Source organism: Coptis chinensis, chromosome 6 (genome assembly GCF_015680905.1).
Source record: "Coptis chinensis isolate HL-2020 chromosome 6, ASM1568090v1, whole genome shotgun sequence".
Lineage (NCBI taxonomy): Eukaryota > Viridiplantae > Streptophyta > Magnoliopsida > Ranunculales > Ranunculaceae > Coptis > Coptis chinensis.
Genome location: NC_141461.1, coordinates 27,282,820 through 27,354,908, shown reverse-complemented (window position 1 = coordinate 27,354,908; position 72,089 = coordinate 27,282,820). Strand labels below are relative to the sequence as shown.

The 72,089-nt window shown below is 38.3% G+C and overlaps 1 protein-coding gene, 3 long non-coding RNA genes and 1 pseudogene across 4 annotated transcripts; 3 read left to right on the top strand and 2 right to left on the bottom strand.

Moving 5' to 3' along the window:
- The first annotated feature begins 9,769 nt into the window (after nt 1–9,769).
- LOC147492401 (uncharacterized) lies at nt 9,770–10,110 on the top strand. The gene is made up of 2 exons (XR_015199343.1): nt 9,770–9,893; nt 9,979–10,110. It is a non-coding gene; the product is annotated as an uncharacterized LOC147492401 (long non-coding RNA).
- Nucleotides 10,111–33,088: 22,978 nt separating this feature from the next.
- On the bottom strand, nt 33,089–34,027 carry LOC147492400 (uncharacterized). The gene has a single exon (XM_086567493.1). The coding sequence runs from the start codon at nt 34,025–34,027 to the stop codon at nt 33,089–33,091; it is 939 nt and encodes a 312-aa protein (XP_086423619.1).
- Nucleotides 34,028–40,792: 6,765 nt separating this feature from the next.
- On the top strand, nt 40,793–46,742 carry LOC147492398 (uncharacterized). Its single transcript, XR_015198508.1, has 5 exons — nt 40,793–40,883; nt 40,980–41,028; nt 45,864–45,934; nt 46,024–46,505; nt 46,574–46,742. It is a non-coding gene; the product is annotated as an uncharacterized LOC147492398 (long non-coding RNA).
- On the bottom strand, nt 41,850–45,854 carry LOC147492399 (dehydration-responsive element-binding protein 1A pseudogene; annotated as a pseudogene).
- A 59-nt stretch (nt 46,743–46,801) lies between the features above and the next one.
- On the top strand, nt 46,802–51,270 carry LOC147492397 (uncharacterized). Its single transcript, XR_015199766.1, has 3 exons — nt 46,802–46,930; nt 47,006–47,284; nt 50,778–51,270. It is a non-coding gene; the product is annotated as an uncharacterized LOC147492397 (long non-coding RNA).
- The last annotated feature ends 20,819 nt before the right edge of the window (nt 51,271–72,089 follow it).

Genomic DNA, 72,089 nt, shown 5'->3' with positions numbered 1-72,089 from the left:
CAAACACAGCCTTTGAGGTAACCGATAATACTAGTAATGAATATGAAAATGTAGGTGAGATAAATGCCATCACCACTCTCCGTTCTGGCAGAGTGGTTGATAACAAGGTAACTATGCCTATAGTTACCCCACTAGTAGCCCCTACACCTACTATTTTACTAGATACCGAAATAGAAACTGAAGAGCCTACCACTGTAGAGGTACCAGTTACAACACAACCTAAGAAACAGAAAGCCACGGTTAAACATCCAGTGATACCATTGCTAAATATAGACAGAAACCACCGTTTCCATAAAAATTAGCCATGTTAACTAGGGATACAAATTACGAGGAGATTAGGGACGTTTTCAAGAATCTAACTATAAACCTTCCCTTCCTCGAAGCTATTAAAAAGCTACCACATCATGCTAAGTTTCTTAAGGAATTGTGTACTACTAGGCGTAAGACAAATATACCAAAAGACGCGCCTTTTTAATGGAACAATTCCCAACCTTACCGAACATAATGGAATTGTTAAGTACAAGGACCCCGGTAGTCGATCCCTATCAGACAATGCACCTTAGGATTCCCTATCGGACGACAGCGTTATTAGACACGGGGGCTAGTGTTAACTTACTCCCATTTTATTTGTATAGACAAATAGGTCTAGACAAGATGCAACCCACTAAAATGGCGTTGCAATTAGCTGATCGGTCTATTAAGTATCCTAAGGGTGTAGTCTAAAATGTCTTTGGTAAAAGTTCAGATTTCTACTATCCGGCTGATTTTGTAGTCCTCGATAGAAAGTAATTTAACGACTCTGTCCGATCATTTTAGGGCGCCCTTTCCGGCATTTGCCAACGCGCTCATTAATTCCGTGATGGTTCAATGTCCATGTCTTTTGGCCATCTTGCTGTTGAAGTCAATGTTTTAAAACAAGGACCGCGATTACCCGATTCGTCTATGGATGGAGAGGTTAGCATGATCGAAAGCGTTGCTTTCGAGATTATTTCAACAACACGTTTCTCGATAATCATATGCCCAAAATTCTTTCCTTTGGAAAGTCGGACTCAACATTTTCATTCCTACACTAGTCGATACATATTATTATTGATGAGGGCCGGGATAGATGACTTTCTCAAAGATGTAGAGGACTACCATAGTAATGTGGATATGACCAATCTAGATGAGGAATTGATGAGTTTCTTCGAGTAGGTGACAATTCACCCTATCAAGAACTAACTTGCACAACATCCACCTCGACTCTCCTCCTTCCACCCTTTCAAAGGAATCTCGAGTTTGCACTTTCGATCCTTTTGTTTCTCCCGTGCTTCATAATTTTTAAATCCTCCTAGCAAACAGATACTTCAGAAGGACAAACTATTTGACACCTTCATTTTCAGAATTGAGACAGTCCCTACACACACAATGAATGAGTTCGGTGCTAAAACCACATCCTCATTGTGTACAGGCTGTCTTTCTACAACTTATCCATATCCACCATATTCTCCACAACCATTCACTTTTCCACACTTATTTACTAGAACACCCACTCATTCAAAAATTAAAAAGAAGGTGCATGATAGGTTACACAATAGGGTTATCCGACTTCGTTTTCATTCCACTAGGCTGCGTCGTAGGAAATCTTGGTGCTTGATTGTGTTTGGATATGTTTTCTGTGATATTTATTTATGGAATGATCCACAACTATTTTGGTTGTTGATATATGATCAACTGCATGTTCATACATATGTTTTAGATAAAGTCTCGAGTATCTGACTATAAACGACTCAATTTCTGTGTTTGGTGCACTTCCTTTCACTTTAATATATTGGTGAGTGCACCATTAAGGTAACCGGGCCCTCCCTATGGAGTGTGTGGCTGTAAGTACCGGATCCTAAGTCCACGGTTCACATAGTTCACGTTTTCCACTCTTGCATGTTTTTCTCGGATTTTTGAGTCATGTTTCTCTATGGTGTGAATTATGTCTTTATTGCTTATTGTTTTTCCTTCTAAAAATAAAATAAAAAAATAAAAAATAAAAATAAACATAGTAATCTAGGAAGTCTCGGGAATCTGACTTTAAAAGACCCACTGCTAAAAACAAATTTTCTAAGCTTCGTTGTAAAAAATTTGTTTGGGGGTGGGGTGTTCGTGTTTCCGTACTAAAATGTTTTATGTCCCATTAGAGTTGCTTAGGCCATTTTATTGTATTACGATTCGGATTGACATAATCTATTAATTTAGAGTTCATTCGTTCGCATAACTTACGTCATGCACGCACTTTGAGGCATTTTCCACTATCTCGTATGTCATCTGAAGTCGGAATAGAGTGTTTTATGGATCATTGGATAGGAAATTCTCTCCTGATCATGTCCATATCTCATTCACCAAAATCGGACCGGTAACGAAGCGGCAATTTTAGTTTGAAATCGCGCTAAAAATCGTAAAATTCGACAAATTCGCATTGGGCTTGGAAACAACCCGCGCCCAACCCGCGCGCACCAACAACGCGACCGCGCCCTTGCCTTCACCATCAGTTTTTTTTTTTTTTTTTTTTTCCCACAAACCTCCATTAACAAAGCTTCCAACCCGACCTAAAAATCAAAATAAAAAGAAAACCTAATCAACCCACGCCCAAAATCCAGCGATAACCCTAAATCTTCTCTAAAACAATACCACCACAACCACCACCGATTTCCATCACTAAAACCCACCGAAAATTCATAATTTTGGTGCTGCGCCGCCACCACTCCACCACCACCCTTTGTTGCTTCAACCGCCTATTAAAATCCCACCACCACATCACATTTCAACCCTCACTCCATTCCAAACACTAGATGGCTCAACAACGCCAAATTTTACCGAGCAAGTTTTCATCGCCGACCACTTCGCGCCGCTTTTACGGTGTGAAATGGCTAGTAGAGACTGGAGTAGTTTGTGGTACTTTCGACCGAAGCCTTCTACCCGCGAAGACTTGGTCCGACGGTTCTACAACACCGGGGAGTTTGGAGGGAGTAGGATTTTTGTGTTGGTAAAGAAGAAGAGGAAGGAGTTGACTACTGGACTGTTGGCTGAGATTCTAGGCATTCCGCCTAGAATCCATCTGGATGCCACTTTACAGGAGCCCCAGTTTGACGGGGTAGAGCCTTTGATGGGTGTGACTGTCATCAATGGGAGCTACAATACAAACTCCCATTGTGTTCGCGGGCATCCCTCGGGACCAACCCAAAAACTCTGGCTCGATGGATTGGTCGGAATGTCCTAGGGAAGGACAAGGTCAGTGACATCGGTCTGACCTGCCTCCACATCTTATGGGTACTCCAGGAGCAGAAGTACGATTTTTGTATCTTGGAGTTTTTGCTGAGCATGATTAGGGGGGTCGGAAAGTCTTTGGCACCTCTTCCTGTGTTAATTACCAAGATCATGCTGAAGATGAAAGCAGCTCCGGCGTCTGATAGGATTTACATTACCCTGCACCGTAACCCGCGTATCTATAGGAAGTGTGTCCAACAAGTCTGAAAATTGCCCGAGGATAGGGAACAGGATGAGGTAGAGGAGGAGGATGAGGATGATTCGGAGGAGGATGAGGAGGACGTGACTTGCTTTGATACGGATGCCTTCGGAGAGGTGTTGGTCGGATCGTAACGCATGGTCGCGGCTTCATAGGGGCATCGCGTTCACTAAACACTATCTCGTGCAGACCTCCGGACTCGACGGTGACGACTATTCATCACAACTTCGAGCTCGCACCCGCAGAGAGGATGAGAGATGGGAACAAAGCGAGGGTGAGATGGAAGCCCAGCGCCAGTTTAGAGTGGATATGCTTGCACGCTTCCCACCTCATACAGACTCTGCTTCTGAGGACACAGCTACGAGGCATGAGCGTCGTCGACGAAGGACGACTGCTGCTGGACCTTCGGGAGCCCAGGAGCCACCACTAGAGAGTGTGCCCTCCGCCACCAGTGGCGAGGTGTTTAGAGAATGTGAGGATTGATAGTGGTTGTTGTTTTATTTATTTTTGTTGTTTTTATTCTAATGTAACTTTTATTTTCGTAATTTGAATTTTTGTAGTGAAAGGTAACTCGAATGAAAATTTTAATATAAGGGGTTATTTTCAGTATGTGTGGTTGTTTCATATTGATCCCACCTTCCCAACTTGTTTGGGGTGGCTTTATCAATTCAAGCTTTATTTTTTATATAACCCTGTTAGAATTTATTCATGAGTAAGGTGAAAATATGGCCGTTTAGGCATATCTATGATTGAGAATCATTGTAGGATGAAATCTAGATTAAATAGGTACATTCAATCATAAAATCAACCTAAAAGATACCGGGTTTGAATTAGAATCAAGAAAATGAGTTGTTTTCGTTTTGGGTTTGGAAATTTTAGGATTTCGAAACCGCCAGAAATACTTTTGGCAACTTCCCCGATCCGGTTTAGCAACTTAAAACCTATATAAACTTCATACATTCTACACTCACAACTCACACTACATCTAACTTCCATCACGCACCCTTCACACCCCGTGATTCCCGTTTTTCTCCATTTTCGCAAATCAGAAACCTTCGAAGCGCCACTACCTACACTACACTCGACAGAAAATTTTGCTCGGCGCCAGCGCTAAAGTCAAAAGCGACTTCGCCAAACACCGGAATTCAAAATACAAAGAAGAGCGACTTCGGCGCCTAGTTAAAAGCTTTCAGCGCTCGACTTCCGTGGACCAGAAAAATTCCAGTTTTTCCGCGAAGTTGTGCCCGGTTGTTTTGCGGTACTGTTCCAGAGGCGTAGTTTTGAGATGACATCTCCTATAATAATACCGAACAGTCTTTCGAAGATTTGTTCCAAAGCACTACTTACGGTGCTTGGTTTCGCGAGATGATCACATACATTGGCTGGGAACCTCTTATGGTAAGACCGGCTGAACTTTATTCTCCAGCACTTGCATCTTATTTTTATAATAACTGCATTTTCTTTGAGAGACCGGATGGAGAACAAGTGTTCTCCATCAACATTGACGATGAACCAATGGAAATTACCAGGTTCTTGCTAGCATTTGTTCTTGGACTTGCTATGCCCGCTGAGATACAAGACCCATGGTGCTATTGGGTCGATAATATGCATGTCTACACTTATGAGTTTTGCACGAGGCTTATGGGGCGGGCATTTTCCAGATTGAGGACCAAGGGGACTATAACGTTGTTCTTGGTAGCCTGTCCATGAACATAGGAACTGTTATGTTTTGGATTATGCTAAACATTTTAGGGGAATGGCGTTTTTCTTACGTGAATGACGCCACTTGCGGCGTTTTTCCTTGCTTTAGCCACGGACGCCGGTTCTATGACCTTCCTTAACTTTGATGTCTAGTTTAGCACGAGCCCATACCATGAGGTATAAGTACCTTCTTATGCCCGTTCTAATTTCACGTATTATGCTATGTTTCTTTCCTGTTTTTGTACACGTTTCACGGATTGGATTAGGGTAGACAGACGCGGTGCGACCCACCAATAGTATTATTCGATCTTTCCGCAATGACTTGGCAAGGGTGGCGGATACAACCTCACCAGTTGCACCCTACACCCCATCGCACCAAGTGGCACTTAATAGGTTAGCAACCATAGATGATAAATGGCGTGAAGCCCGGCAAATTATCATAGCATGGCAGACGCTGAAGGAGCCTCACTTCTTTATAGAAGTAGAGGATGACGAAGATGACTAATAACAAATGGGAGTGGAGGTAAGTTTTAGTTTCTGTTAGTGTCTGCTTATGTCCCAAGCAATTTAATTCTGTTAACCCCATAATGGGTGGAACTCTTATAGAGTTGCGTCAGTTTTTATTTCCTATATTAGTACGTTCTAACCTTGTTTTGCAGATGTTTCTGAATTTCACGCGTTTCAATGGTATTTTTCCTACCCTCTTTATTTAAATGCTTTGAGGACAAAGCATGCTTCTTGTTTGGGGGGGGGGCATAGAAACACGTGTAATTAAGACATCTGCTAGGATATAAATATATATAATATGCATTTGTTTTCTAGTTAAAATTTCAAAAATTTAAAAATATAAATAAATAAGTCCATGCTATACACTTAGGAATATTGGTATTGTTTTCTTTTCTCTATGCTCTTAACAATCTAGAAGTCTCACATAGCTTTTGCATCGGAATAATTGTTAGAAACTTAGGTTAATATGTAGGTAATAATCTTTACATCTATCTATAAATATATTACCCGAAAGTATCTATGATTGTTAGCGAAGAAGTTTTCTTCAAATCTAGGCTAGAGTACTTATTCTACAAATCCTGTGGAGAATATAGCCTAAAGCCTTATATGAGCGAAACATTTGAGAAATGACACAAGGGAGAAGTAAAATCGGATAGAGAAATCACACGCCCACTTGCTTGATCACTAAACCATATCCTAAGCGAGAATTTAGGCCCTTTTGGATCGATATAGCTAGAAATTCTGACCTAAGTATATTTTTTCGCTAGTAAGCCCTAATCGAGCCTTTCATTAGCCCTTCCATAAACCACAATTCCTTTTACCCATTTACAAAAAAACAAAACAAAAAAAAAAAAAAAAAAAAAAATCAACCTACCCAATTTAGAATAAGTCCGAGAATAGAATGAATGAAGAAAGAAGAAGAGAAAAATATATGTAAACAAAAATTAGTTAGTTGCTTCGGAGAAAATAAAGAAAAGAAGTTTCCATCCAAAGAAAAGAAAAATAGAAATAGAAATAAAATAAAAACTCCAAAAATAGAATAAAAGGGAGTCAAAAGCCAAAGAAAAGAAAAAAAGAAAAAATATGGCTAAGGATGGAAACAAAGTGTAGAAGCAAAAAGTAAATAACAAGGTTTTTCTAGTTACATAATATGAAGACTCTATTATCAGGACTTGTCCTTTAGAATATCCATTTCCTTCCTTCTTAAACCATCTCCTAATCCCCGTGAACACCTAATAAAGACCTCTAGCTCAATTAGGAATAGGTTAGTGTGATAGTAAGTGGCGGATGTGTTTGATCGACTCCGCTTCACCGTGTGTCATTGAGATTGTAAGGTAAAGTGTGCCCATCGTACACCGGAGTAGCTTAAACTTGAGTGGAAAAAATCGAGTGTTGTTTCTTGACTATTATTGTGAGAACCTACTTAAAGATGCTATTCGAAGTTCTCATAAACAAACCCGCTAAACATTTTATAGTACTACTCATTGTGTATATGTTTATTGTAGATGATAGATTATTATGCATATATTAACTTAGGTTTTGACTTGGTTATTCTTATTCAATTGCTAGAGAGATGTATAGATAGTTGAGCATGAATAAGGAAACAATAGTTTTATTTTCTTAGTCGTTGTAGTATAGATGAAGTTTGTGAGTACCTTCATCGAAAACTCTCACGAGGTTATAACTCGGTCCACTAGGGAATTCCTAGTGGTTTAAGGCCTTGTTGCATATGGTCAATGCAATCGCGACTCAGCTTAAACGAGAGTAGTTAGAACTCCATTTTTGGTCACTTATTCTAATTTCTCATCTTTGCTTGAGGACAAGCAAAATGTTTGTTTTTGGGGTGGTTTGATAAGAGCCCAAAACTGTAGTTTTAACCCCTTAATAATCATCTTGTTAGACCAATTATGTGAATAATAAGTAAGAGTTAATACTGATTACGTGTTTTATGCATTTCAGGCTTCAAAGTTCCATTATGTGCATAAATGTGCCACTTTAGCGAGATAAAGGAGCAAAAGTCGAAGAGAACTTCCGAATGCCATATCTTTGGACTCAGACCTCGAATTGGGCCTACCTTATGTCAAAACGACCGGCTCCGGAAAGAGCTTTGCAATGGTCTAAGCCTTGACCCAATCAGAGGAGCAAAAGTGGACGAAAAGTCTGTTGAAGCCAAATCTAGCTGAAGAGGCCTTTTTTTGGATCGAAGAATTGGGTTTTGGGCCTGATTCTCTGGCCCAAAACATGGCTCCAAGCCCATGCACGATTTTTGGATCTGAAAGTATAAAAACAAAAGCTTAGCTCTTTGTTAGAAAAAGTGTTAATGGTAGATGGATGATGGTAGATAGTGAGACCTAGATTAGTTAGCCTCCATTAATTGTTTTAGATCTAGTTTTTTTTTTATTCAATTAGTTTTATTTAATTAGTTTCAAATCCTTGTTTAGATTAAACCTTTGAATCCTTGTTCTTCATTTCATTAGATAAATAAATAGTTATTATTATTCAATTTCGTTTTTGTCATTTACAATTTATTAGATCTAATTTCAATTCTTAGTTATTAATTAGATTGCATTATTGTTTAATTAAGTAAATTTCAATGTTTTATATTATGTTTAGTTTTAATCTAAATGGAAATGATTGCGGAATGATTCAAGGCTAAACCTCCATTAGAGGAGGGGGTTGAGAAACCTTGATGAAAGCTTGATTCCAATTATCGGAGATTGTCGTAATTTCCTTTCCACTCTAGAAACGTTTAGTTCACCATGAGAATGGGTTTAATCGTTCACATACTAATTATTAATTGGTAGAAATGTCATGTGTAATTAGGGATTAGGAAGAACCGATTGTTCTGCGTAGCAGTTCAATTCGGATTACGACGACTCGTCGCTAGTGGACTAAGTTGAGTTAAGGTGGAATCAATCCCCCTCTAACTCCTTATCATCGAATCAACGTAGCATTCCCTTAGTTATCCTTATAGTCTACTAAGTTGCATCGTAGTCTAGTTGCCTTTTTCATAAATCTCTCATTAGACTTTAAGAAGAATACTTACACGTGAGAACACAGCATGCGGAAGGACTAGGAGTGGAACGAATCACTCTACTCCACTATATCTCATAGGATTGAGAGTAGAATCTTTGATAAACATAGGCTCATAAGATAAGTTTTAGTTTACTTACGTTTTGAATTCATCGCTCATTTCGTAGGTAAACTACTCATTTTTTGCTTTATCAGTTGTCGAGATTCAAACAATCTTGGGAGAATTAAAAAACATAATGGACAACTTCTTGGAACTGTGGACTACCTAGATCCACGCTCCCAAGAGGGGGCAACTGTTATAGCAGTATTTCTGCCTATGGAGGTCCATAGCCCAATGTAAAAGGTTCATGTAACTTGGCCCAAGAGAAGTCCACGGATCTAGGGAGTATAACACGTGGAGGAACACAGATGGAAGGATAGGGTGAAAGATCAAGGGTTGAGAAAAGACCGCAGAGTAGAGATATAAAAGAGAAAGAGGGAGAGAAAATAGAAGAGGAAAGAAATCTAGGTCATAACAAGTTTTAGGAAATATAGGTCATCATAGATAATAAACGCAATATGAGATACAGGTATACTTATATGGAAGCATGTTACTCAACAACAACTAACTGTGACTGCACCATACCATGCATACACTACACCATTTAGGCCAAATAGGAGCCCGTTTCTGTTATGCCCGTCTCAAAATTAGGATAAAAGTTCAACAGTTTTCTTCACAATTTAGAGACGGGCCTAACAAAAATAGGCCCTAACCGGTTCCTGTTTGGCCCAAATGGTGTAGTGATACTACTCGATGTGCATGTAATTAGTAGAAACAGACATGTTCAATCAATCTCCAATCAAAGACCATTAATACTGAGTAGTTGAGAATGCTCCCCTTGACCCACGTCAGCCCCCCTTTTTTCTCACAGACTGACACATCAGATTTTATCTAAAAAAATGAATTCTACACCCTTTTTTTAGCAATTTCAATTGTTCGTAGCCCAAAATACATAAAAACCCAAAATAGATAAGTAGATAAAACCTCTTTATTAAATCTTATCTCCTCTCTTCAAACTTCTCTCTTATTCTTCTCCCGGCAGTAATTAGATGTGTATAGAGTTTAGATTCTTACGAACCCGATCCGGTTCCACCAAACCCTTCGAATCAGACCCAGCAGGTGAGATTATTTTTTTATATGCATGTTGACCGTTTGATTTTTTTTTTCGGGTTTCATTAATTTATGATAATGTAGTTTCTTTCAGGTGTTGAAGATATTGAAGGGAGTGAATTCTTTTATTCCTCATGTAGTTCTTGCAAGCACAGTGTTGGCTCTTATTTTCCCACCTTCTTTCACTTGGTTTACAACAAGGTTAATAAATTTGTTTTTATTGGAAGTGGTTGCGTTTATGATTCAATTTGTTTACTTAGTTTTCAATTTTAGAGATAAGCTGAAAATTATGCACTTGACCTTTGTGCTCTCATGCGGTCACCAACCCTTCCTTGAGGAAATAGTCGTGATGGAAGGAGTTGGACACTTCATCAACGAGGAAAGGGCAGAAGAAATCAGTACACACATTTACAAGTTCATCAAAAACTTCTAAATTGCTTTATTATGCTTTCTTGAGGTAGTTGTAAGATGAAATTATGACACTTCATCGAGCAAGAAGGCTGGATAGTTTTCTTTTAGGACTTCATCAGAAATTATTTACAAATTTTTCCTCCCAGAATTATACTTCATCAGCAGCTTATTTTGCAAAATGAAGCTTCTCTGTGTAACTCTTATTGTGCTTAATACAAGTTGGTGTTCATGCAACTCTTCTGAGTTGTTTTGGCGAGACAAATCAGTCCTTCAGTCAATATCAGATAGCATCTTATGAAGGTATAGGCATTGTAATGAGAGCCAAAATAACCAAACTCCATAAAATGCCATGAGGATTCTTTATAAAGCTTTCAAAATTTTGTTGAATTACAATGGCAAATGTCATCCTGGAAAGTGTCTCATAACACTATGGGTCAAAAACAGATAGCATGCAAATATGCAATGTGATTCAGATCAAATGATTTAAGCAAACATATTCTATCACCTCGACCAATCCATATTGAGAACGTAGGAATAATTGAATTAGCTCCAGAGGTAATAGAGATGGTTGAAGAATACATTTATTATTAAAATACATGTTTACTAAAAGGGAAAAGCAAAAAATGACAACTTCGAAAGTGGAAAACCTTAGAATCTACTCGGGTTTTGGAAACCCATCATCTGAAAACCCATCCTTACATTCAGATTCTATATATATGGATATTGTATGTAAGTCGGGGAAACTGTGGAAGACGCTGTAAGTTGTATAAGGAGATGAAGAAGAAGGGAATTGTATTTGATGTGGTGGCTTATAATACGGTTCTTCATGCTATTGGTATATCTGAGGGTGTTGATGTTTCAATTACGCTGTATAAAGAAATGATAGAGTTGGGATGTAAACCGAATATTGTTACTTATAATATCATTGTAAAGCTTTTGTGTAATGATGATTAAACTGTTAAGCATGACTGTGGTAAGAGGATTGCTCAGTTCTAATTTTTTTATGGCGGTCAGATATAGTAGTCAATGATATGTTGAATTGCAATGGGATGTTTGGCTAATCTTATGGAGATTGGTGTAGAGAATATACAAATTAAGGTTTATTTCTGATAGATGTAATTAAATTCATTGGTGATGTGGCAGCAGCTAACATCAACCAAAGCGATCCTGCGGATTGTGGTTTCGCCACGCATAAATTAAGGTGGGACTTTTCTTTACTGGACTACTGCATATGAATCTATATTCTCAATCACATAATTTGTGTTAGATTCTGTGAAGTGTAATCTGAAATGAATCTATTAGTTTCTTCTGTTTCTGTAAATTCAGTCTTTGTGAAGATAAACAAAGATGGTCATTTTGAGAAAAGTATAAGTAGCTCAAACAGAAGGGGTAGGAACAGTTCCAATTTCTTTCTCAGTAATCAGTTCAAAATTATCCTAAAGAACGTACCAAAAATGAAGGTAAATCCACATCTATGACTTTAAGGCGCTCTGTCAAAAGGCTTTGTGTCATTGTAACAAATATCCCAAACAGATTCCATAGCATCTTTCGCAGCTGCTTCAGAGCAATTTGGATTAAATTTGAGTGACTGCAGAACTCTTCTTTTGATACATTCCTTTACACATCAATAAACAGAAAAACAAAAGTTAGTAAATCTGAAACAACTCCTTTTACAGAGTGAAATTCTTATTACCAAAGTACTGAATTAGTCCACGCTCATGGTTTTGAGAACCCATTGCTCAAACTTGAACACAACCGATTGGTCGGACAAGCTGCTTTATGATGCGCTCGTTAACGGTAATTCACTTCTTTTCATTTCAGCAAGATAAGTCTCACTTTTCTATAAATATTTAGTCCAATTCACTATTAAAACTGACTAGCAATGGATGACACAAATATAGCTTCAATGTTTGTGGTAAATGGTGGTTAATGCATTAGATTGTAATGGCTACTACTAGACTGGATACAACGTGGTTATGTTGATCCACCCACTTGAGGTAGCCATATATTGGACTCAGATCTTTTTGGTTTATCTCTACACTCATGATGAACCCTTGCTTTTGGCCGTTGCTGGTGAATTTGAGAGTGTTAGGTTCAATGTTGATTCTCATTCCACTATTAGACTCTGAAATTGCTCGATAAATGGAATGAATGAGTAATGAAAACAGGGAATGGCTAGCAGCCTTCAAATAGTTAGTTGTTTTGATGAGCTCATTGAATTCTCCGCTCCGTTCAGAACTCTGTTCAAGTTTGTCAAGTCAAGTACGTGTAATCAGGTTGGAAGTGTCAAGTGAGCTAACTCTCTTCGAGTTTGTTACTTACTTTTGCAATTATTGTTATCTGTATTAACGATCACATCCTACAATCACTGCACTATCTGTTCTCTGCTTTAGTCAGGCTATAAACATAATCTCAACCGCTTGCTGTGTCTCGCAAGATATGTGCCATTTGTTTGCAGAAGCAACTGAAGGAGATGAAGAGGTTGTTCTTGCTGCAGATTGCTCAAGTCATTGACACGATATAGCTTTAAATCCTTCCAAGCTCATCTTCCATCCAATTCTCAAATTTGCTTCGTTGAATGTTGTGATACGCCTGGGCCGGCCTTGGTTGTGATATCATAAGCGGTTTGAGCTGGTGAAAGATTAAACAGAACCATCTTCATGTTAGCGTTATCCCTCACATGAGGAGAGAAAAAGAGCTGATTTCTGCGTGGCGAATTGAAAAACCATTCATTATTATGCCGTGTTTTAAAACTTTTATCTGACGGTCATTTGTTGTTTGTTAACTAGGTCTCTTGCCAAGATCATTCTCTATGTATGCGGTTACCTTATCATCAGGATTGTTTCTTCTTGCGAAACCTGCTATGGCTACTTCGATTGGTACCGCAGTGTCATCCTTTATCGGGCCATTTTCAGCCTCGGGTCGTTCTTCTTCCGGTTACATTCTATTGTTTGAAGAGAAGTTTCAACAAAGTGTTCCTGTTAGCTGCTGCTACTTCTGTCGACTTAAAGAGATAAGGCGAAGGGAGCCTAACTTACGGCTTCCAAGCCTGGCGCGAAGCGAAGGGATTTCACCTGTGATCAGATCAGTGGGCAACCATAGTCTACTTTTTTCGTGGTGTTGTTGACATTGTTGAAAGCTAATTTTTAAGTAGGCCTAGCTTTTCGGAGCTGCTCCCAGCTCACACTATGGTGGAGGAGGTGCCGTGAAGATCTAGGAGTGTGAGCAGTACGAGCTGAAAGGCCTGAGTAGACTCCTAAAAACTCAACTTGAACTCACACTTTTCTCAATCTTTAAAAGACAAGAAACATCAAAAGTTTGTGTTAAGGAGCAATAATGTTAAAACCCATAACCCATGAAGATGAATACACTTCACTGGGTGATCTTAAGATTGAGATAGATAGAGACAGTCCTTCATTTTTCATGTGTTTTTAGCTGTATATAGTGAACTCTGCAACCCTCCCCGCTGATCATTAGACAGGTTTGTTTTTTTTCTCTTTTTCAGTCTCTATGTATATCTGCATTTTTGTGTTAAAAGAATGAATTTTTATCACATTTTTGTTTTTTTTAATCATTTTGGTGACCAAATGAAGAGGAGTGATAATAATTCATGATTATTTTTTTGGAAGAATAATAAGCTACACCATTTTATTGTGTTTGATGGTTTTGTAGTTTGTAGTATTCATTTATAACTTGAATGTTAAAATGAAATGGAAGTTTAGGCTAACCCATAGTACCCTATAAGCACAATCCAGAGTTGGGAAGAAGTTGTTCACTGCGAAAGAGAAACATTTTATTTTTTGTTTTTACTTTTAATTTCTTTCATGTACAATGTGTGTGTTAGTATAGTAGTAATAACATATCATTTTGGAATTTGGAAGTTAGGTAATGAACCCAAAGGATATAAATATTAAATAGGCTCAAAAGTCCAGTGAGGAAATCAGAGGAAATTGTTATTTAAGTTTATTTTTAGGCGTACTATTTAAGAATATATGCTTATAAGATTGTGATTTGCATATATTTGAATTATTATTTTTTGTTAGTGGAGTTAGCACAAGCCACAAGGTGAAGAATTTGGTTGGTCTTGGAAGCCACCAAAAATTCGATAAATAGTTTACAGAAAGCGTTGATAAATAGTTATGATATTTGTGGGACGGGTTTTCTCAATGACTGAAATTTGTATTTACTAATTCACTAGAATGCAATTATAGAATAACCAATAGTGTTAAAGATCAAATGCATTCATGGGATTGATGCTACAACATAATCGCCAAGTTAGTCTGTCCAAATGCTTCATCAAGCAATTTGAGAAAGCTAAGGTAGGACTCTCATCTAGATTTGGAATTGACATCGATTTGAGAGCTTGCAATCCCCTTCAAAAAATATTAGAAAAACATAAACCCTTCAAACAAAGTATGCAATGAATCATTAGCTATCAATATACATATATTATTTATTCAAGTGGACTTTAGGTTTTTGAGTAATTAGCTATCTATGTAGCAAGTCCGGACATAGGCCGGGCCAAATGGCTAGTATATATAGACGCCTTAGTATAGCCAAGAATTTTCGAACCGAAGACTTGCGAGAGATTAGCGGGTTGCTGGGATTGCATTTAACATAAATAACACATGAAATATACAAGTTTGACTTTGAAGTCCTGACCAATGTAGACAAAGTATGATCAATTGGAAAAGGACGAAAGTAAACCAAAGTGTTGTAGCAGGAACTAACTACCACGAGCAAGCAAGATAAATTGATCTGCTTTTCCAGAAGACAGTGTAATCTAAAACATTCTCTCACAATCTAACAACTAATATTCGATAGGTGAATAATACTGATGGACCAATAAACTCGTACTAAGGTTTAGTTAAAATTTATGCTGCTATCGAAAAGAAAAACTTGAGTTAGAAGAGAGAACCACCAGAGTAATAAAGAGAGACTTTTTGAAATCACAGCTTTGCAATAGACTATTAGATCTCCTGTAGAGAGAAAGCAGTAGAGATATGCAGAGGTGTACGTGAGATCAAGAAACCAAAGAACTAGCCAAAGAAAACGGCTAGGGTTTACAGGGGATCGACCTTAACTGATACCATAAAGAGAAAGATAATTGGATGATTTATTCTTCTTTGTTAGAGGTATATATATACAAGTCATGTAATACATAAATAGAAATTAAATAAATCACAAAGAATATTTCACAAAATACAACATTGGATACACATATTATTCTGTATGTGTATCCAGGTTTTTCTTCCACCCAAAGGCTAGGAGACTATAGAATTATTTACATCTACGAAGATGGTGGGCGCCTCAAATCCATAGTACTTAGCTTGCTTGGCCACTAAATTGCTAAGACGGATTCCCAGCATCGACACTGTCAGATACCAATAGAACTCCTGTAATCTTAAATGAATCTCTACATTAGATGATTGACGCGCTACGAACTTCAGCTGTTTGGGGAAGAGTCGGATATATTGTTCAAGTTCTATTATGACATTCAATATAGACACGGAAGAATTCTGCACAATGCCACATCTAGGAGGCCGTTGTCCACACTCGATAAAAAGACACTATTGTAGGACTCGTGGAAATGGACGGACTCTTATGCTATTGTGATAACCAGAGAACAGGCCCATAGGACATACTTGGGGATTAATTTAGCTTCTAGTTTGGGTCGGGAGATAATTATGGCTTAAGGACAAACCGGGTTGACCACTGCTGAAACATGATATTACCCTCATTTAAGTTTTTATCAGTTAAATAAAAATCCCACGTAACTTTTCAATTTTGTTTTTGACCCTCAGCACACTCACATTTTATGTTAGGACTAATATGAGAAATTTCATTTATTTCATGTTGTACATATGCATAGTGGTGTTTGCATATTTGTTGGACGCATGCATACTGGTGTGTACATTTGTGGTAGTAGCATAGTTCGGGATTTTGGAATTCTCGGAATTCCGACAAATCCAAAAATCGAAATTCATAATATTTCGACCCATATCATATTCGGAATTTCGATTAATTTTGGAATTATCAATATTTCGACCCTATATTGTTTTTTCTGGTTTTTTTGAAAAACCGAAATATTGGGCAGAATTCCGATATTCCGTTCAGAATAAAAAACAATGAGTAGTAGTGTTTGCATGTTTTTTGCACACGTGCATAATAGTGTATGCATATGTGGTATACACATGCATAGTAGTGTTTGCATGTGTGTATATATATACATTCATAATGGTGTGTGCATGTTGATATACACATGCAGTGCATATCATACATGCATAATAGTAGTGTTTGCATGTTTGTTGGACACATGCATATTGGTGTGTGTTTGTGTGGTAGTATTGTTTGCATGTTTGTTGCACACATACATAATAGTGTGTACATGTGTGGTATACACATATATAGTAGTGTTTACATGTGTATTATGCATATGTATACTACCACACATGTATAGTAGTATTTGCATGTGTATTATGCATATGTATACACACAGTGGCGGAGCCAAGGGTATGCAAGGGTGGGCAAATGCACATACTGAACTTTCCCAAATAAAATTAAAAAAAAAAAAAATACAAGTTATATATACTTAATTACTTATGTGTATTGGTTTGTTTTTTTCAAAGGCGTAAAACTTTACTATGGTGCTACCCCAATTGTGTTGTTTTGTTGTCACTTGATTTAATTAAGATTTACTAATTGGGTTGGACTTTCATCACTAACTTTCGAGCACCTTAGAAAAAATTCTAATTAATTAGAAAGAAAATAAAATCTTCGTTCTTCCTACTAAAATTTGTCAAGTGTGGCTTGTGTCATTGATTCATTGAAAAACTATAATCTTTCGTAAGTTCTCTCATCATAATCTCTAAACAACTGTTGAGAAAGTATTTTCAGCTTTGCATATTGTAAATAATCGACTTTGGAATCATATATATGAGATGAGGGGTTGAATGAATGCCTAGTAACATATATTGAGAATGAGATATTTAAAAGTGTTGATTCTGAGGTGATTATGCATCGCTTTAAGAAAATGGGTACTCATCGTGGAAACTTGTAATTTTTTTTGTTTGATTTTGAGCTTTTGGAAAACTTTATTTTTTGGATAATTAATATACACATGTTTGGAATTTTCAAGTTTTGGTGTTAAGAATTTTGAGTTGTTTTTCTATATTAATTTGCCCACTCATAACTAAACACCTGGCTATGCCACTGTATACACATATATAGTAGTGTTTGTATGTGTGTTATACACATACATAATAGTGTGTGTATGTTGGTATGCATATGCAATGCATATCATACATGCATAGTGGTATTTGCATGTATATTAGAAAATGTCATAATTGGTAGTAATAAAAAATAACTTGCTGACGTCAGCCCGAAAATATCTTTATAGTGAAATTATTAATGATAGATGCCCGTTTTAGTCCTAAAACTGTAATTATTTGTCAACCAGGTCTAAAACTGAAATTATTTGTCAATTTATGTGTTTGGGCCTAAATTTATATTGTGATAGCATGGATCGTGATAAACTAGTCATTTGGATCCAAAAGGACTATCTAAACCAGGTTTGGGTCAAAACGCATGTCATCATTTTGACTCCTATGAGGTTGTCTTGGGCTAGGTATATTCATATTGGGGACTAGAAACTCGTGTGAAACCCATACAAGTTTGCAATGACAATTTGTTATTTCGTGTGTATTACAGAAACTTGTTCCTATACAATCTACGGATGGGTACATAACTAGAGTTGATGTTCTTATATTATGGTGAGAATACGAGATGGTAAGATGTAATGCTTCCTTAGTCCTCTTTCTTTTGTTTTTTCTTATTTTTTCCTATTTTGTACTGAGGTTTTTAGTGCATCCCCTTCTTTCACACTACTAATAATCTCAGTAAAATCTCTTTTTTACTGAGCCAAAAAATAATAATAGTAGTTGTTCGAAGATATAGAAACCAGAGGCTAGGGACTGTACAGAATTCTTTATATATCTATGAAGAAGATGTATACTTCAAAAAGGCGTAGTATTGAGCTTGGGCACCAAATTGCTGAGTCTGATTCCGACGTCTCTCCTACAGATATTTTTAGAGCTCCTATAATACTAAACAGTAGAGGTCTACATTGGATTATTGATGTTATGATCGATCTACAAGAATATGTTTGAGGTCTACATTGGATTACTGATGATGTGATCGATCTGCAAGAATACGTTCAAATTCTTTTTTGATATTCAATATAGACACAGAAGAATTCTGCATAATACATCCAGGAGGCCGTGCACTCGATAGGAAGGCACTATTGGTATGGGACTCGTGAAAATGGAAGGACTATTATGTTGTTGTGATAACTCCTATATGTTGGGGTTTATACCAATGTCAATCGATTTCCCCACTACACAGATAACTTGTATTTGAAAACAATCCAACTCTAGACAAATTCTAAATATCAACTACAACCTATATTAACATGCTCAACTCGCTAAACAACTATTAACAACAAATAATAATGTAAAGCAGTAAAAGCAAACCACAACACAAAGATTTACCGTGGTTCGGCCAATGATGCCTACTTCCACAAGAGCTAGTTCTTTATAAAGTGGGACGGAAGATTACAATCTCTCCTTTCAGTCACTCACCTTACTAAATCACTCTTATCTCTTTACAAGATTATCTCTCTGTAAAGGTTATCTCTCTCAATCTTGATAGCTTTCAAGATTGGGTTTTCTCTCTCTGGTTGCTTGCTTGCATTAGTCCAGGTTTTCCAAAACCTTGATTTTGTTTTTATATGAAAAAACAAATTTCGCAGTTACTGTATCGAAGCCCACGAAATTATAATTGGGCGCGGGCCGCGCTCGGGTCAAGACCAATCTGAGCGCAGGTCGCGCTGAAAGTACTGGAGGTCTTCTACGGCATGGGCGCGGGTCACGCCTTGGTTAAGGCCAATTTGAGCGCGGGTCGCGCTCTAACATCTCAACGCAGAATGAATTCCTTTCCTCTTCATGTGAGGGATAAAGTCAACAATCTACCCCTCTCGAACAGTGAGGGGGGGGATACCTCCATGCAATTTCCAAATCAACAAGAGGAGTGTGTTGCCATTTCGGCAATAGCACAACAAGCATCAAATTTACCTTTCGGTAAGACTTTGGTCATCATATCCGACCCGTTCTTGTCGGTATGGATCTTCTCGATACACAAATGCTTGTCTTCGAGTACTTCTCTAATCCAATGATAATGCACGTGTATGTGCTTGGATCTATAATAAAAACTCAGATTCTTGCTCAAATGTATAGCGCTCTGACTGTCACATAGAACTACAAACTGTTTCTGCTTTAGCCCTAGTTCATCGAAGAATCTCTTCATCCATAGCAACTCTTTGCAGCACTCAGTGACTGCAATATACTCGGCTTCTGTAGTGGAGAGGGCAACACACTTTTGCAATTTTGATTGCCAAGAAACTACTCCCCCTGCAAAAGTAACTAGATAACCGGAGGTGGACTTCATCGAGTCAACATCACCTGCCATGTCTGCATCAGTGTAGCCTTCAAGTAAGGGATTACCTCCACCAAAACACAAACACAATTTAGAAGTGCCCTTGAGATATCTCAATATCCACTTAACACCTTCCCAATGCTCTTTCCCCGGATTTGACAGAAAGCGGCTTACAACGCCAACGGCGAAAGCTATATCCGGTTGTGTACACACCATTGCGTACATCAAGCTGCCCACTGCGGATGCATAAAGAATCTTTTCAATCTGACTTTGCTCATGCTCACCCTTTGGACACATCTCTTTGGTCATGCGAAACTGGCCACCAAGCGGATTAACCGACCGGCGCTTTTGATCCATGTTGAATCTCTTCAACACCTTCTCAATGTAGCTTTCTTAAGAAAGCCACAACTTGCCACTCTTTCTGTCACGAGTGATCTGCATCCCAAGTATCTGCTTTGCTTGACCCAAATCCTTCATCTCAAAGGACTTACTCAAGTCTTTCTTCAGCTTGGATATTTTGTTGATGTTTGGGCCAACTATCAACATATCATCCACATACAGCAATAACACTATGAAATCTCTATCTGGAAATCTCTGAACAAACACACAATGATCGGAAGCAGACTTCTTGTATTCTTGCTTCACCATAAAGGAATCAAACTTTATGTACCACTGTCTCGGTGCTTGCTTCAACCCATACAAGCTCTTTATCAGCTTGCATACTAGGTCCTTCTTGCCTTTGACCTCAAACCCCTCTGGCTGGTCCATGTAGACATCTTCTTCAAGGTCTTCATGAAGAAAAGATATCTTAACATCTAGCTACTCAACCTCTAGGTTCATACTTGCGGTCATACCCAATACCACCCGGATAGAAGTCATCTTCACTACAGGAGAGAAAATCTCATCAAAGTCAATCTCTTTCCTTTGACCGAATTCCTTCACAACAAGGCGAGCTTTGTGCCTTGGGTGAGGATTGTTCTCCTCATGCTTGACTTTGTATATCCACTTATCCTTGAGAATTTTTCGTCCTTGCGGTTTTTGAACTAACTCATAAGTGTGATTCTTATGCAAAGAATCCATCTCGTCATGCATGGCCTTCAACCACTTTTCTTTGTCTGTACCCTTAAGTTCCTCTTGATAGTACATAGGTTCTCCACCATCCGATAGTAGCACGTACGTATGTGGTGGATACCGGGTTGAAGCTAGTCTCTCTCTTTGACCTCCTCCTTGCCCCATCCTGGCGGTGCCTCGGGGAGGATGCACTTCTGCTTGCTCTGGTGGTGGTTCATGCATCTCATCTGCATCTTCTATACCAATAGATTCTATCCCATCATGAGCAATATGATTCTCATCATGAGCTTCAGGCTCATGGTTCTTTGCATTCTCAATGCCTTCTGCACATTTCACAGTAGGAACTTCTGGTTTTGAATCAACAAGATCATTGGTGAAAGTCTGTAGCTTCTCACCCTCCTCAAAGTCTGCTATGGTTTGGTCTTCTAGGAACACAACATCTCGACTTTGGATTACCTTCTTGTTAATCGGATCATAGAGTTTGTAACCACACTTTTCATCTCCATAACCCATAAAACTACACTGCTTGGCTTTGTCATCAAGCTTGGATCTCTCATCCTTCGGAATATGCACAAATTCTCTGCACCCAAATACCCTCAAGTATCCATAATCAACATCTCTGCCTGACCATATTCTCTCTGGATAATCATTATTCAGAGGCTTCGACGGTGATAGGTTGATCACATGCACGGTTGTACGCATTGCTTCTACCCAGTAGGTTCTAGGTAGCTTAGAGTGAGACAACATGCATCTCATCCTCTCTACAATGGTATAGTTCATTCTATTGCGGTGTCTTGGGAACGGTCTGCTCGTGACGAATCCCATGACTCTGGCAATACTCTTCAAACGGCTCAATGTACTCACCCCCATTATCTGAGCGAATACACTTCAATAACTTCCCAGTCTCTCTTTCCACCATGCTGTGGAATTTCTCAAACACGTCAAGTACTTCATCCTTGGTCTTCAGACTATAAGCCCATATCTTTCTTGACGCATCATCAATGAATGTCAAGAATACAAAGCTCCCTGGTGGGACTTTACTCTCATAGGACCACATAAATCAGTATGAACAAGCTCAAGGACATTGTCCTTCTTGTGAGACGGGAATCTTTGGAAAGATACCCTGTCTTGCTTTCCTACCAAACAGTGAGTACATGTATTTAAATGTGTACCTTTAATGTCTGGCAAGGCCTTTTGCTTAGCAAGAACTTCTATCCCTTTTATGCCCCCCGTGACCGCGGTCTTATGCCACGCCCGGAGGGAAGCATCTTCTTTTCGCAAGATTCACTTACGCTTTACACAAACTAGCCTGTGTTTTGTAAAGAGAGCAAGTTTTCTTCCCTCTAGTTGCTACAATGGAACCTTTGCTCAGTTTTCATACCCCGTTATCAAACGAGTTTAAAAAGCCATCGTCATCTAATTTCCCAGCCGAAATTAGGCTTAACCGTATGTCAGGGACATGTCTTACATCCTTGAGTGTCAAGGTGCAGCCGACATTGGTTTCTACATAAACATCTCCAATGCCTATAATCTTAGAGACGCCAGTGTTACCCATCCTCACTTCACCATATTCACCACAGATGTAGGTAGTGAAAAATCCTCTGTGCGGTGTGACGTGATAGGATGCTCCTATATATATCACCCACTCTGTATCCTGACATGAGGTACTAAGATAGCACACACCACAATCTGACACAATTCCTACTAGATTGTCGACTAGTGCAGTAGTATCTCTGCCTGTGTTTCCGTTCCTCTGCACCATGTCTTCATGTACATATTTATTCTTCTCATCCCTCTTCAGTGTTCTGCACTCATATATGAAGTGACCCTTGGTGGCACAATAGTAGCATTGCCTCTCTGCCTTAGGAGTTCTAGCTTCACCCCTAGATTTACTTCTGTCATCACCTCTAGAACGAGATGGTTTTCTGCTTTTACCTCTCCCCTATTTCTCTGTGAAAAGGATCTCTGAGTGAGAGGAGCTACCTTTTGAACTCCTTCTAGTTTCCTCATTCAACAAAGACGTGGTAGCCATCTCCATGGTAACAATTCCATCCTTGGCTACTTCGTGTAGAGAGACTGCTAATGTCTCCCAACTTTCGGGTAGAGAGCCTAATAGAAACAAAGCCTCAACTTCGTCTCCCAAATCAATCTTCATCAAATACATCTTATTGATGGTATTTTGTAATTCGTTAAGATGCTCAGACATTGAAGAACCTTCTTGGTACTTCGTGTCGGCAACTTCTTAAAGACCAGCACTTTGTTTCCACCCGACTTCCCCTCATAAAGGTCTTCGAGTTTCTTCCACAAGCTGAAGGCTGTAGTCTCTTCGGACACATGGTGAAAGACACTGTCGTCAATCCACTGTCGAATGTATCCAATCGCTTTTCTGTCAAGCTTTTTCCACTCGGCCTCATCGATCTTTTTTACGGTTTTACTCCCCCATTCTCAATGGGTAGTGCCAAGTCCTTGCAGTATAGCAAGTCTTCCATCTTGGCTTTCCAGATGGTGTAGTTCTTCCTATTCAGACTCGTCATGTGAGTGTTCACGGACTTGTCCATCTCTACAAGTTATTTAAACTTAAATCTTCTCTCAGGAGTTTTGTCAAACACCTTCCAACCAAGATTTGGATAACACCCTAGGCTAATCTAACCTGGCTCTGATACCACTTGTTGGGGTTTATACCAATGTAAATCGATTCCCCCACTACACAGATAACTTATATTTGAACACAATCCAATTCTAGACAAATTCTAAATATCAACGACAACCTATACTAACATGCTCAACTCGCTAAACAACTATTAACAACAAATAATAATGTAAAGTAGTAAAAGAAAACCACAATACAAAGATTTACCGTAGTTCAGCCAATGATGCCTACTTCCACAATAGCTAGTTCTTTATAAAGTGGGAAGGAAGATTACAATCTCTCCTATCAGTCTCTCACCTTACGAGATCGCTCTTATCTCTTTATAAGGTTATCTCTCTGTAAAGGTTATCTCTCTCAATCTTGATAGCTTTCAAGATTGGGTTTTCTCTCTCTGGTTGCTTGCTTGCATTAGTCCAGGTTTTCCAAAACCTTGATTTTGTTTTTCTATGAAAAAACAAATTTTGCAGTTACTGTAGTGAAGCCCACGAAATTAGACTTGGGCGTGGGTCGCGCCTTGGTTAAGGCCAATTTGAGCGCAGGTCACTCTCTGACATCTCAACACAGAATGAATTCCTTTCCTCCTCATGTGAGGGATAAAGCCAACACTATAATCAGGAACTAGTAATATGGATCCTAGAGGACTATGTATGTAAAGCAGGCTCTGGCCAAAAGGCTTGTCGTGATCATTGCTCCATTGATTTCATCAAGAAAAAAAAATCAATGCTCCATGAAGGGCTTATGCAGGGTACTTGGAAGTCGAGGAATTCCTTGGAGTGAAGCCTACGCCGAAGTCATGTCATATAAAGCAGCAATGTTGTTACTGCACCTCCACATTTTATCGTAAGCATTGGAAGGGGGCATTTTAGTTCAAGTTCAACATGGTAATTGTAACAAATATTCATTTGTTCGACATGGTATGATGATCTTATGAATTAGGGTCTCCTCCCAAATACACACAGAAAAAAGTCAAATTGAATTAATTGTGTGTTTTTTTGTGTGTAATTGGGGGAGACCCTAATTTCCCATCTACGGAGGGGATCCTAATTGGCTTATCTAGTGGGGGAGTAATACTAGTTAACCCTATGAATTACGATAAAATATTTTACATGGTGTTTGGAAGCAAATTGAGCAAATAGGGTCAATCTAAGCTTTCTTATGTTTTCACTTTTTTGAGTTGATTCTTTTGACTAGTATTAAATTATAGATATGATTCTTCTTAAAAATACTAGTAGAGGGGTTATATACTAAAAACATTACTTTTGTATTAACTCTAATTCTTTATTTTTGAATGAGAATCATATGGGCAAATATTGTTATGCATATTATATATGTTATTAGTTATATGCATGTGTCTAATACTTTATGTTGTAGATGATATGGTGTGAACACACAGAAGATCATATCATCAGTACCTTATAAAGTATAAGTAATCGTTCACAACCTAGATAGATTTGGACAAACCATTAGTACGGTTGTAGTATAATCTGGTATTAGTCTATCTTTACTATAGGAGTACACTAGTACACTTTGTGAGTATTGAACAGGACCAAGTGAGGTTGTTTCTTCTTATACTGACTATATAAGAAAACAAATGTCCCAGCCCGAATTTCTAAACAATTAAAAAAAATGAATATTTGAAATATAAATATATCAAACATTACTCGGTTCAATTGTCTAAAAACCCAGGCTATGACGGGGTGGATACAACACATGTCAAAACCCAAAAACCCACATCATAAAGAATCAACTTAAGAACAAAATAATCTCCAAAAATTCTCTTTATTACTTTATAAAAAGTCTATCTTCCATCCCAATAAAACATCAAACCACTCTAAGAATAACAGGTCTTCAACATCGTATTCCATGTCATATGAAAAGGAAACTATATTATTACATACTTCCAAAAAGAACAGACCTAATAAAAGAACTAACGGACTGCTCCAGATCAAATCCAAATCAAACGGCGCGGTTCCACTGCCTTCCACCTATGTTCCCAAGAACACACCCACGTTGCCAAAACAAAGCAAACATGGGTCAACAAAATGGAATTTGCTGGTATGAGTAGACTAACAACATAAAACCATTATCATACTGTAATTATCCAAACAATCACGTTATATTTTCTCATAACTTAATCATTCTCAGCTTGGAAGACAGGTAGTTCCGTCATTTCAACCAGCGTAGTTTCTTCCCAAGCAAAACTTCTATTATATTAACTCATTCTAATAACTCGTTTTAATATCTAAATCATTGAATTAAAACTTATCGATATCCACTGCTGTATAAGGGTAGGACCGCGTCCCTGCACAAAATGTTATTAAGTCCTACCCTCCTGCAAAAGAAAGTTAGAACTTCTATATAACATATGTAGATATTATATTAGGTATTCAAAAGTAACCCAAACACTCGCATAATCAAATCAATACAACTAACCCGCAAGGCGAATACCTTAGTTCCTCTCTATGGCAGTCCAAAGAATCTGGTCATTCATGGCACATTCAATGAATACCTGGGTCATTCATGACACATTCAATGAATACCCATATATAACGCTAACGGGCCATTTATGGCACATTCAATAAATGCCCACCTAACATATGACATCAACAGTCATAAAACTCAATTCCAAAATTTGAGGCGTTGAGAGTTCTAACAGAGTGCGGTAAATTTGTTTACACATTATTGAAATTTATTACATATATTATTTTAGAGGACGAAGGAGTATCTTGATTCATGTATTTTTGGTTACGCGTTATTAATATACCGATGTCTAAGTGTCATAACGTTGTGTATAAAACTTGAAATATCACATAGTAGTTAATACACGTACACACGTATATAGAAGGGTCTTAGCCTAAAGACAAGCCTACTAATAGCCCTAGACCTATCCTAATAGCCCAAATCATAATCCGAATTAAAAGGTCAAATTGGGTCAACTGGTCAAAGTCAACCCTGGTCAAAAGTCAACTCTGGTCAATGTCAACCCTGGTCAAAGTCAAAGTCAACCTGCCAAGGGTCAACAGCAGTCAACCAGTCTCAAACTCTTCTAACCCAACAGCCCAAAGTCTAAGGCCCAAAGTCTGAAACAAAAATCCAAATTCTAAAACACATAAACCCACCCACGATTGGGCCCAAGCCCAAATCAAGATTTACTATTCATCTCCTTCCTCACCAAAACCTCCACCAGCGCCTCCACCACCTATGCAGCCACCACCGGCCATCCATATTCAACAAGAACCCAGCGGTTTGGTTCATGGAGAAAAATCCCATGTACCTATACCAACAATTCTCACTTCTCTTATACTGTGACAATCTCGATTTGGCCGCCATTCTCGCTCCTCCACCGATCAGCCACTCGCCAGCCCTCCCTACCTAACCGAAACTACTCCCCTTCAAAACCCCTATAACATTAACAAAAGCACCAACTTCAATTCCTGCAAATCGAAATTCTTCATCCAAACTAGATCTGGATCTCGACCTCCATCAATGCCCCCTTCTTGAGCTTCAACAGCCCCCATCCAAACGTCCAAACGCCTACCCAACACTTCTCAACAACAACCAAACATAAACCCATCTTCACCATAGCAATAAGAGTTCAACTCACAACAATAGGACAGGTGACACCATGAACAACTGTTTCACAGTTTCGACAGTTCAATGCTAATATTCTTCATAGTTTTATTTATAGAAGTATTTCAAAGTTTTGTATCCATCGGCACCATTACAGAGTTTACAATATCTCGAATATGTAAAACAGTATTATTGAATATGTTTAGCAGAAACACATAATTAAACAAAATAAACATTTTCAGACTACTCACCTTTAGCGCGCTCCGACTATCAACCAGCTACCAGAAAAACCTTCATTTTCCTCTTTCAGAAAAATCCCGTTTTTCTGTATAAAACTCTCGCTGTGCTTTTCCCCAAAAACACTACGTGAGAAAACTCACCGAAAAAAAAGGACAACACTTATCTATTACTTACGAGACTTTTATCCTTAACTGATAGTTATCATCTATCCATTTTATCTATTTTCATTATTATTATTATTATTTATTATTATTATTATTATTTATTATACTAGGAAAACAAAAGAAAAAGCCGGGGTGTTATAATATATACACCTTAAAAGGATCTCGTCCCGAGATTCAAGGTAGAGTGTAGATTAACCAAACAAACAGTACGTCAACCAATAAATCTTTATAGAGTATAAAGTTAACATATTATATCCCCACAACTAAACTTTAATAATGTAGAACAGGTTAGCAGGGAGATTTAATTAAACACATCATTTACAGCTGGCACCTAATAATCATAGTACACCCATATAAAAATGAGACATACGTGTATACGCAAGTATACACACCTTAAAAGGAATAAACGTAATTAGTTTTCTTCAATTACCAACACTTAATTAAAATCATTCTTTCACAGTTCAACAGATTCATATCATCAACGACTTATACTATGTCCACTATCACGTACATAGGATCAAACACCTACAATGTGATGCATGCACACTGGCTCACACACCAACGATATGCAAGTATACACTGGTTCACACACCAAGGATGCATACTAACTCTCTACCATCACATAGGATCAAACACCAACAATGTGTGGTATGCACACTAGATCACACTCTAACGGTGTACATGTATACACTGGATCAAACTCCAACGATGCATACAGAGAGATGTTATGTATATTGGATCACACACCAACGATATACATAACTTGGACAATATATAAAAAAAAAAACTTTCAAATCCAACATTTATCAAAAGGGTTTTCCTTATTCCTTGGGTAAATTCCAAATTACTCAAATATGAAATTTTAAAATAACAATTTCTTCTTTAACCAATACTTACTTAAAATCGAAAACTCCGTTATGAAAACAACACTATAACATGCTGAACAATTTCAATTATAAATTTCGTAAGAAACTAACCGTTAAAACAACCAACATTTTATTTTCATAATCATACGATAAATTCTTATATGCTAAGAACCAATAAAGGAACTAGTAAACAACAAATTCAAACATACCTAACATTAACTAGTGCAATTCTTAGCATAGTGTCCCAACTGTCCACATTTATAACACTTGCCTACTAGTTCATTTGGTTTAGGACATCTTCGAATCGTATGTCCAACTTCCCCGCAGTTCAAACAATTACCATCAAATCTCTTTAGCGAAGCACTCACGTCCTTATCCACATGCTTACTTGTTTGCCTATTATATGGGTGATGCTGACTTTTTCTCTGCCCTTGACGTGGCTGACTAGAAATAAGGTGTAAGTTGGCTTGTTTTGGGGCATTCTCTTTAATCTTCTCATCTCTGGGTTTATTATCCAATTGTTCATATCTTAATGCCAAATCTAACACGCGATCGAAAGTTTCTGAATCAAAGGGTATCAAATTAACTCGATAGATATGGCTCTAGTCCACGGATGAACTTCGGTTCTTCTTTACATGGGTATCCACTAGATAAGGAGCATACCTCGATAGTTCATTGAACTTAGTCACGTGCTCATGAAGCGGTTTTCCCTCCTTGGGTCGGATGAAAGAATTTCTCGGTTAATTGTTCCTACTTGGCATTAGGAACAAACCTTCCCTCAAATCTTACCTGGAAATCCTCCCAAGTCATAGTTCCCACATCCACATTATCCTTGATAGACCTCCACCAAAATAAAGGTGACCCCTCCAACTGATGAGAAGCCAAATCCTGCTTCTGCACCTCAGTGAGTTGCATCTTAGCAAACACGGACTCACACATAGTAACCCATTTCTCAGCATCAATGGCCCCTTTCTCTCCCTTGAACTTTTGGCTTCCTAAATTTGCAAAATCCTTGTTTCTCTTAGCAAAAGGATGCCCTAGATTAGCATGTTGACCCCTCTGAATAGTTTGCACCAACTGAGTTAATATTGCTCCCAAATCAGCAGATATAGTATTACTTCCAATACAAGTAACGTCATTGTCATCTCCAGCCATCACCTTAAACAAAACGGACTTCTATTAGTACTCCAAACATCTTAAACTCAAACACACCCAATCACCACATTCCGAGAATCACCTAGACCTTCCAAATCTAGGCTAACCTAAGCTCCGATACCAAAATGTCACAGCCCGAATTTCTAAACAATTAAAAAAAATGAATATTTGAAATATAAATATATCAAACATCACTCAGTTCAATTGTCTAAACACCTAGGCTATGACGGGGTGGATACAACACATGTCAAAACCTGAAAACCCACATCATAAAGAATCAACTTAACAACAAAATAATCTCCAAAAATTCTCTTTATTACTTTATAAAAAGTCTATCTTCCATCCCAATAAAACATCAAACCACTCTAAGAATAACAGGTCTTCAACATCGTATTTCATGTCATATGAATAGGAAACTACGTTATTACATACTTCCAAAAAGAACATACCTAATAAAAGAACTAATGGACTGCTCCAGATCAAATACAAATCAAACGCTGCGGTTCCACTGCCTTCCACCTATGTTTCCACGAACACACCCACGTTCCCAAAACAAAGCAAACATGGGTCAGCAAAATGGAATTTGCTGGTATGAGTAGACTAACCACATAAAACCATTATCATACTTTAATTATCCAAACAATCACATTATATTTTCCCATAACTTAATCATTCTCAGCTTGGAAGACAGGTAGTTCCGTCATTTCAACCGGCATAGTTTCTTCCCAAGCAAAACTTCCATTATATTAACTCATTCTAATAACTCGTTTTAATATCTAAATCATTGAATGAAAACTTACCGATATCCAATGCTGTATAAGGGTAGGACCGCGTCCCTGCACAAAATGTTATTAAGTCCTACTCTCCTGCAAAAGAAAGTTAGAACTTCTATATAACATATGTAGATATTATATTAGGTATTCAAAAGTAACCCAAACATTCGCATAATCAAATCAATACAACTAACCCGCAAGGCGAATACCTTAGCTCCTCTCTAGGGCAGTCCAAAGAATCTGGTCATTCATGGCACATTCAATGAATACCCGGGTCCTTCATGGCACTTTCAATGAATACTCATAGATAACGCTAATGGGCCATTTATGGCACATTCAATAAATGCCCACCTAACATATGACATCAACAGTCATAAAACTCAATTCCAAAACTTGAGGCGTTGAGAGTTCTAACAGAGTGCGGTAAATTTGTTTACGCATTATTGAAATTTATTACATATATTATTTTAGAAAACGAAGGAGTATCTTGATTCATGTATTTTTGGTTACGCGTTATTAATATACCGATGTCTAATTGTCATAACGTTGTGTATAAAACTTGAAATATCACATAGTAGTTAATACACGTACAAACGTATATAGAAGGGTCTTAGCCTAAACACAAGCCTACCAATAGCCCTAGACCTATCCTAATAGCCCAAATCATAATCCGAATTAAAAGGTCAAATTGGGTCAACTGGTCAAAGTCAACCCTGGTCAAAAGTTAACTCTGGTCAAAGTCAACCCTGGTCAAAGTCAAAGTCGACCTGCCAAGGGTCAACAGCAGTCAACCAGTCTCAAACTCTTCTAACCCAACAGCCCAAAGTCTAAGGCCCAAAGTCTGAAACAAAAATCTAAATTCTAAAACACATAAACCCGCTACGATTGGGCCCAAGCCCAAATCAAGATTCTTGTTCATCTCCTTCCTCACCAAACCTCTCCACCAGCCTCCACCACCTATCACCACCACCCGGCCATCCATATTCAACAAGAACCCAGCGGTTTGGTTCATGGAGAAAAACCCCATGTACCTATACCAACAATTCTCACTTCTCTTATACTGTGACAATCTCGATTTGACGCCATTACTGCTCCTCCACCGATCAGCCACTCGTCAGCCCTCCCTACCTAACCGAAACTACTCCCCTTCAAAACCCCTATAACATTAACAAAAGCACCAACTTCAATTCCTGCAAATCGAAATTCTTCATCCAAACTAGATCTGGATCTCGACCTCCATCAATGCCCCCCTTCGAGCTTCAATGCGCCCCCATCCAAACGTCCAAACGCCTACCCAACACTTCTCAACAACAACCAAACTTAAACCCATCTTCACCATAGCAATAAGAGTTCAACTCACAACAATAGGACAGGTGACACCATGAACAACTGTTTCACAGTTTCGACAGTTCAATGCTAATATTCTTCATAGTTTTATTTATTGAAGTATTTCAAAGTTTTGTATCCATCGGCACCATTCTGAGTTTACAATATCTCGAATATGTAAAACAAGTATTATTGAATATGTTTAGCAGAAACACATAATTAAACAAAATAAACATTTTCAGACTACTCACCTTTAGCGCGCTCCGACTATCAACCAGCTACCAGAAAAACCTTCATTTTCCTCTTTCAGAAAAATCCTGTTTTTCTGTATAAAACTCTCGTTGTGCTTTTCCCCAAAAAACACTTCATTGAGAAAACTCACGAAAAAAACAAGGACAACACTTATCTATTACTTACTTAGACTTTTATCCTTAACGATAGTTATCATCTATCCATTTTATCTATTTTCATTATTATTATTATTATTTATTATTATTATTATTATTTATTATACTAGGAAAACAAAAGAAAAAGCCGGGGTGTTATAATATATACACCTTAAAAGGATCTCGTCCCGAGATTCAAGGTAGAGTGTAGATTAACCAAACAAACAGTACGTCAACCAATAAATCTTTATAGAGTATAAAGTTAACATATTATATCCCCACAACTAAACTTTAATAATGTAGAACAGGTTAGCAGGGAGATTTAATTAAACACATCATTTACAGCTGGCACCTAATAATCATAGTACACCCATATAAAAATGAGACATACGTGTATACGCAAGTATACACACCTTAAAAGGAATAAACGTAATTAGTTTTCTTCAATTACCAACACTTAATTAAAATCATTCTTTCACAGTTCAACAGATTCATATCATCAACGACTTATACTATGTCCACTATCACGTACATAGGATCAAACACCTACAATGTGATGCATGCATAGTGGCTCACACACCAACGATATGCAAGTATACACTGGTTCACACACCAACGATGCATACTAACTCTCTACCATCACATAGGATCAAACACCAACAATGTGTGGTGTGCACACTAGATCACACTCTAACGGTGTACATGTATACACTGGATCAAACTCCAATGATGCATACAGAGAGATGTTATGTATATTGGATCACACACCAACGATATACATAACTTGGACAATATATAAAAAAAAACTTTCAAATCCAACATTTATCAAAAGGGTTTTCCTTATTCCTTGGGTAAATTCCAAATTACTCAAATATGAAATTTTAAAATAACAATTTCTTCTTTAACCAATACTTACTTAAAATCGAAAACTCCATTATGAAAACAACACTATAACATGCTGAACAATTTCAAATATAAATTTCGTAAGAAACTAACCGTTAAAACAACCAACATTTTTTTTTCATAATCATACGATAAATTCTTACATGCTAAGAACCAATAAAGGAACTAGTAAACAACAAATTCAAACATACCTAACATTAACTAGTGCAATTCTTAGCATAGTGTCCCAACTGTCCACATTTATAACACTTGCCTACTAGTTCATTTGGTTTAGGACATCTTCGAATCGTATGTCCAACTTCCCCGTAGTTCAAACAATTACCATCAAATCTCTTTAGCGAAGCACTCGCGTCCTTATCCACATGCTTACTTGTTTGCCTATTATATAATTGATGCTGACTTTTTCTCTGCCCTTGACGTGGCTGACTAGAAATAAGGTGTAAGTTGGCTTGTTTTGGGGCATTCTCTTTAATCTTCTCATCTCTGGGTTTATTATCCAATTGTTCATATCTTAATGCCAAATCTAACACGCGGTCGAAAGTTTCTGAATCAAAGGGTATCAAATAACTCGATAGATATGGCTCTAGTCCACGGATGAACTTCTGGTTCTTCTTTACATGGGTATCCACTAGATAAGGAGCATACCTCGATAGTTCATTGAACTTAGTCACGTACTCTGTAACAGTTTTCCCTCCTTGGGTCAGATGAAAGAATTTCTCAGTTAATTGTTCCTTAACAGCATTAGGAACAAACCTTCCCTCAAATCTTACCTGGAAATCCTCCCAAGTCATAGTTCCCACATCCACATTATCCTTGATAGACCTCCACCAAAATAAAGGTGACCCCTCCAACTGATGAGAAGCCAAATCCTGCTTCTGCACCTCAGTGAGTTGCATCTTAGCAAACACGGACTCACACATAGTAACCCATTTCTCAGCATCAATGGCCCCTTTCTCTCCCTTGAACTTTTGGCTTCCTAAATTTGCAAAATCCTTGTTTCTCTTAGCAAAAGGATGCCCTAGATTAGCATGTTGACCCCTCTGAATAGTTTGCACCAACTGAGTTAATATTGCTCCCAAATCAGCAGATATAGTATTACTTCCAATACCAGTAACGTCATTGTCATCTCCAGCCATCACCTTAAACAAAACGGACTTCTATTAGTACTCCAAACATCTTAAACTAAAACACACCCAATCACCACATTCCGAGAATCACCTAGACCTTCCAAATCTAGGCTAACCTAAGCTCCGATACCAAAATGTCACAGCCCGAATTTCTAAACAATTAAAAAAAATGAATATTTGAAATATAAATATATCAAACATCACTCAGTTCAATTGTCTAAAAACCTAGGCTATGACGGGGTGGATACAACACATGTCAAAACCTGAAAACCCACATCATAAAGAATCAACTTAACAACAAAATAATCTCCAAAAATTCTCTTTATTACTTTATAAAAAGTCTATCTTCCATCCCAATAAAACATCAAACCACTCTAAGAATAACAGGTCTTCAACATCGTATTCCATGTCATATGAATAGGAAACTACGTTATTACATACTTCCAAAAAGAACATACCTAATAAAAGAACTAATGGACTGCTCCAGATCAAATACAAATCAAACGCTGCGGTTCCACTGCCTTTCACCTATGTTTCCACGAACACACCCACATTGCCAAAACAAAGCAAACATGGGTCAGCAAAATGGAATTTGCTGGTATGAGTAGACTAACCACATAAAACCATTATCATACTTTAATTATCCAAACGATCACATTATATTTTCCCATAACTTAATCATTCTCAGCTTAGAAGACAGGTAGTTCCGTCATTTCAACCGGCATAGTTTCTTCCCAAGCAAAACTGCCATTATATTAACTCATTCTAATAACTCGTTTTAATATCTAAATCATTGAATGAAAACTTACCGATATCCAATGCTGTATAAAGGTAGGACCGCGTCCCTGCACAAAATGTTATTAAGTCCTACTCTCCTGCAAAAGAAAGTTAGAACTTCTATATAACATATGTAGATATTATATTAGGTATTCAAAAGTAACCCAAACACTCGCATAATCAAATCAATACAACTAACCCGCAAGGCGAATACCTTAGCTCCTTTCTAGGGCAGTCCAAAGAATATGGTCATTCATGGCACATTCAATGAATACCCGGGTCCTTCATGGCACATTCAATGAATACTCATAGATAACGCTAATGGGCCATTTATGGCACATTCAATAAATGCCCACCTAACATATGACATCAACAGTCATAAAACTCAATTCCAAAACTTGAGGCGTGGAGAGTTCTAACAGAGTGCGGTAAATTTGTTTACGCATTATTGAAATTTATTACATATATTATTTTAGAGAATGAAGGAGTATCTTGATTCATGTATTTTTGGTTACGCGTTATTAATATACCGATGTCTAAGTGTCATAACGTTGTGTATAAAACTTGAAATATCACATAGTAGTTAATACACGTACACACGTATATAGAAGGGTCTTAGCCTAAAGAAAAGCCTGCTAATAGCCCTAGACCTATCCTAATAACCCAAATCATAATCCGAGTTAAAAGGTCAAATTGGGTCAACTGGTCAAAGTCAACCCTGGTCAAAAGTCAACTCTGGTCAAAGTCAACCTTGGTCAAAGTCAAAGTCGACCTGCCAAGGGTCAACAGCAGTCAACCAGTCTCAAACTCTTCTAACCCAAAAGCCCAAAGTCTAAGTCCCAAAGTCTAAAACAAAAATCCAAATTCTAAAACACATAAGCCCACCCACGATTGGGCCCAAGCCTAAATCGAGATTTACTGTTCATCTCTTTCCTCCCCAAAACCTCCACCAACGCCTCCACCACCTATGCAGCCACCACCGGCCATCCATATTCAACAAGAATCCAGCGGTTTGGTTCATGGAGAAAAACCCCATGTACCTATACCAACAATTCTCACTTCTCTTATACTGTGACAATCTCGATTTGACGCCATTACTGCTCCTCCACCGATTAGCCACCACCGGATCAGCCACTCACAAGCCCTCCCTACCTAACTAAAACTACTCCCCTTCAAAACCCCTATAACATTAAGAAAAGCACCAACTTCAATTCCTGCAAATCGAAATTCTTCATCCAAACTAGATCTGGATCTCGACCTCCATTAATGCCCCCTTCTTGAGCTTCAACAACCCCCTTCCAAACGTCCAAACACCTACCGAACACTTCTCAACAACAACCAAACATAAACCCATCTTCACCATAGCAATAAGAGTTTAACTCACAACAATAGGACAGGCGACGCCATGAACAACTGTTTCACAGTTTCGACAGTTCAAAGCTAAATATTCTTCATAGTTTTATTTACAGAAGTATTTCAAAGTTTTGTATCCATCGGCACCATTATAGAGTTTACAATATCTCGAATATGTAAAACATTATTATTGAATATGTTTAGCATAAACACATAATTAAACAAAATAAACATTTTCAGACTACTCACCTTTAGCGCACTCCGACTATCAATTAGCTACCAGAAAAGCCTTCATTTTCCTCTTTCAGAAAAATCCCATTTTTCTGTATAAAACTCTCGCTGTGTTTTTCCCCAAAAACTCTACGTGAGAAAACTCACCGAAAAACAAGGACAACACTTATCTATTACTTACGGGACTTTTATCCTTAACTGATAGTTATCATCTATCCATTTTATCTATTTTTATTATTATTATTATTATTTATTATACTTGGAAAACAAAAGAAAAAGCCGGGGTGTTATAACAAACATCTCTGTTATTATGAATGTTTGTCCTCCTAATCCAGATATAATAACGGTCACTTACATGCAGTGTACATTGCTTTAAATCATCAATGAGTGAGATTCATTTATGAATCAACAAACTCGATGGATTGGGTAATGACATTGTATGTAAGGTGTGCTGTTGATTATATAAGGAATCTGTGTCCCGCAAGAAGTCGGGTTGATGATGTCCCCTTGAGGAGCTCAAAAAGATTGTCATGTAAACCCTGCAAGTGGATTTATTCCGACATAACAATAAGATTGAGTGGTACTACTCAAGGACATAAGAAGTTGATTAATGTAGTTGTCAGTAACTTAACTTAATCAACGGACATTCGATATCTTAAACACGGGGAGATCAACGAGCATATAATATGGAGCCCATAAATGCTGACATGTAATTTGGGATTAGGGCGGTAGTGCAACAATGGCCTTTAGTGGAATAAGCCATTTGTTGATGGACTTGGGCCGTGTGTTCGGGGCGAACATGGAAAGCCCAAGCCCAAGCCCGTCAGGAGGCCCAACCCTAATTTCTCCTCATAGTCCCTGTTGGAGCCTATAAATAGAATAATCTCTCTCTGGCTGAAATTCACTATTCATCTGAACAGAAAAAGTGGCAAGGAAAGTTAGATCCAAAATTGGATCTAGCTTTGTGAGAAAGAAGGGGATTGGTAGATCGTTGTCCACACAACGTCCAATCTATTCTAAAAGAATACAACAGAAGATCAAGGGGTTGATTGTTGATTCGGATTCATAAAGCTTGGATTCTTAGAGTTATCAAAACCGGATCTAAAAGGTATGTTCTCTATCCAAATCGTGGACACTCATTAATTCCGCTGCGCGTGGTGTTCGCGGTTTGTAGAAATAGTCGTTCTGAAATAATGGTTCCTAGCACGTGATTAACAGCAAGTATCTTGCAAAATCTCTACATGAAGTTCTGAAAAATGCATGGTGGTTAGCTGGTCTGTACTTTGTAGGATTGGGGGAACAAAGATTTATGATACAGTGTAATATGCTTCTAAGAGGGGAAACAGAGATGATAAGAAATAACAATTGTAACAACATGGATACAATCATCAATGCATTATAAACATATGTTGGCCGAAAGGGCAACTAAACTAAATTTTTATCACGGAAGAGAACACATCCAAATCCAACATAGAATGGGCATACCAAGAACACCACCAATGGGAAATGTATCATGCTTTTATAGCATGCCAAGGTATTCTAAAACTGGATCAATTGTTCTTAAGAATTTGACATCGCTAATAACTGAATTATCATTCTCAGTCTCTGTTTGCTATCCTGACTCTGCAAATTTGAAAATTAAAAACAAAAACTGGGTTCCATATAAAACAGTTCAAATTAGAAGGAAAACTATTACACCAACTTGGATATCAAAGCATAAAAGTAAAGGAATGGAAATCAAGTTAAATAGGCGTATGAGGGTTCACAAAGCATGGCAAGAGTAATGGGAAGCAAAGAGATTGCATGCAAGTTTTGTATACCTGTTAGACATCAATTATATGGTCAGAGTTTTGGATTCCCCACTCCTACTTGATATAAACTCCAAGTTGTTAGAAGTTAGAACAATAAGGCCCGACATCATGCACTTCCATTGAGGCTTTCACAACACTTGTGTCCACTGCATAGAGGTCTGAACACATAAGATCTTCGCATGAATAAAAAGGAAATATTTCGATAACAGGTCGAAGACACTTGTTGTAAGATAGGACAACAATCATAATTCATAACTACTGTAATAATCAAATTATTCAAAGAATATATCATTACAAATAATGTAACTTAAAGTGTAAAAAGTAAGTCAATAATGTAAAAATATGTTATTATGAACCATAAAACAATTTCTTTATACATGGTCCTCATACAAAAGAAAAATTAATTAAACTAAGAGGAGATTCTCAATAAGAACAGTGAGGATATCAATATTAAACCGGTAAATTCTTTTGAAGATTTATGTCGGCAGGGATAAGAGGAGACTCTGAGGAAGCTAAGTGAACACTAAGGTAAAAAAAAAATTGTATCAAAGAAATAGGGACCACTTCAATGCAACTATTCACAATTGCCTGAAAATCTTGAAACGAAACACCCTATATATTATAGAGTTCTTCTACTTGTGGGTATGTTAGACTCACCAATTTATAAAGGGGCACTTTAATTTTTTAAAATGTATATCAAAGTCGCAATGACATTGTCTCAGATATTTAATCGATCTATACCACACAATGAGAAATAACAATGTATAACAAAGAAATTTTTTGGTTTTAAAAAACATACAGGAGGACGCTATGTTTCTGGGAAGAGGCTCTCAAAATTTTAACACGGCTAAAATAGCTAAATAGTATACCCCCACAATATATCAATTTGTGATAGGCAAGCCACCACTCTTTGCAATTGGTCAACGTACAACTGCTATCACTGGATTTACAAATAAAATTGAATTTTTCAATCAAATAAAAAAAAACAATAAACAATTAAAATCAATATCAACAGATTGAACTTCTGAAGGTCCTGTTCACTTTATATCTTCTTGAGCGATTTGCTTGAGCAACTTTTTCTAAGTATGGGCGGTATAAAGTATAAACTATAAATCTGGAGCTCCTTCTTACCAATGTTTATAAGTTGACATACCCTATTCAAGGCTGCTTCCTGGCTGCCTTGGCTTTCCCAAGTAATTAAACTTGGCAGTAGTTGAGTGGACATAAGTGAAAGATAGAGAATATTTATTAGTAGGGTTATTTAGCCTTTGGCCCCACTTTATATATAGATATTAGCGTTTGGCTCTCCTAAGTTGGCTTATTCGATTTTTGTCTCAATTCTGTTAGTTGACTCGATCAACTTTGTGCAGACTGTGAAATGAACTTCTCATATTTTTTTAATAGCTCAAATACCCCTTAACAATATTTACCAATATGCCATTAAAAAAGTGGTCCACTAACTTAAGTACGTGTAATGGACACGTGTTTTTATCAAAACAGTCTAAAAATTTTGGCCTCCAAAAGTTTATTACCTGTTTTAGTTTCGGCCTCTCTCTCCAAAAGTTTATGCTCAAGTTTTGTCTTGCTCTCGGCCTCTCTCTCTCCTGTTTATTTTCTTTTTCTATTCTAGAGCCCTGCTTCCTGATCAAGGAATGGGGTCAAGCGCTTACCAACAGTTGGGATCCAAGGGTTATTAGTAACTAGCCGACTTGCTCAGTTTTGGCCAGAGGACTCGTGTAACGCCCGTATTTTAAAATACATATTTATTTATTAATTAATTAATTTAATTATTTATTTAAAATCTGTTGGATTAGATTTGGGATACGTGGGCCTGGTTTCTGGGCCCGAGTCTGTATTGGGCTTGGGTTTCAAACCCAAGTATATAATCACATTGTTCTAGAGAATAGGGTTTTTAGAGAATAAAAAATAATAAAAATGGAGGCGGCTTGTTTGCTCGAGCGTTAGAGCGCGACAATTCGGACGATGAGGGATTCGTCAGGGTTTAATACAGGTGAGTAGATATTTTATGGATTTATTTTATTAAATTCTCGTTACTGTCGATTTCTTTTCGGTTGAAATATGTCGTGTTATTAAAACTTGAAACTATGGAAATTTGTATTTGAACCGGCCGAACCGGGATCTTGTGGGGGGTAGATATTTTTTAGTTGAACTGTGGATTTGGGGTATTTGTTGGTTGAACTTTGTGGGTTGATGTCGGGGTCAAGTGTGCAAGTGGTTGATGTGGGTTATTGGAGGTTGGTTGGATGCTGTCGAAGCGGGAGCGTGGAGTTCGTTAATGGCGTCCAAGGCTACACTACTAAAAAATAGACATTTCCGGACGGATCCAAAATAGATATGCCGACGGATCCAGTCCATACTTCTATTTCTGATGCACAATATCCGTCGGCAAAAAAGCCCAGGCCCGTCACAGCCAACTTTTGCATATTCCAAATCGGCGACGGTTTTGTTGGGGATCTAATCCGCAACAAAATTGAACCCTAAAATCCCAAATTTCTTCTCGGTGGCTCTATTGTTATTTAGGCAAAAACAAATTTCAAGAAACCGCCGGGCTTATATTTAGGCGCAAGGTGAAATCTCCCCAAAAGTTTTTGTCTCGAAAGAAAAGAAATTTTTTTAAGACGGTGGTTCCTTACGTTTTTCAAGACGGCGGTTCCTTTGTGGGCTTGAAGACGGTACTTTTCAAAGCTTCAATCTCAAACACAAAATTTCTTTTTTGTTTGTAATTTGGTTTTACCATTCTAATATTCCGCAACTTATTTTCTGTGTAGTTTTGAGTGATTATTCAATTGACTAGGACCTTCTCTCTCTGCAATTGTGGTAATCTTCTCACCTCTTAATTTGGTTTAGTATAATAAAATCGATTATTTGTTTTAATTTATTGCTTCAGTTATAATCTATGTTCTTGATTTTAGTGGTTTCTTTCCATTGACCAAATATATGTTTAAAGTTTTGCAATAGAACCTTTCATGGAAGAAACATAAGATTTAACTCTCCTTTCACAGCCATCACAGTCCATTTTCACCTTAATCTCCACTGTCTGTCGATGAAAAAAAAGGCCTTAGTAATAACTTTCTGCAAAAACAAAGAGCAAACCATATAGAAAGAAAGAGAGTTGCTATAAGAGCAAAAGTGTTCCAATTCTGTGTCCATTACTAACAAAGCAAACACTATCAACTGTACCAAATCAAGGTGTGTAAAAACTCATCACCTGAACCTGATATCGATATTTGATATATTCGCTAATGATATCCTCAACTCTATCGAATGCTATCTATTTTCCTCCTGTTCTCTTGCAAGTTACAACTTGGGCAGATTATGAGAAGAATGCATGCTTCAATACTGTGAAATGATTTTGGGATCATATGATATAATATAAGTTTACAGACAATTTTCACTCATGCATAATAAATTTGTACATATACAACTGTAGATAGTAACCGCACCCTAAAAAAAGAAGGGGACAAAGATCAAGCCATCCAAGACAAAACAACAAAATCACAAACCTATCCCAAATATTCGGAATCGGCCTATCCCAACATTTTAACTCTATCCTAATCCATTCCCATGTTACTTTTTTTTTTTTTTTCCTGCTACAAAGCCATGGTACTTTTGCAACCCAATACTTTTTTTTTTTTGTTTTGGGTAAACCCAATACTAGTACAATCATCAAATAGAGAAACTCCATAATGACACTTCACTATTATTTCCCATATCTTCCCAATTAAACTCATCTCCAACACTTGAGGCGGAGATAGTAGCAAACCTTCGCCATATCAGCTAACAACCCATGCGTTCCATACTCTATTTCATCATCCATGTAAACCACATTGTCCTTCCTCGACGGCGCCACATTTTCCATTCCATCGTAGATTCTCGAAATGCTTCAAGAAAGCCGATTCAAGCGGCCTTCCTTATATCTTTCGCGTCTGTGGATTCCGATATGGGTAGTCTCCAAACTGAATCAGCAAAATTAAGACAAGCTAACCTTCCTCTTAATGCTAATACAGCAACATCATGTGCACGAGTAGCCATTTCAGCTGTTTCATATGTTCCTAACCATATTCTCTGACTTCTTATTTGGTTCACGAACTTCACATACCCATTTATCATTGTTCCTTCTTCTAACTCCTCTGTAAACTGGGTGTCGCGTCTCACGAAACTTTGTTCGCCCCGCTTCTTTTAGGCCTATCTGATGCTAGTATTACCTCTTCATCTGAATTAGAACGGTAACGACGTAGAAATAGTGTCATTTATAGTAATTATTGCCTACGTTTTAGTCGTAAACTTGCAAAATAAAATATATTTTCTTGTTACAAATAAGCTAGTCTCGTGATTTTCGTCTATATAAATTGAATTTTAGCAACTGGTTCATATGATTTTCTTGTGATTGTTCCTGGAATTTTTAATATATTTGAGGTGCTTAGCATTGCATTGTAGATGGCTTAACATTTTAATGGCTGAACTCTTAATGAGTCTTTTTGCATACCTTTCTTAATTAAAGTTACCCTTTCCTTCAGATTATGCTTTCCAATTCTGCCTACCCTTATTTTCCTGCAGCAAATGATTTATTTGATGCCTAATTATCTGATTTGGTTGATGTTTCTTACATACTAGCTTTTCTTTGTTATATAGAGTGGTATGGATGCTTTCGCTTCATCGATAGATAAGAGTTGGATTTCCTTAAAATATCCAGATAAGCGTTTTATAGCTGGTTTAGAGAAATTTGTGGAGTTCATGAAGATACACCATCGTAATAAAAAGGTCATACCCTGTCCATGTGGCAAATGCCTAAACCAAGGCCCGGCCAAGACGATGACGTCAAAGTAGATTGTTTTAGGCATGGCTTTGACGAAACATATAATGTGTGGTTCGTGCATGGTGAAGTAGCACAAATTCAGTATGTTGAACAAGGATCAGGTTTTTGTGATAATGCATATAATGAAACAGACATGGCTAATGCCCTTAACACTGTGGTGGGGGAACTTGGTGGTGATAATTTGGACACGCTAATGGGAGAACATAATGAACAAAATGACTTATTTGAAGATGTTAAGTTTAGTACTAATTTGCGTAAGGCGATGAGTGAATTGTATGCTGGAAATAAGGACTTCACCGTTCTTAGATTTGTAGTGAAATTATTTAATTTGAAGATCACACATGGGTGGACTGACCAAAGTTTTACTGCATTGCTTCAACTATTCCAGTTGGTACTTCCAAGTGGGAATGACACACCAAAAAATATATATCATGCGGATAAGATAATCAAAGATTTAGGATTGAAGTATGATAAAATTGATGCGTGCAGAAATGATTGTATGTTATACTAGGGTGACTACAAATCTAAGGTTTCTTGTCATATTTGTGGGGTCTCGAGGTTTAAAACTTTAAGCATTGAGGAAAGAAAGAAAGGGGTCAGGCCTGGTGCTGCGAAGATCTTAAGATATTTTCCACTAGCAGATAGGTTAAAGAGATTATATAGAGTGGATTGGGTAGCAAAGGCTATGCGTTGGCATTCAACTGGAAAGTCCCCTCCAGGTACTTTGGGGCATCCAGTTGACTCTGGGGTGTGGAAGCTAATTGATACACAATACCCAGATTTTGCTGCCGAGCCTTGAAATGTCCGTTTGGGGCTAGCAACTGATGGCTTCAATCCTTTTGGGTCATTAAGCTCATTGCATAGTTCGTGGCCTGTGATGTGTGTGACTTACAACCTTCCACCTTGGTTGTGCATGAAACCACAATTCACCATACTCACAACACTCATCGAAGGTCCAAAACAGTCAGGTAAAGATATTCATGTGTTTTTGCAACCATTGGTCAAGGAGTTGAATGACTTGTGGCATGAAGGAGTAATGGTAAAAGATGCATCAAAAGGAGACGTATTTAAAATGCGGGTTGTTTTGATGTGGACAATACATGACCTTCCAGCTTATGGAAATATCTCTAGTTATAAGACTAAAGGAAAACTTGGTTGTTCAGCTTGTGGTCCAAAGACTGCTTCTTTTTGGCTTCACAATGGAGGTAAGCATGTGTACATGAGAAGCAGACGTTGGTTGACTTTGTTAGATGAAGCCAGAAATGATACAAGAGAAAGCACCTATGATAAAACTCAAGAGCTAGAGGAGCCACCAGCAAGGCTAACTGGGATCGAGGTTGATACTATGACAATGAACTTAAAAGCAAAAGTTGGGAAAGGCAAACAGAAACACAATGTTACTGAGTGCGATGATAACCGAGAAAATGAAGGTGAATCGTGTTTTACCAATAGGTCGGGATTCTTTGGGTTGGATTATTGGAAGTACATTCCAGTCCCTCATAACTTTGATGTCATACATGTTGAGAAGAATTTTTGTGAAATCTTGATTGCAATGATGCTTAAATCGAAAGAGAAGACCAAGGATAATGACAAGGCACGCAAAGACTTGAAGCTTTTGAAAATTAAAAGGAGGTATTGGTTATCCCAGGTGAATGGTAAAACTGTTATGAAGCCGGGAATTTTTTGGCTTAACAAAGTGGAGAAGAAATGCTTTCTTGATACATTGCGCAATCTGAGTGTGCCCGTTGGTTTTAGTAGTAATTGGTCTAATATTGTCAAGGCTGATTCAGTAGATTTAAAGGGATTGAAGTCACATGACTATCACATCTTGATGCAGCACTTGCTCCCTGTAGCGATTCAACATGCCTATAGAGATGGCAGCAGAAAGGAAGCTCGATCCATCATCAAAAGCATTTGTACTTTTTTTGGTGCTTTATGTGCTAGAACAATAGATGTCGAAACACTCAATGTACTCGAAAGAAATATGATTAAGACATTGTGCGCACTCGAGAGACATTGCCCTCCATCACTTTTTGTTATCATGATGCATTTGCCCATTCACCTTGCTCAGGAGGCTCGTGAATGTGGTCCTGTTTGGGCGAGATGGATGTATACATTTGAAAGGTATTAATTTTGTAATTATTATCTTGCAAATTCTGTTTCCTATTAATGTTATTCCTATAATGTGTTCCTTGTCGTTTATAGGATGATGAAGACTTATAAGGGATCCTGATTTGCATGTAGTCATAGAGGTTCCAAAAAAGTTGTATTCTGATCATGATGAAGTGTGTCTGCTATCAAATGATAGACCGATAAATATTAATATTGATATAGGAGGGCCTTCCAATGTGGAAACCATGGAGGATGATCTGGTACCTAATGACCCAGAAGATGTGTTTGTGGTTGTTGAGAGTAGGAGAAATAAAAAGAGAAAGAGATCTAATAGACCCTAGACCATGACTTGGTCGTTGTCTTTTTTTATTTTATTTTTTGGACTGTTTTGTTTCCATGCTATATATTTTGTTGGTTGCAATGACTTGTGTATTTCTTTACTGGTTATTGCATTATATAAAATTAAACTATTTGGTTATGTCCTTATGTCATTGCTTATACTCTTTTGTTTGTTAATCTATATGTGATGCTTATTATAATTGATTGTGAAGTGTCACCTTAATTGGGACCAGAAAATCAGCACAAGTATAGGATTAATAACTTCTTTGCTCCCTATGTTATGTTCTTAGAATCTTTTAATTTGGTTGTATGCTCTCTTTGAAATGTCACTATTTTCTTTATTTTCTTTTGCTCTTTGCTTCATGAAATTCCACATTTTATTCAGTGAACATGGACTCTCACTACTCACCTGGTGGTTCAAACTCACTGGATGATGATCAGCTCAATGAAGACATGGTAATGAATTTCAGTTTAACATTTAAGATTTCTTTTAATAATTATGATATGGTCCACGCTTAATCGTGGCATGTTGTTTGTTTGTGCAGGTGATGATGCCACAAACATTCCGGGTTCATCCACATCTGCAGCTTCTAAAAAAAGAGGCCCTTCAATTGGCATTGAAGAAATTGAGGGTCAACCACGTCCGAAACTCGTAATGTAGACTAACCGAAAAGGCCAACCAGTCACACCCATAGAAAATGTTAGTGAATTTGGCACAATATTGGGATACATTGCTCGTCGAGACATTCCAATATGCTATGATGATTGGCGACATATTAATAAGGCTATCAAAGACAAAGTTATTAAGACTTTGGGACGCCAATTTGTGTTTGAATATGAGAAGACGATAGATACTGACTACACAAGGCAAAAACTGAATGAAGCATGGAGGAACTACAAGCATAAGTTGTACGAAACTTTTGTCGAAGATGAAGATCCTTCCTTGGTGAAAGAAGTTGCGCCGCGTAATATTCCTTTAGAGGATTGGCACAAATTTGTTGATTATTGCAATACAGATAAGTTTAAGGTATGTGTCAATGTTTTAATAGATAGTGCTTCATGTTAGTTTGATTTGACATTGCTTTAAATATGTAGGCCATGAGTGAAAGGAACAAAATGAATCGCGAGCAACAGATCATGCCTTCATCTCTTGGCAGAACTTCAATTGCTATAGCTCGGAACAAGCTAGCTTTGGAGAAAGGTATTCTTGAATCAGAGATTACAAGGGCAGACTCCTATATGCTTATTCATAAACCAAAGGAAACTGTTCGTTTCATAAAGCGGGGAAGTATTGGTTAGTGTTTTAGTATGTATTTAGCTTATATACACATCTTTAGTTTAAAATGAATGACTTTAATCTTATTTTTGTAATATTAATAGAATTCGATTAAGAATCACATCTCTGAGCATCCAGAGTTACAATATGATTTGTCTGAAGACGCAATTGCTACGGTATAGTTGTTTTAATATCATGATAAATATTTATTTTTGTTTTTGTACATGTTATAAATTGCTCAATGAAAACAGGTGGTTGGGCCAGATAAAAGAGGTCGTTACCGAGGTCTAGGTACACGGGTTTGTAAAACTGTATTGCGAAAGGGAGACTCTTTGATGAAAAAGAATGATGGCTTGATGGAGGCAAATAGTCTCCTTGAGAGGAGGATGAAGACTATGGAAGCGAATATGGATGCTAAAATGTCGAGGCAAATGGAAGAGGTTAGAGGCATGTTTATGAGCCAAAGGGGAACTTTCAAAGACAATGTTCCATCACCACATTCTCATGCCAGTCATCATAGTACCGCTCCGGTAACTATCATGTTGCTTTTCTTTTTAGTTAATAGCTTTCTAGAGTCTTAGTTAGTTAATAACTTTCTCTGTTTATAGACAATATCATTGCCCTTCTCTTTCCTTGTCTTTCTATAGCTTTGTTCTTTACTCTTTCCATTTTGTTTCACATGATAAAAGGTAGCTCCTTCTGTTCCTTTTGCCAACACTGAAATTCTGTTAACACTGAAATCGTAATTCTTGAATTGAGACTTCAGTGCTTTGTAATAAAACAAGAAGTCTATCGAGAAAACCATAATCTACAAGGATCATTAGGGAACTTCTTGAGGAGAAGTAGAAAGTCTCAATTGCTCTAAGTGCAATTTCCCTAGTTTTCAGTTGGCAGCTCATTTTCTTGTTTTTTGTGAGTTGGGTTTAGGGTTTTAGACCTTGTTTTTCCGGGCTTCCAAAAACAGGTCCGATCTGCTTAGGGGAAGGATTCCATGGACAGATATAGCAAGACTCGGTGCTACCATGGGGATGCCCCCAAGCCCCCTCGGCTTCCACTGGGAAAAACCTCGCAAGACCATAGAACTCCATTGGACCGGGGCTTTCGGTCGACTCCCCATGCTTCTACTACTTCTGTTGACCTAGTGCACAAAAACATTGTTATGGGACGAGAGGTGGCATAAGCCGTCGCTAAGAGATAACGCATTGGTCTTGGCATGTGTGTGTGTACGGGTGCTTTCATTGGTCTATCCTTACTTAGGGAAGAACTACGCATTACCGAATTGGATTGGTTATCCCAAGGGATCTTTTAAACAGAAAGCAGAAGATTGGTCCTTCACTGAGGGCACAACAACTGATATATCTGTTGGTAGGGCTTCTCAGGAGACTCACGATAGCGCTCCCACACTCCTTAACTTCATGCCCCGGGTTCGGTACGAGAAGAGGGTTGGCGGTGGCATGTATGCCTCCTTCCATGCCAATTACTTTCTCTGTCTTTCCCTACATGTCCACGAGCAAGTACGCCCTAACCGTCGACTTTGGCTGTTAATGAAGGCAGATGATCCCTACTATCAGCCGAGAAGCTAGTCTTGTTGGTCCTTCAAAACACGCCCCCTGGGCGACTCTTGAGTGGGTAGGACTGGTCTACCAAAAAGGGTTCGGCTAAAATCCATAGGCGTATGAAGGGGGCGCAGAGCAGCTTTCCTTAGCAATTCAATTGAGAGATTGATTGGCTTCGAATACTTTCTTTCTAGTTGAAGAAAGAAAGAACCCAGAGCGAATACCCCCTACAAGGCATACATCCCGCCCGGCCGACAATGTGCGACTATTTTCATGCGAGCTACCCTTTCCTTATGGATTTTTCTACTTGATGAATTCTCGTATATAAGAGTAGTAGCCTATCGTGGAGTTCGATAGGCCACTTTATAGAGTGCCATTAAGTTAGGAGTTCCTTTTCCTTTCATTTGAGTTATCTAATTTGCTAGAGTCCAACTCTCAATTATCTGAGTCTTCCATTTAGCAGCATGAGCATGAAAGTAAGTTTTGCCCCAAAGGGGGGTTGCATTTATTGAATCGAAATGGATTGCTCTTAAGGGAAATTGGTGCACTAGATTTCCCATATAAGAGAGCTGAAACAACTAAGGATTTATAGATTATAGAAAGTATTGGTAGTGCGCTTCCCCGTGCCTTTTGACTCCCAGTCCTTGCACCTGCGAAATCAAGGAAGTTCTGGTTGACAGCTTTCACTCTATGCAATCAGTCTTAGAGTTAGAGCAGCTAGCTAAGGAAATGATTGAACTGGTTCTAGTTTAGCTCAAGTGACTAAGTTGTAATCTTTCCATGTGTAGTGTACTAGATCTTAACTTAGTGAGTCATAGCTTGGATGAATAGAGAGTTCCATCATATCTCATTTTGTACTCGTTTAAGTTTAACTATAGACTTTGCTATAGTTGAATTCACTCCTAGGCCAACAAAGAGAGCATTTTACGCCCTATCGATGTAGGAGGAGGTAAGCGTTGATCCCTTCCGATCTACGACCATCCTCAAGCAAGCCGTGACAAAAAAGACCGGTGTTGCGACTCCCGGACCACACCAAACCTTTGAAGTCCACAGTGGAAAACTAAACTGCCTAGGCCTATATATAGTTTACCATTAGGAATACTCCCGCATGCAACTATTCCCTAAGAGATTATGGCATGCTTTTCATGAATAGGAGAAGAAGGCTCTGGCGAAGTTTACCCGATTATTAGACGCAGAATCTGAATCATAGAATCAAGATCCACCTAAACTATTATGTCGAGCTTCAAACCTCAACACTAATAGTGAACTAAATCTTAGTAAGATCGACCTCAGCAGAATAAGGAGTGGTCATACTGAAGTCATAGAACGAAATGAATAGTCAACCTAGGAATTGCATGTCTGAACCATGCATTTTAAATGTATCAGCGCTTGACTATAATCACACATGAAGATCTTTTATCACGTGATTTGGATATATAAAATACTATCTTGGAGGCAGTATCATACGTCCACCCACCGACAGCTGAGGCTCTTCTTTCTGTTGACCGCAGAAAGTCTCCTTACGTAACTATCAAAACAGAACCACTAAGGAAGAGATGGTTTCCATGCAAGTTATTTTCTCTCCATTTAGTTCTGCTGACTCTGCTTTCAGTAGCAGCAAAAATCCCTTTAGATCTCACAACATCAATGCCCAGCCCAGAAGACCAATTAGCCTAACTTAGTTAAATTTTGCCCTGGAAGTTCTAATTATGATTGGTCAATATGGGCAGTAGTCGCTAGCCATATTTTTACTGTTATAGTTGGAAGTGTAGCAACTGGATTTAGGTGGCTAACCTTATTTGATAAGATGAACATGTAAGAAACTAGAGTAAGTATTGTTCTCTGTTGGGTCAACAGAGTACAGGAAATCATTTGGCTCAAAGAAAAAGCAATGATGAACATTAATTAGTCGAAGCATTTCTAAGTATCCGTCTTTGTGTTTGTTTGTTGTGTATGTTCGATGCGTGCAAGTGTGTCAGGTGCCCGCATTAATGGTGGAGTCTAAGAGGACCGACGTGCACTTTGTTTTTTTAGTGTTATCTATGTTACATCAGATTTTCTATGGATACAAGCAACTTTTCAAGAAATATTCGGGTTCAATTTGTGTTTGAATATCTTGCTGCCACTGATTTCTTTGTGAGAGGCTTTTGGGCCTACGAACATTTATGTTCGCATTTACACATATTGATTGAGTTAAGAAATGGGTTTGTAGACCTACATAGGACATGCAGTAAGTTTGTCCTTATTGTTATTTGTTGATGTACTTTCTAGGTATATACTATTTCGTAGTCCTGTGGCGTGTTATATAGAAGTAATTTTCAAATGTTGATTAGAGTATTATGAGCTTCATCAACTTGATAACTTGAGGTGTGGGTGGGTGGGTGGTCATGTGGTCTAGTTTAATGTCTTCGCGTGTATGTATTGTTTTAACGTGAAATCTTTATTAATTAAAATGTTTTCTTTTCAGCTGGAAAATGCCTACTATATTGGCAAAGACTGTGAATTGCGTGGAGGTTGGCCGCTTGAACTTGTTGCTAGAGGCGTTGTGCAAGACATCGACCCTAACACAGAGTATGGTGAAAGGACTTTAGAAGAAGGGAACTTCAAAGTTTATGTTCAGGTCGTGCGTAGGCCTGATGCTACCCTGCCTTTCCCTCACAATGCATGGCAAAGAACACTTGGTCAAGTTGTGCAAGGAGCTGTCATCTGGCCTAAAGAGTTCTTGGTGTTTGCATTTTGCAGTTCGTCTTCTTGAAGTGTTTATTCAACTTCTCTTTTGTCTAAAACTAGTAGTTAGTGATCTTTTATTTTGACTTCTTTTGCCATGTTACTTAAGAAATTAAATTGACGTGGTGGAGGATGTGAACTTGATAGGTACTTAAGTGATCGCACGAATATGGTTTTATTTGCTAGACTGAATTCGATCTCTTTTAAGTTCAAGACGTGAACTTATTTTGTAAGATGAGAATTGAATTGAACATCTTTTTTGTGTTACGAACACAAGTTATATATATATATATATATATAAGGTTTGTCTAGGGTGCCACTCTTATAGTGACACCCTTATCTTGAGCCGTCGGATCCGACCTCAAGATCTGAAGATCTCAATGAGGGTAAAAATGTATTTTCCTCATCATCTTCTCAAAAATAGAAAAAAAAAACGGATCTAACAAAAAAAAACCAACCGATCTACTTTATCAGTGCCCAATTCCATCGCCATTAACAACCACTTCTCAAAAAAAAAAAAAAAAACCGATCTAACAAAAAAAACCAACCGATCTACTTTATCAGTGCCCAATTCCATCGCCATTAACAACCACCTAAAAAAACAGATCCAGCAAAAAAAAAAGAGGGATTGACTTTATCAGTACTCAATTCCATCGCCATTAACAACCACCTAAAAAAACAGATCTAGCAAAAAAAAAAAACAGATCGACTATAGTAATTACATATTTCCATCGCCATTAACGACCACCTGAGCTCTCTAAACTTCACTCTCTCTCTCGAGTTCCAATTAAGGTATGCTTCCATTAACACATTTTATTCTCTACTTTTGCCTGAAATCGTATTTGTATAAATTGGTTAGTTACTTGATGTACATTGTATCAATTGGTTCAGAAAAAAGTGCATTGTATCTTGTAGTATTTTAGTCCTTGTAAACTTATAAGTACGACTTCGGACTTGTCTGTTTTGAGGATTTGGAGTAACCATTTTTTTTCCGTATGAGTATACTAAGTGGATAGATGATTTTGACGCAGTATTTGTCCATCAAACCGCAATAGTGAAAATGCAGATTCTCGTCAGAGTTTTGAACTCGCCGAAGTTCGGTGAACTCTGTCGAGTTTTAAACTCTTTCGGATCGAAGTTTGGTGAACTCGTCAGATTCTTCATGCGTGATTCTCGCCGAGTTTTGAACTCGTCCGATTTCGTGAACTCGTCGTATTCTTCATGCCGTGATTCTCGTCAGAGTTTTTCGGAGAAGGTGAACTCTATCGAGTTTTGAACTCTTTTCGAGTTTTGAACTCGTCGAGTTCATTGAAGTAGCATATTCGGTGAACTCCAAAGTTTTGAACTCGTCAGATTCTCGGCCGAGTTCGTGAACTCGTCGTATTCTTCATGCCGTGATTCGTCGAGTTTTGAACTCTGTCAAAGTTTGGTAAACTCGCCGAGTTTTGAACTCTTTAGAGTTCGTGAACTCGTCGTATTCTTCATGCCGTATTCGTTTTGAGTTCGTTGAAGTAGCATATTCGGTGAACTATGTCAGAGTTTTGAACTCTGTCATATTCTCGTCCGAGTTTTGAACTCTTTCGAGTTCGGTGAACTCTATCGAAGTTCGTTGAAGTAGCATATTCGGTGAACTCGCCGAAGTTTTGAACTCGTCAGATTCTCGCCGAAGTTTTGAACTCTTTCGAGTTCGTGAACTCGTCGTATTCTTCATGTCGTCGATTCGTCGAGTTTTGAACTCGCCGAGTTCGTGAACTCTATCGAGTTTTGAACTCGCCGAGTTCGTGAACTAGCATATTCGGTGAACTATGTCGAAGTTTTGAATTCTATCGAGTTTTGAACTCGTCGAGTTCACCGAACTGACAAGTTTTGAACATATTCGGTGTGAACTCGTGAACTCGTTAGAGTTCGGTGAACTCTATCGAGTTCGTTGAAGTAGAATATTCGTGAACTCACGAAGTTTTCGTGAAGTAGCATATTCGGTGAACTCTGTCAGAGTTTTGATGTTTAAGTTATTTACACTGTTTATGTACATTGGGATTTTTTATTGTTTAAGTTATTTATATTTTTAATTTTTTTGATTTATAGAAATGGAGACAGAGACATCAATGTTATGTTTATCCAAGTTCAAAATAAATAAATCATTAAATCAAACAATGAAGTTATGAACTTATTGTCTCCCCGTTGATATCACTAGATTTTTATTTGAGGCCATATCGACCGAGTAATCGCTTGTTTGATTCAAAATAAATATATAGCTCTGTTTCAGGTAACTGTTCTATCTTTCTATCTTTTTTTTATATATATATAATGTTATGTTTGATTCAATTCTTTTGAATTCTAGACACCCATTTTGTACTTTCCCTGTTGATATCACCCATTCTTAAAATGAAGTTAAGAATGCATGAAAACCAAAATAAAGCTGAACCTAGCTAGTGGTCATCCATCTAACACAAGTTTCACAAGATTTCGAGTATAACAAAATTTATATTTTCGCAAGTATAGCAGATATATATAGATATCGCTCCGTAAGATCCACATCAAATGATATCAAGTTTTGCATTCACCAAACTCGTGAAGGATAAATCAGTTGATAATCGAGAAGTGAAGTTAGACAAGCTTTTGTGACACCATTTAGAATGGTGTAATAGGAAGTAAATACAAGCACAAACTAAGAGAAAACAAAGAACTCGCTGCCCTATGGAAATCCACCAAAGGGATAAGAGTTGTGTTACTAGAACTCACCACTCTATGGAATCCACCAAAGAGATAAGAGTTGTTTCACCAAGAAGAACCACTTCTTCTCAATAAAAGTCCTATATCTTCATTCAAATACTGCTCTACTTCCATTACAAGTCTTAGAGAATTTATAGCTAAATACAAACTTAGGATGCGAAGAGACAAGCATTAAAACTATTCCTGATTTTCTTCTAAGTTCAAAGTCAAACTTGAATCTGAACAGGACGTTTCTCCATACATAACACACACCACTAGAAAGCTCATGAAGTCTAGTTTCCAACCAAATTTACGGTTCGCAAAACAAAGGTTTCTAGAGAAAGTTATGATCATTTAGATGCTTATTGTGTTTCAGTTAACCGATCGGCACCAATACATAGTAAATCGAACACTTCAACGTCAGATAAACTCTCAAAGGTAACTAATCAGAAGTTACTACTCTTCACATTCTCATCAGATTACTAGTTTATGGTACCGATCTCAGTCAACTAAATTAAATCTTTAAGTTGTACAAAGTCACAAACCTTATTCCGAAATATTTCTCAAAAAGCTAACCGAATCCAAAGTCTAAATCTTCCAACAAAGATGTGATCAAGAGAAATGTAGAAACGATACCAAATTCAACATAGAGTTCATACAGATCGATCAAAGGTGAAAAGATGACAAGACACCACTTGAGCACTAATTCGACATCACATATATTATTTATTTGGGATATTTTCAGTAATGTAGGGTAGCATTCTAGCAAAACGCACTGACAGTTATAGGCTGGCATTCATGGCAGAGGAAGGATATCATAGAATAGCATCCTTTTCACACACCAAATGTAAACACTCATTCTTTTATGTTAGTACATTATTAGTAAAAAAACGCGTTTGTTAAGCAAAGTAGATTTAGGTAACTCACACATAGAGAACAAGAGAAATCCAATAGCAGATCCAACTAAGCAAACACCCCAAAAATCTTATCCACACAATACAATCTTGATACATAATATCCCACTATTTAGCAACAAAGTGCAGAAAATTAAGTTTTCCAAAGTCAGAGCTAAATACACTAATTAATAGAAGAGTTATTCAGTTTTCTTTTTTTCTTTTTGTGTGTATGTGTATCACTAGATTTTTATTTGAGGCCATATCGACCGAGTAATCGCTTTTGTTTGATTCAAAATAAATATATAGCCTCGCTTCGTAACCGTTTCTATCTTTCTATCTTTTTTATATATATATATATATATATATATATATATATATATATATATATATAATGTTATGTTTGATTCAATTTAGTTTTGAAGTTAGAGACTTAAGATCGAAAGTATCGACAATTGCTCCCCTTTGATTAGGGGTGGTCATCGAAGTCGCTTTGAAGCCGAGTATTGGCATGCTCGATTCGGCTCGTGAGTTTTCGAGTCGAGTTCGAGCCGAGGTCAAACTCAATGTTGAGCTCCACTTTGTGCTCAAACTCGAATCGATTTGAATTATAATTAGCTCGAGCTCGACTCGACTCGTTTTACAAAACGAACTCGAGTGAAGCTCGACTGCTCGAGCTCGAGACTCGTAGGTCATGAGCTTGCATCTGGAAACAGTGGCATATATACTCAAAATTGTTGAATAAACTCCATTTTTGTATGATTTAAGTACAAAAATTCCAAAAAACGTAACCAAGGTCCGATTCTAAGTCACAGTTAGAACCGGTGCTTTACACCGGAAGTAGTTGTCGTTGCTTTAAAGTTACTTAACTACAAGTAAAGAGAGAGTCCCCTGTGGAACTTGATGAGGATTATATTCGCTTTAGGTGGTCTTGCGACATACCAAAGATGCAGGGATGAAAACAAAAGAGGGAAAGAGTCGCCTTACTTTCGGTCGGGCGCCAAGCCTTAGTAAAATAGTATGTGATTTGATCTCAACCTCGATCTCTATAGTTACTCATCACACTACAAAAGACCAATATCTTGTTACTAATATTCGTAATCCGGGGACCACATCATTTATGTACGCCTCGCCAAGAAGGGGTACTACCTCTCACAACATCCCTCGCTTAGGGTAGGTGGTAGTTTGGTTTAGCTTTTACCCCCAACCCGCATCAACTTATATCTAATTTAGGTAGGGCCGGGTAGGTGCAGAAAGTCGCCTTTCGGGGACATGCTTTGTTGAAGACATCTCTATACCCATTCGGGGAGTAAAGGGCCTAGTAGGCTCCTCCTTGGAGAGATAAGTACCGATTGAGATAGGGCGCAGTCCTTGTAGAATTGGTTGGGCGCAGGTCCTCGTGAAGCTAGGGCGCATGAAGGATCGAATCTCTTCTTGTTGACAGACTTCTTCCCCGCTTCCACCCCCTAGAGAGAGCAAGATCTTCCTCCTACAGGTAGGTTTATAGGAAGCTAGGATAGATTCTAACCTATTAGATGTAGCCATCCGGTTCTTCCCGTAATCCAAGATTGCAGCTATCAAGAGCGTAAGAAAGGAAAAAGAAGTAAGAAAGGGTATGCAAGCAAGGAGAATCTCTATATCTTCCTATAGTCCGTGGTAGGATCAGAAGCTTCATTTCCTTATCGCGATCTATTCTAGAAGGAGATGCAAGCTATCTTCCTATGGATTTTCGCTTCTTCTTTCCTCCGTTAGTTATTGCCCGTAAGCTCTAAGGTGGTTATTCCTTCTTAAATGGATGTTCCTAGTGAGTTGTAGTACTTAGATTAACTTCCTTGAGTTTGTGTAGTTTCTCTTTTTAAGTTTATAAACAGATAAGGAAAGACAAGAATGTATTAGATGGGCTTTTCCTTTTGGGGAAGTAGGATGTAGCCCACTTCCGTAACTAGCTCAGCTTGCGTTCTCTAAGGGGAGTGAAGCGAGGTCCCTCCTCTATCTAGAGGGAGGAGCCGCGAACGCCTAAAGAGTATGATCTACTTTTTCTTTTGATAGCTCGATAGTGAAACCCGAGGCAAGTAGCTAATCGCGAAAGTGCTTTTGATTCAAATAGCCCCGGTTTCTCATTCAAGTAGTATCTTAAGCGAAGTTCCGTTAAGGCGGCGAGGCCAGCTTGTTCGTGTTGAGAGAGCCGACCGTCGCCATGCTTCTTAGATCGAAGTCAACGCTTATTTATCGCGGCGCCTATGTTATCTAGGAATCGAGATTCCGCTTTAACATTTATCACTTTCGCTTATGAGTCGGGTAGACAAATGTTCCATCCATCCGATTTTGTACGGCAATGACCAAGTATAGTCCCATTCAATTAAGAGGAATGACGATGTTGGCCAAACCCTATTTCTTATCTTGTCTTGGAAGGTCATTTTGCTACGGCAGATGCAAGTTGCCAAGAGTTACGCTCACCATGGCGGAGTGATCCTCTTCCTATTGATCAAAAGCGCCATACCTGGTTTAGAATTCTATTCTAAGGGCACCCCAAAGATCTCAAGTGATTAGGCAGGCTTTCAAAGAAATAATCGAACTCGCCGCAGCTTTCAAAGTTGGTTTATTGATGCTTGATGACATACCTTGATTGCTAGCAAAGAAGATTCCACAAAGCTTTAAAGGCTTTGAAAAAGTCCCACCCCTTAATAAAAGCTTATGGCCTAAGAAATTCTTTTAAGTTTAGATGTTGTAAAATTTCAACTCACACGCCGCACAAACTAAAAGAGGTTACCCGACTTGCTAGTTTTCCGAATCACGATGTCTTATTATTGTTTTTCTCTTATGCCAGCGTCGACTATTTTCGCTTTTACAAATGTGCTTTTTTTCGATGTTCATTATCTCCATGGCGGCTTTAAAGTTTTACATGAGTCGTTCTCTCAAAGTTTTCCTAGTCGATTTCGTGATGCTTGAATTAGATTGGGTTTTTTGTTAGTGTGTGGAGGGGGATTTAATAGAGGAGTATAGTTTGCCTAGATACATGCACACCTTAGATATAGATTGGCATGCACACCGCCTTTTATTTCGTTCTTTGTTTTTCACATTGGTATTGCAACAATTTGAATTAGTTGAATGTCTTATTTTTAACTCCTATTTATTTTGTAGCAATGCCGAACAACAAAGAATCTGAATGTGAAGAATGCAGCAAAAAAGTGTTTTCACGGGTGCTAAGAAGTTGTTAGGTGGGGGAGTAGTAGTTCGGTCGCTGATGAGGAGCCTGAGAAAAGAGAGGAAGGAGAACAACCACTTCGGCATCGGTTCAGTAGAGGGATCGGAAAAGCGGATGATCCCAAGAATGTTGTAAGTGGTGTAGAAGTTAGGAAATCAAAAGAGAAGAAAGGGACAGAGATGAGTGATGTAGATGTAGATGTAGATGTAGATTTAGATTTAGATGTAGATGATGATGTAGATGTAGATGTAGATGACCATGACGTAAATATGGATCGTGGGAAGAGTGTAGTTCTAAGTCATGCCGATAGTGAAGAAGAGGGTGTCGATGATGCGTAAGAGGAGACCGACGAGGAGGAAGAGGACGCGGAGGACGCTGAGGAGGAGGAGGAGGATGACGAGGAAGTCCATGTAATTGCACTCCAGTGAATATTGTGGAGAAAGTCTAACAATGACTTGGAGTTCAAGAGAGGTGTTTATGGAGGTGGCCCTTGTGTGTCACATCCGTTGCATGACTATGCAAAGGCACGTGGCTCGCGATGTTTGGGAGGGGCAGGTAATATTATCATATAGTGTCTATTAGTATTTAAATTTTGTATTACTTAAACTTGTGCATACATTAATACTAAGTTTTTGTTGTTTTAGGCGGAGCGAGGGGTGTGAAGTGTCATGGGCACCTCAACAAGTTGGTACAATGGGATATCGAGGAGAGTGTTCGACCGCTCTACTTTTCACGGAGCTTCAAAGGACCGGGCTTATGTGCTCGGGTCTTAGGTGTATACAGCATCGATCCCCGTGGTTGGTCTCGCTTTGTGGAGAGGTGGCATCCAAAGACCAACACGCTTCATATGCCGGGGCTTAGATGACAATCACGTTGACGATGTTTCCCAACTCTTAGGAGTTCGATCGAGGCAAAGCAGTTGGATCGGGGACACCGATTTGACCTTGGAACGCAACAAAAAACTTCTCCACAAAAATCTTGGCATACCCATGGATAAGATAGATACGGAGATGAAATCCAATAAGTTCACTTCCAAAGTTAGGATGGATTTCTTTGATGAAGCAGTTTTGTCGGGAAGGTAAGAGATGAAGATTTACGGATGAAAATGGGGTTGTTGTGGAAGAAGGCGCCAACCCAAAAAGAGGTGCGCTTTGTTTGAGAGCTTATCCGTTATTTTTCTTTGATGTACCGCCTTCACCGACATCGCCCGAACCGCAGAGTTCCCGTTTGTTATCCGAGACCGCTTTCAAAATTTGCCGAGATCGAGACTACGTGGGGTGCAGCCTTTACCGGGCTTACTTGTGTGGGTCTTGGGACCGCCACAAGTGCCAAGGTGAAGGGTGTTTCGTGCTATTTCACTCTCCTACGTGTATTAGTTTTTTTTGTTTTTCTTTTCAATGTCAATTTTATCTATCTATTACAATATTAACTCGGTGTCTATATTAATGTAGGCATGGATTTATGAGTACTTCCTTAAGTTGTTCGTGCCATACCCAAATGAGGACTATCATTTGAGCATGTCCCGTGCTAATAGGTACTCTCGCCATTTCCGCCTTTTTATGCTAGCACAACAACCTGCATTGAAGTATACCCGAGCCACCATTGATAATATGACTTTACCGATGTAAGCATTTTTATATGTAAATAGTTTTATTTATTAATTAATATTATTAGTATGTGATTAATGATTAATTTCCTCGATCATATGTTATTTGACAGTTGAATGGTATCCCTATGTTGAAGTCCGAGCTACACGCCGCTGGATGAAATAGCATTTTTCGAGGGATTTATATGCTTTCTTGATAATGTCGAAAAGCATAATGTCATGAGGGTTGTGCGCCGGGTTGGGTCATATGCAGTTTGTACCCTCGTGATCCCCCAAAACCAAAGACCTCGACGCTTTAACTACTCCGGACGGGTATGATGTGAAATTTAATGTCAAGGCCTTCCCATGGAGTAATTGGCAAAATCACTTGATTCAACTTGAACAACGCGGACCCATTCCGCCTTATCCATGGGAGTGTGTTAGTAGATACATGAGTTGGTAACGAAAACAATAGTCATATTCGAATGATAAACCCCGATCATCTTAGTCACTACTCCCTACGAGTCTTCCATATCATAATCCGTGAGTTAATATCTTACAACGTTAATTTTGTTTTGTTTTGTTTTGGTATTTTATAAATGTAAATGTATATACTAATGTAGTTTTGTGTTTTAATTTTGACAAAAGACCCGTCGTCGATGAAATTTCTCGCTTGCTCAATCAAGGCCCCAGAATGGGTGGGATCCGCGATTCCAGAGGATGCAAGTAATCCAGTTCATGGAGGCATACAATTTGACCGGTGCAAGTTCATTGGCGGACGATATCGCGGAAGGAGCATAGGATTTAGGTATGTTGAGTTTGGTTAGTTTAGGGTTTAGGGTTTAGTGGTTAGTTTGGTTAGTTTACCTCCTTTTATCTTGTGTTGGGACGAGTGTTGGAAATGGAAATGGTTTGTTTGTGTTAGTTGAGATGATGCGGGGAGTGTTTATTAGCATTTGAGATGATGCTGGTTTTGCTTTACTTTTCAGTTTGTGTTAGTTGAGATGATGCGGGGAGTGTTTATTGGCATTTGAGATGATGCGGTTTTTGCTTTACTTTTCAGCCAGGTTAGTTGAGATGATGCGGGGAGTGTTTATTGGCATTTGTCTTTCTTTGTTCTTTTGAGAGTTGATCATGACTTAAGTTCAAGAGTTTTCCAATCAATGAGGTTTCTAGATTTGGTGTTGGATTTGACATATGTAGTACTATTTATACTGATTCATGTGTTTTTATTGGGGGGTAATTAGGCAAATGGTGGTGGCGGAAGATGGTGAACATGAGGAAGCAAGTGGAGAGGTTAGTTTTTCCTGTCATACCTTAATAAAGCAGCTTTGATTTAACTTTGCTTGACCGGACTGTTTATTCAATTTTTTTTTTGTTTTGGGTGAAGGAGATAAAGTCGAAAAGTTAGATTGGAAAATCTTCTTTGTAAAAAAAAATGTTATGTTAGGACTCTTTTGTAAGTGCAAGTTGTTGATATGTAGTAACTTAGCTTTATGTTCAAGAATTCGCATAATGTATTTCACATGGCAATGTATAGCTTTATCTTCGAATTCGACAATGTATTTCACATTGTTGAAATATGAAATGATAGTGATCTTGCTTTGGACTTGTCATTCTTTTCATGTTCACCTAAGATCCTGTGGTTTCATGTATTTCATGTCACATTGCCTTTGGTTATGTTTTCGCTATTAGCGTGCATTGATTTTAATAGGACGCCTGGCCGCCGCTGGAGTAAAACAGCTTATACTATTTTTACCAGGTCAGGCGCCAGATGTGCTTTTGCTTAGATCTCGCTTTATATCCATTCAATGGCTCTTCTTGTGCTCTCGGACAATTTGGCGATTTTAATTTGTCACATCGGCATCTCTATTAATAATCTAATGCAGAACATTGTCCCAATGTTATCTCTAATGTCCCAATGTTATCTCTATTAGTATCTCTAATGCATAACACAAAAATCCCAATGTTATTTACCAAAACACAAAAATCTAATGCAGTACGCAATATTTTTGCCAAAACACAAAAGATCTGTTTTTTTGCCTCTTGAACGGTGTGGTCACACCAAACGGTGTGGCCATATCGTTTGGATTTGAACTTGCAAAAAAAATGGCGTGTCTGTTCAGACTTTGTCCCAAACGGCATGGCGTGTCTGTTTGGACTTTGAACTTGCAAAAAAAATGGCGTGTCTGTTTGGACTTAGTACCAAACGGTGTGGCCATGCCGTTTGGGACTAAGTCCAAACGGTGTGGCCATGCCGTTTGGGACAAAGTCCAAACAGGCGATTTTTTTGTAAGTTCAAAGTCCAAACGGCATGGCCACACCGCTTGGCCTTAGTTCAAACGCATGGCCACACCGCTTGAGACTAAGGCCAAAACGGTGTGGCCATGCCGCTTGACTTTGAACTTGCAAAAATGGCGCGGTCTGTTTGGACTTTGTCCCAAACGGCATGGCCAAACCGTTTGGACTTAGTCCCAAACGGCATGGCCACACCGTTTGGGACTTAGTACCAAACGGAACGCCATGCCATGCCATTTGGGAAAAGTCCAAACGGCGGCTTGGCTTTGTTTGGCCTTAGTTCCAAACGGTGGCCATGCCGTTTGAGACTAAGGCCAAACGGTTGTGGCCATGCCGCTTGGACTTTGAACTTGCAAAAATGGTGGGTCTGTTTTGGACTTTGTCCCAAACGGCATGGCCACACCGCTTTGGACTTAGCCTTAGTACCAAACGGTGGTGGCCATGCCGCTTGAACTAAGTCCAAACGGTGGCCATGCCGTTTGGGACAAAGTCCAAACAGACACGCATTTTTTTTTATCCAAATTCAAATCCAAACGATATCGCCGCATTTCAAGTCCATATCGCTGATGTGTTGATGTTTTGGCAATTTATCAATTTGGTTTGTTTGTGTTGATGTTCATTGATGATCATATGAGTTGAGGTCAATTTGTTGTTGACAAACGTTGGCATTATAATCGGGTGGTATAGTATCCGCATCAATACATCATATCAACTTACGGAACAAAATTGCAAGTGGGCACGCTTTTGGTAACAACAAGAACATTTATAATAAGCACATCAAAATGCTTTATGCAATCCCAAATATTATTGTTCAGATACAACATTTAAGCACATCGTAATGAATTAGCAACAAGTATAGCCCGCTCAAGACCTAGCTTTGGCTTGTTCAAGCCTTTCACTCCAAGTTTCAGCTCTCTTCAACTTCTCCACCTTCTTTCAACACTTCGCTTCTTCTCTCGCTCTTTTCACACAATTTCTCCCGCCAGAAGCTAATAACTCAATTTTGACACACTTTCTTCGAATGGTGCATAGTCAAGGTGGCGTTGATAATCGCGGGCATCTTGTGGAACTCAGAAATGTAAAACATAACCGCAGAGAATGATGAAAAGATCAAGATCGACCGATGCAAAGTCGAGGGGCTGGAAACGAACGTGATGAGTAGGCAGTATTTTTACCTAAAGCAAAGCTTTGCCTCCGTGATTCTCCATTTCTCCTTGAGCCATACTTCTTTTCTACAACATCAATGAGATTAGAACTCGGCCTAATTAAACTCCCCAAATGTAACCTAAACCAGCAATATTGAACTTTGAAAATAAAAAGGGAGAAAGAAGTTATCAAAAAGCACCGGGTCTATCATTATGATGTTTCCTATCTAGAGCCTAGCTAGCGACAACATTAGATACTATCCAATGGACATAATGATGCAATGGAACACAACCCTCGACAATAGTTCAACTTAACAACACTTGATAAAACTCTAACAAGGCTGCCATATCTAAACCACTCTTAACAAGTCCAGACATCAATGAAGTCCATGACGCAGATAAAATATCATTAGAACTAGTGAACATTTAGAATCAAAGAGTTTTGAATAAAGCTATACTTACAATCCACAGACACGATTATTTTTCTCCGGACAATTTCTCGAGTCATGGTTAGCAATCATTCACATCCGCGGACACTTTCTTCCTGAATTGTTTAGGGCTATCTCTTTGGGGATTTCCATCTATCCGCTTTCTTCTTCCCCTCCCTTTGTTTGAGAAATGTTGGGATTCAAAATCAATAGCTGAAATAAAGACCTAATTAAAATAAATATTTATATCAAATTAAACACCAATTAAACACTAAATTTATATCAAATTAAACATTCAAATAAAAAAAACCTATGATGTATTAACCGGAAGGTATCAAGGCTCGCGAACCGAGGCTCAAGAACTTCAAGGCCTCCTTTGTAGGAAGTCTCATTAAACTTTGAAATTTCAATAGCCATTTCACCAATCTTTTCAATAAAATATGAATAACCCTCAAAAGTATGCGACGATCGTAGTTTCACTCTGAGAAGCAACCTTGATAGAATGAGCCACTCTCAAAGGTTCATTTGAGACATTCCCACCACAAATCCAAAGATCAAACTCCGCTTCTATAAGTGTTAGACTTTTGCATCCACCGCCAATCTAAAATGGTTTGGAATCTCTTCAATCTCAGAAAAGATAAAACCTTTTTAAGATATGACCACAAAGCAAACCCATAAACTGAAAGTACTTGCATTCGCAATCTCCTCTAAGGTTCCTCTATCAAAACTCACTCTCCAAACAGAATTCTTCACCGGTCTCCATTTCACCATGTAGCTTCGGTTCCATAATTGGCCAATTTGTTCCCCATCAATTTTGTACTCCATCTTTGCCTTTTCTAGTTGCTCTTTAAATTTATTGAATATTGAGATCGTGATAGACCTTCAAGGCATGCATAAGGATGAAAGCATCGTTAGGCAACAACCGCGTGAACTATGTTTCTGCGCGTAATCGAATCTCTTTCTTTCCTAGCAAGCAAAGCCAAAGACTTTCATTACCATGTACAAACCGCATAAGCAGAGTCGCCGAATTGACAAACCGGTCATAATGAGCATTCATCGATTCACTTCGACTACCGTGGTGCATACCAAAGAAAAAGGTGCCACCGAGATAACAAGGAACCCATTTCTCCCCAGATTGAATATATCTCTCACAACCAAGGATTTTCAGACAACTCATACTTTCAATGATTGTACACCATCTTCTCTCAAAATCAACAATCCTATACTTAAAAAGAAATAGTGTTCTTCAACTCGCTTACCAATGTCTCAAATTTGGTAAATGACATCTTTCTTGAATTTCTACATAATATGCCAAAGACAAGAACGATGACGAAGTATTAGGAAACACTTTGGCAATGGTCCGCCATCGCTTCTATCCCGGTCGTTGATGATTGCAGTTTTACGACAACCACCCATGGTCGCAAGCCAGCCTTAAATAGCCATATGAATGTATCTTCGCCTCATCAAGCAAACAATGCTAACCTAAAACTGAATCGACCGATAATGATGGTTGACTCAAATAAAGGGGCAAAAGGCATGGAATATGCATTGGTACGATATGTGGTATCAAAAGACACAACATCCCCAAATATTCATATCGCATCGGAGACCTCCCATGAACCCGTAAAAGTTCACCGCAATCCCATTTTCATCTAAATCAATAGCAGAATAGAACCGAGGATCCTCAAGACTTTTCAAGATAAAATATTATAAAGACGGCAGCTTACATCACCTTCTTTAGGCATCTTTTCTCGGGTCAAACCATAATAATGGTTCCAACAATCTTTCTCGTAAACCCAACTTCCTCTCCATGGAAAACAGATGCCACTTTCCCAACAGATAAACCGTTATCACTAAATATCTCGGTCCAAGCACTTCACGCTTCGTGCATATGTTTGTTAGTTTTCATGCAAATTTCTTCGATGGGGTCACTGTGATCGCGACTATGGTCATTATGAGCAACGCCGACCTCATATATATCTCTTCATGCATCTTTTCTTAATAATTTAATTCTAGCTTGGCAACCACACCGGATAGTTGATGTATTTTTGATCGGACTTCATCTCTTGTTAACCCTTCACGGAGCAAACCAAGAACAACCACTAACCAAATCCACCTGATTTTGTTGTTTTGAAGTCGTCCGAACACGAAGTCTCAAATCCCTCTTGTTGACCATACTCTTTGTAATAAGTCTTTGCCTTGTCAACACTTGTAAAAGTCATTCCTATATAAGGAGCAAATTTAATGTTTATGCCTTGAACAGTATTTTAGTAGACTAAGACCCAACTACGCCTTCTTCGATATTGATTGATGTCTCGTCGGCTTCCATTTCTATAACCAAAAAAAAATTAAAAATATAAATAACTTAAACAAATAAAAATCCCAATGTACATAAACAGTGTAAATAACTTAAATATCAAACTCGACAGAGTTAACCAAATATGTTATTTCATCAACTCGCCGAGTTCAAAACTCGACAGAGTTCACCGAACTCTCAGAGTTCATCAACTCCCCGACAGAGTTCAAAACTCTGACAAAGTTCACCGAATATGTTAGTTCAAAACTCTGACAGAGTTCAAAACTCTGATAGAGTTCAAAACTCTGATAGAGTTCACCGAACTCTGACAGAGTTCAAAACTCTGAAAGAATACGGCATGAAGAATATGACAGAGTTCACCGAACTCTGAAAGAGTTCAAAACTCTGACAGAATACGACAGAGTTCAAAACTTTGACAGAGTTCACCGAACTCTGACATAGTTTACCGAATATGCTACTTCAACTTAACTCGACTCGACAGTTCAAAACTCGAAGAGTTCAAAACTCGATAGAGTTCACCGAACTCGACAGAGTTCAAAACTCGACGTATCACGCGATGAAGAATACGACGAGTTCATCGAACTCGAGTTCAAAAAGAGTTCAAAAACTCGACAAAATACGACATGAAGAATACGAAAGAGTTCATCGAACTCGACAGAGTTCAAAACTCCACGTATCACGGCATGAAGAATACGACAGAGTTCACCGAACTCCGAAAGAGTTCAAAACTCCACGTTAAAACCTACGAGTTCAAAACTTTGACAGAGTTCACCGAATATGCTAGTTCAACTAACTCGACAGAGTTCAAAACTCGAAAGAGTTCAAAACTCGATAGAGTTCATCGAAACTCTAACAGAGTTCAAAACTCTCGACGAAATCACGGCATGAAGAATACGACATTTAGTTCACCGAACTCGACAGAGTTCAAAACTCGATAGAGTTCAAAAACTCGACAGAGTTCAAAACTCGGACGAATCACGTACATGAAGTTCACCAAACTCGACAGAGTTCAAAACTCGACGTATCACGGCATGAAGAATACGACAGAAGTTCATCGAACTCGATTGCAGTTCAAAACTCGGGATGTATCACGGCATGAAGAATAATAATAAAGAGTTCACCAACTCCGACGTAATATCGACATAAGAAGAATAACAGACTGAGTTCACCAAATTGTCGCCGCCTTTAAACGAGGGTATTAATCATAACTATAATCATAGCAACCTAAATTAAATCAAAATTCAAGTTTTTATGGTATAATGACAATCCAAATGTCAATTAAAACGTTCCAATAGGCAAGCACCATAACCAAAAGTGCACTATAGTTGAAGTGCCAAATGATACCCCGAGAAAGAAGAAACCAAATGAAGAAACCGAATTACCAAATGATGAGAAGAAGAAGCCGAGAGCAGTAGAGAGAGAGAACCCAATTTCGGTTTATTTTTTTTTGTTAGATCGGTTGGTTTTTTTTGTTAGATCGGTTTTTTTTTTTCTTTTTTTGAGAAGATGATGAGGAAAATACATTTTTACCCTCATTGAGATCTTCAGATCTTGAGGTCGGATCCGACGGCTCAAGAGAAGAGTGAGATAAGGGTGTCACTATAAGAGTGGCACCCTAGACAAACCGTATATATATATATATATATATATATATATATATATTAAATAATAAACATAGTAATCTAGGAAGTCTCAAGAATCTGACTTTAAAAGACCACTTTTAATAAACAAAAAAAAACAAATTTTCTAAACTCTGTTGTAAAAAAATTGTTTGGGGGTGGGGTGTTTGTGTTTCCGTCCTAGAATGTTTTATGTCCCATTAGAGTTGCTTAGGTCGTTTAATTGTATTCCGATTCGGGTTGACATAATCTATGAATTTAGAGTTCATTCGTTCGCATAACTTACGTCATGCATGCACTTCGAGGCATTTTCCACTATCTTATATGTCATCCACAGTTGGAATAGAGTGCTTTATGGATCATTGATTGGAAATTCTCTCCCGATCATTTTCATATCTCATTCACAAAAATCGGACCGTAACGGCTGCAATGTTAGTTTGAAGTCGCTACTAAAAATCGACAAAAATTCGAAATGGGCTTGGGCCTAACTCAAGGGTAACCGGCAGCAGCGCAGGCCCCTTTGTTTCCACCAACAGTTGTGAGTTTTCAATTCCAAACTGCCATTGACAAACATCCAAGCTTCAAACCCTAACAAAAAAAAAATTAATTAAAAAGAAGCCTAACTACACCACGCCAAACATCCAAATCAATTTCAAATCTTCTCAAAAACCTTTCCACCACCACCTCCATCATTTTGCAAAACCAAAAAACTATCGAAAAATCCAAAGATTGGAGCTGCCGATCCACCACCGCACCACCACCATTGTTGTTCCAGTGAGGTTGTTTCGTATTGCTTCTTACACCTTCTACAAACCCCAAATCAGTTCAAACTTCCAATGGCTCAAAGACGTCGAATTTTGCCAAAACAAGCATTTACTGGCGACCACTTCGCGCCGTTTTATGGTGAAGAAATGGTTAGTAGAGATTGGAATAGCTTGTGGTACTCGACCAACGACTTTTACCACGAAGAGTTAGTCCGACGGTTTTACAACACGAGGGAGTTGGAGGGGAATAAAATTTTTGTTACGGTGGCAAAGAGGAGGAAAGAAGTAATTCATCGGTTGTTGGTTGAGATTCTAGGCATTCCGCCTAGAATCCATCTTGATGCCACGCTACAGGAGTCCCAATATAATGGGTAGAGCCTTTGATGCACGCCGGATCGCTACCGGAAGGGAACTACAATGTGAGCTCAGATTGTGTTCGGCCATCGCATCTCGTAACCAACCAACCGGGCCGCAGCTCATTTGATTGGTAGGAATGTCATAGGGAAGGAGAAGGTCCGGCTACATCGGTCCGAACTGCCTTCACATTCTATGGATACCCGTGAGGTAAGCATGAGTTCTCAGATCTTGGAGTTTTTGCTTAACATGATTAGGGGAGTGGGGAAGTCTATTGCACCTCTCACCGCTTTGATAACCAAGATCATGCCGAAGTCGGATTTAATTCGACGCCCGATAGGATTTGCCTCACCCTACAATCAAATCCCTCGGATTTATAAGGAGTGTATCTAACAAGTTTGAGGTTGCCTCGAGGATAGTAGTAGACGAGGAGGACGCCGGAAATGATAATGACTCGGAGGATGAGGAGGACTTGACATGTTTTGATGCCGATGCCTTGGAGAGGTGTTGGTCGATGCAGAACGCACGGCTGTGATTCATCGTGGCATGTGTTCACTAATACTATCCGCGAAGACCTCCGGGACTCGATAGGCTACTATGCACCATAACTTCGAGATTTCTCCAGCGAGAGAGGATGAGCGGTGGGAACAGATGAGTATCGAGCTGGAATCTCGCTAGTTCCGGCCGATATGCTTGCACGCTTTCCACCTCACGGGATTCTCCTTCCGAGGATACATCATCGAGGCACAAGCATCGCCGTAAAAAATCTAATGGTGCGGGCCCATCGGGGAGCTCAAGAGCCATCTCCTAACGTGTGCCCTCCGCCACCAAGACCGAACGGTTTAGGGATAGTATAGCTTGATGATTTTATTTGTAGTTTTATTATTGTTAGTTATTTTAATGTAAGTTTTAATTCGGGTAATTTGAATTTTGTAGTGAAATGTACTTTGAATGAAAATTTTAATATAATGCGGTTATTTTCATTGTGCGTGGTTGTTTAATATTGATCCCACCTTCCCAAATTGTTTGGGGGTATTATTATATTCCAAAGATGATTTTATATGACCCTCATTTTTGTAGTTATTTCGAAGTTAGGGTGAGAATATTACCGATCTGGGCATATCTATGAATAAATATTGGTTAGGATGAAATCTTGATAAGTTAGGTAGTTTTATCCTAAATTCAACCTAAAAGATATTAGGGTTGTTTCAGAATCAAGAATATGAGTTGTTTCCGTTTCGGGTTTGAAAATTTTAGTATTTTCGAAAATTGCCGTAAAAGATTTTTGGCAACTTCCCGATTTTTTTTTAGAAACTTAAAACCTAGAAAAACTTCATTCATTCTACACTCACTACCCACACTACACCTAACTTCCATCTCACCTTTCACTCCCACGTTTTTCCCGTTGTTCTTCACCATTTTCACAAATCAGCCTCCTCGAGCGCACTTGCGCTGATGGGTTTTTTAATCCCTAAGCCATTGTTAGAAATTTTACATCGAGCGCACCTAAGCGCTTCAAGAGGAGCGAGACTGCTTTCAAAACATCAGAATCAAAAGCACCCGATCCGACCTGCGCCCAAGCCGGCCTTTACGCACCGACCTCCGTGAGACCATAAATTTCCAGTTTTTGTGGGTTGTTCCCGGATCAGTTGCAGCCGTTCTAAAGGGTCGCTTTAAGATGACATCTCCTACAATAATACCGTAATGAGTCTTCGAAGATTTGTTCCAAAGCACTAATTATGGTGCTTGGTTTTTGGCGATCACATACGAAAGCCGGAACCGCTTTATGGGTAAGACTGATGAACTTTATTCTCCAAAGACTTGCATCTTATTTTTATGATAATTACATTTTCTTTGAGAGACCGGATGTGTTCTCCATCAACATTAATGATGAACCAATAGAAATTACCGTGTTCTTGCTAGCATTTGTTCTTGGACTTGCTATGCCTACCGAAATACAAGACCCATGGTGTTATTGGGTAGATAATATGCATGTCTACACTTATGAGTTTTGCATGAGTCATATGGGGCGGGCATTTTCCGTATCGAGGACCAAGGGAATATAACGTCGCCTTTGGTAGCCCGGCCCATGAACATAGGAACTGTTATGTTTTGGATCATGCTAAACATTTTGGGGAATGGCGTTTTCCGGTGGAATGATGCCACTTGCCGCGTCTTCCTTGCTTTAGCCAGGGACGTATGTGCCATGACCTTCCTTAACCTTGATGTCTAGTTTAGCTCGAGCCCATAGCATGAGGCATAAGTACCTTCTTATGCCCGTTCTAATTTCCGTATTATGTTATGTTTCTTTCCGCTTTTTGTACACGCTTCCACGGATTAGATCACGGCTCCATTCGCATACAACCCACCAATAGTATTATTCGATCTTTCCATGCAATGACTTGGCAAGCGGTGGAGGATACAACCTCATCAGTTGCACCTTACACCCTCGGCCGAATTTAAGTGGCTTTTAATAGGTTAGGAATAATAAATGATAAATGGCGGGAAGCCCGGCAAATTATCATGGCATGGCAGACGCTAAGGAACCTCACTTCTTTATAGAAGAAGAGGATGAGGAGGATGAAGAATAAAAGCGGGGAGATAAGGTCGGGTTTTTAATTCCAGTTTAGTGTCCGCTTATGTCCCAAGCAATTTTATTCATTAACCCCATAATGGGTGGAACTCTTATAGAGTTCGGCCAATTTTTTTATTTCCTATATTAGTATGTTCTAACCTTGTTTTGCAGATGTTCCAGACTTCACACGTTTCCATGGTATTTTTCCCAATTTATTTATTTAAATGCTTTGAGGACAAAGCATATTTCTTTGTTTTGGGGTGGGCATAGAAACACGCGTGTAATTAAGACATCTGTTAGATATAGATATGTATAATATGCACTTGTTTTCTAGTAAAATTTCAAAAAAATTCAAAAATATAAATAAAAAAAGTTTATGCTATACACTTAGGAATATCGGTATTGTTCTTTCTCTATGCTCTTAATAATCTAGAAGTCTCATGTGTAGTGTTGATTAGAATAATTGTTAGAAACTTAGGTTAATATGTAGGTAATAATCTTTGCATCTATCTATAAATATATTACATGAGTATCTATGATTGTTACAGATAAGTTTCAAATCTAGGCTAGAGTACTTATTCTACAAATCGTGGAGAATATAGCCTAAAACCTTATATGAAATAAAACATTCTGGAGAAATGACACAAGGGAGAAGTAAAATCTGGATAGAGAAATCACACGCCCACTTGTTTGATCACTATGCCATATCCTAAGCTTAGAATTTAGGCCCTCTTTGGATCGATATAGCCAGAAATTCAAACCTATGAATTATTAAACGCTTAGTAAGCCCCTCCGAGCCTTTCTTTAGCTTTCCATAAACCACAATTCCTTTACCCTATTACAAAAACAAAATAAAAAAATAAAAATCAACCTACCCAATCTAGAATAAGTCCGAGAATAGAATGAGTAAGAAAGAAGAAGAGAAAAACATGTGTAAACAAAAATTAGTTAGTTGCTTCCTTTAAAAATAAAGAAAAGAAGTTTCATCCAAAGAAAAGAAAAAATAAAAAATAGAAATAAAAGAAAACTCCAAAAAAAAAAATAGAATAAAAGGAGGCAAAAAGCCAAAGAAAAGAAAAAGAAAAATATGGCTAAGGATGGAAACAAAGTGTAGAAGCAAAAAGTAAATAACAAGGTTTTCTCTAGTTACATAATAT

What these genes read in the sequence shown, in the direction of transcription:
- LOC147492400 (XM_086567493.1), bottom strand. Translation starts at nt 34,027, where the DNA reads ATGGCTGGAGATGACAATGACGTTACTGGTATTGGAAGTAATACTATA.